At 40.4% G+C, this 72,089-nt stretch overlaps 2 protein-coding genes and 1 long non-coding RNA gene across 3 annotated transcripts in view; 2 read left to right on the top strand and 1 right to left on the bottom strand.

The window, feature by feature from the left end:
• Positions 1–12,102: 12,102 nt before the first annotated feature.
• Positions 12,103–32,979, bottom strand: LOC150087553 (FMRFamide-activated amiloride-sensitive sodium channel-like). The gene is made up of 9 exons (XM_090372532.1): positions 32,546–32,979; positions 32,362–32,428; positions 30,373–30,527; positions 29,190–29,305; positions 21,866–22,026; positions 21,351–21,449; positions 21,149–21,263; positions 12,785–12,966; positions 12,103–12,186 (listed from the first exon to the last, which is right to left on the bottom strand). The coding sequence occupies exons 1-9, from the start codon at positions 32,977–32,979 to the stop codon at positions 12,103–12,105; spliced, it is 1,413 nt and encodes a 470-aa protein (XP_090228658.1).
• A 30,901-nt stretch (positions 32,980–63,880) lies between these two features.
• LOC150087552 (FMRFamide-activated amiloride-sensitive sodium channel-like) lies at positions 63,881–71,554 on the top strand. The gene is made up of 6 exons (XM_090372531.1): positions 63,881–64,027; positions 64,138–64,247; positions 65,614–65,683; positions 66,235–66,386; positions 66,739–66,854; positions 71,382–71,554. Exons 1-6 carry the CDS (start codon positions 63,881–63,883, stop codon positions 71,552–71,554), a joined length of 768 nt encoding a protein of 255 aa, XP_090228657.1.
• Positions 71,555–71,687: 133 nt separating this feature from the next.
• LOC150087551 (uncharacterized) overlaps positions 71,688–72,089 on the top strand; it is a 3,945-nt gene continuing 3,543 nt past the window's right edge. The window contains exon 1 of the long non-coding RNA XR_016546890.1: positions 71,688–71,767. This is a non-coding gene — a long non-coding RNA (uncharacterized LOC150087551). The remainder of the gene's footprint in view (positions 71,768–72,089) is intronic.

Below are 72,089 nucleotides of genomic sequence, written 5' to 3'. Positions count from 1 at the left end.
CAGCTGCAGCCGGTGTCAGCTAATCCCACGTCATGCCACATGGAAGCATAACGTCAACAGGGTAGGAAGGGGTTTCCTACTGGCTTTTCCCCACTGCTGTCAAGATCGGGGGAGGGCCTGCCAAGTCACACACACATTCTGCATGCACTCAACCAAACTGCACACCCGCTACACAATAGCACTTTTTTTTTTTTCAATATTTAGGGGCGGCTGGAAGAACACGAAACACAGCTGCCACTCACCGATTCGCCATCTTACCTCCGTGTCCATTCCCAGAAATTCTTCCAGCACAAGGTTCCAAAACCAGGGGCCCAGCACAGAAAAATGTGGTATCCGCAGGCAACAGTACACTTGAATTTCAGGTCTTAATTGTGATTTTCCTGTTTTTAAGATAGTCTTTGATGCTGTTATATAAATTCTGAGGTATATCAGCCTGGCCTGTTCTCCTGAGTATGCTGGACCACTGTTTCATAGTGGCATAGTGTTTTGTAGAATGCGCCACCGGTAGTTTCCCACGTCTGCGCCATGGTCCTTTGTGGAGAAGTACAGAATTTCTGTAAAAGGCCAGAAAAGTGTATTCTCTGGTTTGTGTCAGAGTAGTGTTGTGTTCTGTTGTTGTGTGTCTGGCTACTTGGCCGCTGGACCCCTACGTTGTTCGTCACCACTGCTGGGAGGTGTGCTAATGGGATGTGTGTTTCGCCTTTATACTCTGGCTGACCTCCACCAGGTCGCCTGAGCTTCTTGACAGGGACCAAAAAAGTTTGGAAGGAGTAAGTAAGTTAATAGCGAAGAAAGGTGGACCAGAATGTAGTTAAATAATAGCAGGCCACGGATAAGGGAGCCTACTGGAGATGGGAACAGTAGGCCCGCTCCTTCAATTTCAATTTTTTTCGCCTTTAAAACAAAATTTTATCGACAACCTTTGCGTCTAATCCAATCAAATTGCTGATCAATTTGATTAGACACTACGGTATTATGCAGTAACAAAAGAACTGGATGCCAAAAATTATTTTTATATCATATACTCGGATTTTAGAAAAGGTTTTTATACTGTTGCACATAAAAGACTGCTGTACTAACTAGAGCAATGCGGGATTAAGGGCAAGTTACTGCTATGTATAAAGGGATGGTCAAGAGGAAGAAGACATAGAGTAGTTATCAATACGCACTGTTCTTCTTGGATTAATGCTATTAATGGAGTTCCCCAGAGTTCAGTGCTGGGCTTACTGTTGTTTGCAATATTTATCAATGATATTGATCAAGGTATATCAGACTTAATGTCTAAGTTTGCAGATGACACAAAGGTTGGCAAGATGGTTATCAACAGACATCAGGGTGAGATCTCGGAAAATTAGGTCGATGGGTTGAGAAATGGCAATTGAAGTTTAACATTGACAAATGCAAGGTGATGCATATGGTTAGCAGTAACCCAGAGTAACTTATAAACTGTTTGGTACTGCACTCAGGGTAGTGGAAGATGAAAAAGACCAGCGGGTAATTGTACGGTCGGATATGAACTTCTCTGAGTAATACAGATATGCTGCCAGGACAGCTCATGGGGTTTTGTCAATGATATACAGAAACTTTCTTTAACAGGGATAAGGAATTGATCATCTCTTTGTATAAGGCCATGGTTAGCCGCATCTTGAGTACCGTATACAGGTCTGAAATCATCACTTTCGCGGAACGGGTGCAGAGAAAGGCAACCAGACTGGCGAAGGGAACAAAAGGGTGCTCTTACCTAGAAAGGCTTCAGTTCTGCAGATTGTAGCGTCTCACGACTAGACACCTGCAGGGAGATCTATCTGATTTAGGTATTTAAAGCCTTGAATGGATTGAATAAGCTGAATGTTAATACATTCTCTCACTTGTTAAGACTGCAACATGAAGAGACATAAATTCAAGTTGAGAAAGGATGGTAGTAGGATAAATGTGCGGAAGTTTGCTTCCAGCCGGAGGGTGGGTGGTTGTTGGGGCAGGCTTCCATCTGTTGTTGTCGAAGACGATGGTTTGAATAAATTCAATGAAGAACTACATAACTTCTTGGAGGATACGGATTTGTGAATTGTATTTGATTTTTTGGCTGATGGTATATAATCTTTCTTTCTTGCACTATTTTCCATTACTAGTACTACTACTAATTTCAAATTCCTGGAGGTAACATGAATGCTGTCTAGTGTTACATTACGGCAATCCAAGAAATTATCAACGATTTCGGGCTGGAACGTTTCCATTATCCTTCTCCTTTTCCGTTTCCATTTGTCTGGACCACTTTAACAACAGTTTGGTGGCAAAGGTTTTTTTCCTTTTTGATGCAAAAAATTGCAAATGATTTAAATAAATAAGATCTTTATTGTACAGTTCACCGGTACACGCAGGTACCACGACCATACAATACCCTTCACGGCACCATGCCAGGGGTTAACAAACGGCAGAGATAATAAAGGAATTGTAAAGATTAATTATAAGCAAATTATATAATTAAAAAAAAAAGTACTGATAGCAGATAACATTGACTTGAAAGGAAAACTAATACAAAATAACAAAAATAACAAATTGTGATAACAAAAGCTTTTCCTCAAGTCCAGTTTTCTGAGAGTCTCTTGCCCCGCCATAACGATCTGAGATCAGTTGGTAATTCTAGAGACCACGTGCAGATCTAGGATGATCCGTCTATACTTTTTATCATCTATGATTTTAAATAAGTCAGCAACCCGGGATTGAACCAGGTGGAGCTTCTGATAAGGGAGGAACCGATCTTTCAAATGTAGTCTCGAAGGAAGAGCAAGAAGCTTGGGAGTGGAGCGGAGACCTGGTTGGGGAATCCGCCAGCACACGGTGTCCCAAACATTGGGTGCTGAGACTCTCCCGGCAATCATTTTTACGGTGAAGATGAGGCTTCTCTCGTGCATTAATGCTGAAAACCTGGTTAAATTCAGCGCGTTGGCCATCGGTGTTGTGCGCTGCTGTGGTGGGAGATGACACTTCCAGGTTGCCCACTTCAGGAGCCAGTATTCAGCGGCTTTTAATGGTTTAATTGTGGTGTCTGCAGCTGAGCCCCACAACTCTACTCCATACAGTACACTTCCAAAAATCATCATCCTGATGTACATTTTTATCAGGTTGCTGTTGTGAATGTGTAGCAAGTGCTGCTTGGCAACCCACCGTTTCTTGTTGAATTTAGCACAGAGTTCTTCTATATGGTGATGGAATCGTAATTTTCTGTCGAAGATTACACCCAGATCTCTTTGCTTTTCAACGCAGGGGATCGGGACTCCGTCAATCGCAGGCTGAATTATGGTTGGTATGGGTTTAAGAGAGAATACCATGATGGCAGATTTCTCAGGGTTCACTTGCAGGTCAAAATTCTTGAGGTACTGCTGTACTTCTGATAAGGTCTTGTTGATGGTTACTGTGGCGTTTTTGGCTTCATCGGTCAAATTTATTTTTGTGAAGATCTTTAAATCATCTGCATATGATATCATATCTGTTCTATTGTGTATTAGTGGGTAGATGATAGCAGTGAAAAGAATTCCGGACAGGACTCCTCCTTGTGGAACGCCTGCATGTATTTGTCTAGTATACCTTTGTTTTCCTATGTACATTTGGATGATTCTATTCTGAAGAAGGGATGTCAGAAACTTCAATACTGGGCCTGTGATGTGATAGTAATTTCGAAGGAGTTTGAGCAAGGCTGGGATGTGAACACTATCGAACGCAGCTTGTAAATCAAGATATGTGATTGCCATTTCTTCTTTCTCCTCAAATGATCCAAGGATTGCATTAGTAGTCATAATCAGGTTACTAACTGTTGATCTGTTTTGCAACGAATAATGAATTTGCTGGGGCCTGTGCGGGAGAATGTGCGTGGTAAGTGTTTTCAGTACTGTTTTTTCAAGTAATTTCAATAGACACGAGGAACGAGAGATGGGTCTAAAGTGCCTGGCTTCAGTTGGCTGGGAAACTTTTGGGAGTGGCCTAACAGAATATAAATTCTATATTGGAGGGAAAAATTCTCCTTTTAATATGCTATTGAAAATTATTAGGAGGGGATCACTTAGAAATGGGCTCAAACATTTAATGATAAATTGTGGTACTTTGTCGATTCCCGCTGTACCAGTTGCAGGCAATTTATTAATCGCAGATAAAAGGTCTTGTCTTGTTAATTGAATGGTTTCAAGTGCATCTCTGGGCACATCATCATCAGACATGGGAATATCACTGGGCTCATGTTGGTTTTGCTGAACTCGTGCAACAAAGTCCATCCACCTTTCAGGATCAAACTGTGGAGGGAGTTCACAGTATTTCTGTCGGTATGATGGACAGCCCTTATGAAGTGTGGTTTCAATGTGATGTTTTATGGCTTGAGACTTGAGGCGGTTGAAGCTTGCTCATCCTTTGGAGTACACAATTCGGTCCGGAGCTAGTCCTGTCATTTTCCACTGTTTGTACAGTTCCTGTTTAAGCTTGAAACTGTTGCTCAGCTCAGGAGTCCACAATCCTTTCGTACGTTCAGAGATCCTTATTTTCTTTGAGGCTGCATAATTAGAAATTGTGATGAGCCAGCGAGTTAAAAGGTCTAAGTGCATTCCAAGGAATTGCAGTGGCTGCTTCTAGACATTTAGTAATGTTGAGTAATTTTGGGCTCGTTATTATCTTGGTGTGGACCTGAGTCGAGACGTTGTAATTTGGAGTCGGAAAATATAAGTTAATTAAAATTGGCATGTGATCAGATTGAAAAGCTATTTCTGTTGTAGAATCAAGTTCACAATTGCTTGATGATAGCACAAGATCAAGATGGTGATCACCTCTGGTCGGGAGATTATTAATCAGATGGATTCCTAATGGGTGAAGGTTATTTAGCAATCTGGACTGAAGATGAACAAGTTGAGGGGAAAAGTCAAAGTCTCCACAGATAACATTCCTTGCAGAGTGATGGAGCCCATGAATGAGCCAATTAGTTATCTCGTCGACGGTTTCAGCATCGGGTCCTGGAGGGGTGTATATAACTGCAAAATCAATGCGAGCAGATTTAAATTCGCATGACACAATTAGCCCTTCGAACTTAGTGGACTGACTTTTATAATTCTTAGTAACAAGTATGTGCGGTGTTTTGTAGAAGAGTCCCACTCCACCTCCCCTTTTGTCCTGTCGGGAGCAGAGAATCACATTATATTCAGCCGACACTGCATATGGAAAATGCTCCTCATTTCGGCCAAGCCAGGTTTCTGTTAAGCAGAGCACATCAAACTTGTGCGAAAGTAGAAGTGCTACAGTTTCAAGCTTGTTACGGATGCTACGGGCATTCTGATAGAATATAGAGATGCTATTATGTCTGGGGATATTCCTTAGTACCCTCTGCGGTCTTTTTCTCTCTTTTTTTAAGGTGTTTCTTTCAGATATCCTAACAGGAATTATTGTGAATTGGCTTCCATTCATGATTTCGGTAGTGAGTCAGCTAGTGGGGTTTACAGGACCCTGAATGTGATCGTGGCTTGATTGGCTGTGCCTCTGAAGTCTGGTGGGGGGCGAAGATTGAAAGTAGGGCCTGATGAGGAGCCCTTGAGGTCAAGTGGATGGCTGACACAGGATTTTATATTGGGTACTGTTGCAGTCTAATCTGAAAGATGAATAAGAAGGCCATTTTGTGGGTAGTTGGTATACATCAACGGATATATTCAAATTATCACTTATGCCATTTTTAACTTGCTCAGAGGTTGTGTGTGGAGCCAATCGTGAGATGAATAGGCTTTTGCGAGTGGGTTGTTGGTCGATGTGTGCTACGTTGCCACTAGTCTTGAGCCAAGTAGTTGGGGCTGTCCCAGTTATATATGATCTTCTCGATCTCTTGTTTCTTTTTATTATTATTATTATTATCATCAATTTATTTCTCTTATGAGAACACCCGGTTACAGCCACAGGCTAGAGGGTGAACATACATATACAACTATGTTACAAAACATACAAATATGTTACAGTTATGAAATACATGAAATACATAATATCTGATTTATAATTATCTGGAATATAGAATATTTCAGTTATTAATTACTTACTACCGTAAACTGGTAAGAACTTAATACCATGACAATTGAAGCATACCTTTTGCTTGAACAGACACAAGTGATAGTTTCACCGTATTTACACAAACACAAATATTTACAGCCAAACAACGTACAGCATTTGTAACCACAGGAATGACTGCGATACAGTAAAAAAAAAAAAAAAAAAAAAAATTGAAAGTTCAAATTTCCAGCAGTCGTCTTCTTCTGTGGGATTAGAGTTGTGTAGGTATGACAATCCTGACATCTATTTCTTGATGAGGTCGGGTTTCCTAAATCCCAGTGGCTTGTGTCTGGCCGAACAAGGTGCTGGAACTGTATCCTTAATTACATCTGTATTTGCAAGTAAGAGTTTCTGAGAACTTCCTTTCTGTAGGATTTGCAATTGCAGAGCTTTTCAGGATTGATATTTAGGTTGTTGAATAGCTGGATGGTGTTTGCTGGAAAGAATCTTCCGAGGCTATCTAACTGCGTAAATGCCGATTTCAGTTGTGGTTTCTTTTCTGCAACTCTTCTTGGTTTTTCGCCGGGTATTTTTATCCACTCTCGGGCTTTCGGTGCGTCCAGTCGTCCCGTTAAAAGCTGAGCGAGGGTCATTATGTTCCTTGACGTTATTGTTTGTCTCCAGGGAGTGACCTCTAAATTGGAGTATAGTATAGCTCTTGAGATGGTAAAAGGCTTAGCTGAAATTCTGTTCAGCCATCTCAAGAGCCAGTATTCGAGTCCTAGAAAGGCTTTGATACTGCTTTCGGGAGCTGAAGACCAGATTTGTGCCGCGTATAGGGGAATAGGAGTAACACATCTGTTGATGTATTGCTTCATCAGACCGGGGTCTCTAATACCGGTGAGCTCCTGCCTGGTTGCCCAAAGCGCCGCGTATGTTTTGTTACGGATGTATGCGAAGTGCGGGCGGAAGGTCAGGCCTTCGTCCCACTTGAGACCAAGATCAATGTGTGACTGTGCCTTTTGGACGAGGATGCCGTTCACAAATATTTCCATTTTGTTTGGCTTTATTTTATTTGTGAAAGTCATATGTGCCGTCTTTTTCCCATTCAACTGCAGCCCGATACAATCTAGGTACTCTTGAAGTTCTTTTATTCTAGTATTAGCCACTTGGTTGTGGTAGTCAGCTGATTTCTGATCTCCTGAGGTAATAAAAAATTTTATATCATCGGCGTATGTGATGAAGTGCTTCTTGTTCTGGGCTAAGAAGGGTTCGAGGGCTATGGCAAAAAGTGTGGCAGACAATACTCCGCCTTGCGGGACACCTTTATCAACCTCATACGTTGCGCACATGTTTTCGTTTGTCACCGCAATTTGTCTGCGCCGAAGAGTGCTCTTTAATAAATGGAGGGCATTTCCTGTAATGTGGAAGTAGTCCCGCAGAATGACTATGAGAGCTGGGATGGATATGTTATCATACGCGGATGCCACATCTAAATAGACTACGTCCACCTGCTGCTTACTGTTTAGTGCTTGCTGGATCCTTAGCAGTGTCCCCATGAGGTTGGTGATGGTCGATCTCTGCGGAAGTACTGAGTGCAGGTATTCTGGCCTGTGCTTAAAGCAATGCTCGATAATGGTGTGCAGGATTGTTTTTTCAAAGATTTTTTGCAATGAGCATCCGATAGCGATTGGTCTGAAGTCTTTTGCAGATTTTGGGTTTTTTATTTTGGGGATAGGTTTTACAAAATAGCTTTTCCACAGCTTCGGGAAGTTCTCCTCCATCAAAATTCTCTGGAATATGTGTAGTAGTACATCGATGATGTAACAGCTACAGATTTTGATCATAAATAGTGGGAAATTATCTGGCCCAATTGTTGCTTTATTTGGGAGGCTGTTGATTGCACTTTTTAAGTTGTCTCTGCTAATACTGATTTCCTTTAGATGTCCATTGTTAGTGACAATCCGATTACTATTGATAGATTCCTTAAACCCCTTGATTACATCTTGTATCCTGTTATTGTTTGCTTCGCTGTCAATTTGGTTTTCCTTGAGGGGTGTTCCGAAAGTGGCTTCGGTCCATTCCTTAAAGGATGCCTCAGTCATTTTATGCGCGAGGTTTTTTTTGCTGACAATTCTTTTGCCTTTTTTTAGTTTTGCTTTAGCCATATCTATGTGTGCCCGTTTCTTCTCCTTCATGAACCGTGCTCTTTCATGTTTGTACCGGGTGTGGTCCTCTGGATGTCTAGTTCTTTTCCATTTCCTGAACAATTTTTGCTTATTTTTGAAGATTGCTTTCAACTGTGAGTTGAACCAGGGCTTTGCCCTGTCTGATAATTTAATTTCCTTAGATGCTCCTTCTTCAGCCATATGCATGAGTGATTGTGAGAGCGCTGATAAGGCATCATCAGTGCCCAAAAGGTATAGGTTTTGCCAATTATATGCCATCAGATGTTTCAGAATGACGTCACTTTTAATATATTTTGATGAGAAAAGTATCTTTGTATCGCTTTTTGGATGCGGACCAGTTTGGCGGATGTCCCGGATTCTTCTTAAAGTGGCTTCACACGTGAGCGGTTGGTGATCCGAAGTGAATTTCATGTAGCTATTCCTCAACTTTATATCTGGGGTATTGTAGTATATGAGATCTAGGCACTGAGTTCCTCTTGTTGCTGGTGTTTTCAATTGGATCATGTTTAAAGCATTCATTGTATCGTCCAACTCGCTTTTTGCCTCCCGATGTTTTGGTAGTGGCATATTGAGGTCTCCCATTATGATTGTGTCTGTGTTCGTGCTCAGATTTGAGGTGAGCCACGTAAGAAGCTCGGCTCTGTTTTCTTTAGTGTGTTCCGGTGGTAGGTATATTACGCCTAATTGCAATCTCCTCGTTTCCTTGCCAAGAGTGGCAATGATAGCCTCGAAATTCTTCGATTGCGCCTCGAGTTCTTTGACTACAGAAAATCCTTTCTTGAAAAGAATCATTACACCGCCTCCTCTTTTACCCTCTCTTCCATTTGCGATGCAGTTGTAACCGGAGGAGTGTGCAAGGGCGTCCAGGTGTCTATTATTATGGAGCCATGTTTCAACTAAGCATACGCAGTCATTCTCCGAGTTGAGTAGTAAGGTTTGTAGTGCGTGTAGCTTATTCGATATACTTCTTACGTTTTGCAAGAAGATAATGATCCGGTTCGAGTCTTTTGCGAGAGAAAAATTGACTGTTGATTGCTATTGGGCTCTTCGTAGGTTCGCGGTGCTGTTCCTAATTGTGGGCCTCCCAGCCCTTTCTCTATATGTCTTCACCAGCGTTCCTAATGGCCAGATGTTTCTGTCCAAGAGCCGTCCTTCACTATTTAGTGGGCAGGAGAGTATGAAAGAGGAATATGCAGGATGTCGTGTGCGTATTTGCTTGACCTCTACATCCATCCCCAATCCTCTGTCGCACATTTCTTTAATAAGATTTGGACCTGTCTGAGGATTGAGTCTTGAAATAAATATCTTTCCTCTGGTTTGTACAGAGGATATGTTAAATCTGTCGGCAAGCCTCTGACTGTGTCCCGCAACACGATTAGTTGTGGTCTCGGTTCTATTGTGCTCATCATTGATTTGATTCGTTTTTTGAACCCTATAGTCCGCGAGATTGTTCTCAAACATGGATTGATTTGCGCGAGAGGGTATCAATGGGGCAGATTCACTCGTCTTGTTCTGTTGCGGTGCCTTCTGTCTAATGGTCGCAATCTGCGCAAAGGTAGGTTGTCTAGTAAACCCAGCATTTATTTCAGTCGTCAATGTGCTCTGGGGGTTGTCATTGGTTGATAGGGAGAGGGGACTAGCATTTGCGAGGCCTATTCTTGTTTCTGGCCTAGTCGTGTGGTCTTTCTCAGTGGAGATTTCAGATCTTGACACTCTTAGACGCAGTAGTGACTCGCCTCCCTCATTTTTAAAGTTATTATTCCTATCATTTCTTGCTTTTCCCTTAGTATCCCTCTGTAATTTGGATGTCTGCGTATGCTGATCTGTTCGTGCCTTATCCGCCTCCTTATATTGGGCCCTATTTTCTTGTTTTTTCATAGCTAGTACAGCAGTGTCGATTTTTCTATCCGTTAGTTGTAACTGCGCTAATAGTGTGTTCAATTTTTCCTCTAATAACTTTTGACTTCTGCTGATTTTAATGTTTTGCTCCCTTAGTTCATTGTTCTCCTCTTGGATCTCACGTAGGGCCCTGTACATCGGAGAGAGGAGCTCTGTTAAGTAATATTCGTGATTACTTGTGTAGGGTTCCGAGCCGCAGTGTTGTTTTTTCTCAGTTCCATTGTAATGAGGGCTTTCTGCAACACGCTGTACAACGAAGTTTGACATTTTTTCAGTGTCTTGGGTTCTGCTAAGAAGTCTCCGATGTTCGCAGTCATCTGGACATGCGTCGCACCCTAGTATCTCCGTTATCGAGTCACCTATGACATTAATTGGTTCTTCGGGTATCCCAGAGCAGATACCTTGAGAGGAGTCCGTAGGCTCGCGTTCGCTGCAGGCGTCATCGCCCGACTCGCCTTCGCTAGACTCTTCTTTAGATGGCTTATTTACCCGTTCACCCCCATCGTTCCCTTTCTTGGATTTACAAGTTAGACAAAGAAATTTCTTCTTCCTAGCTCGATTAAGTCGAGCTATGTCCACCGAGGAGCAACATCTTCCAATAACCGCCTTGCATCCGCTGCATTTAATAGCGCATTTGCTCACTTTTTGGCATATATTACATATTTGATCAGTTGCTTCTGATCCCTGTTTTTCCATATTTTGTAATCCAGACATGTGTTTCCCTTTAGCTTTTAAGGTCGCTCTTTCCCTGAGGGCAAAAGAAGTCTAGTGAGCTACTGTAACTTTACTAAAGCCTTTCTGCCCACCTATTAAGGGGAAGTACAGCGGGAGGTATGACCTTGTAGTGATTTCGAAAGACTTTACCCTCGATAAGCGGACACGTTGCGTTTATACGAACTAGAAAATGTCCGATCAGGTATTCGCAGATTTAATCTTTAGAAATCATATTTACCTGCATGCTTTCGTCTTCTGTTCATACTTGTTTCAAAAGCTGGAGAAGAGAGCTACCCACTGATATCAATTACAACTAGTTTAACACTTTTAATCCATACTAAATTAAGGTAAAAAGCGGAGCACATAATTCCTCAGTTAGTCAACTTCCGCTACCTAGCGGATCTTCGTGTCTCAGGTACCATCCTTGCCGTTTGGCGCTTTTCCTTCGTTGTGTTTCCTTTGGATACACGAGGGGATGGCCCGGCGACAACCTCAGCCCACGAGTGGGGGGCCAACTTTTAGCCGACTGATTGCTACAGAAATTTTGAATATGAATGTTTCTGGTGATTACGTTAGTAAATAAATGCTGCGTTCAGGTCAGTATCCTGTGCTTAATTTTTTCTCCTTCTTAATTTGAGACTTGCGTACTCTCCCCTCCTATTACAAGTCTGGAGTGGGTCGGACCGTTAATGCACGAGTTATTAAAGAGGCCGATGGTCTACCAGGCGATGGTCTAATGTTGCGTTGAGTTTGCGATTGTTGCTTACATGTAAATAGAAGAAAGGGCATTCCCGAAGATAACATTTCAGTTTACCCCAGTGCGCCACTGGATTCAGATCTGGGATTGTGTAAAATCCCTGTCCAATTCCTCAAACTGATCATGTGCATAGTAATGGTGACAAGTCGAAGATCTCATCACCGTTGAGGCAGACTTGTAACACTTCAGGATGTATTTAATTTGCCATGATCAGAGCTGGTGAATGGAACGCTTAGCAACGTTAACTGCCTTTTATACTAATCCCTGACAGATAGGCATCTGCAATTACACATCTCTTTTGAGTGAGGTAAGATTTTATAATTTCCATTGCTGGTATATACCGTCGAATATAAGTGGTCTTCTTCACTTCCCGAGACCTTTATCAGGGTCTATGTCCGTCACATGCTACGTGATTGTGTTATTTTCAAACACAGGCACCAGTCACGTAATGTGTGTGCGTTAAATATGCTTCAGTGCACAAGTTCTCAACTGTCAAAATAAAGTGGGTCAGTGTAATTTGAGAGATGCAAATTTCCCTCAGCCATCTTGTTTCAAGTTGGCTGAGGAAAATTTGGTTTTAGCTGCAGCGAAAAATTTATTTAATAACTGGGAAGCTTCAAGCTTAATTAAACAAAAATAAAAAGAAAAAATTAACATATCAACCGGAAATTAGCTATTAGTTATTCAGTTAGGCGTTATTGGTGTTGGTGCATTGTGCAAATGAACCAGTTTCAGGTTAACTTCAACAATACACCACGATACTGAACTTACCAACTGAATTTCTGTTTTTTTTTTGTAATTTTAATGCATATATGCATAAAAATAATAACTGAGTATGAATCTATTAAGTCCACTTTATAGTTTATTAGCAGAATGGTTGAAAACCAAATTTATTGCTGGAGCACCTTCTGAAACACGACGTCTAAAATTAATTACATTCTACGCTTAAAATGTGAAATTTCTAGACTTAACTTTTGATCCTTTACAGGAGCACGTTCGAAAGCACAAGAACTTCAGCTACAAAGTGTCAGGGATTCAATTAGCCAGCTTTAAATTGGTTCTCCACCACTTTCATACTGGATTAAATTTGATTACACTTCAATATAAGACTCTTACCCATGGATCTTTGGGACATGGAGCACTGGATAAACGTAGCGCTAAAGGGAGGAAACTCGTTTCCCAATAAACGGTTTAGGGGTCACCCCCCCGCCTCCCTTACCACTGGTTTTAAATTGGCAAACAAAATTACGCGAAGGGACAGCTCGTGCAATCTCTGCGAAGAAGTAGGAGGAGGTAAACTTCTCCAGTGCACCGTGTAGTAAAGATCCATGGATAAGATTTTCCACCGAAGTTTAATCTTAAATTTCTCTATCACTCTATTTACATCGCTTTTCTGTGGAACTGGCAGAAAAAGGAATTTAAAAATATATTAATTCTAATAAAGTGCGATTATTGGAAACATAATAAATCATGGCGAACCTGGTATTTTGGCGAATGACGATAGAACGTGCTCTCCATTGTGAGATAATATATCCGGGCTCGAGCCAAGTTGTTTCTAAAAATAAGAACCAGCTTTATTAGTATCTTATAAGAATTTCTTAAAAGAATTTCTAGAAATGACTTTCAATTTATTATTGTGTTATATGAAATAAGAGGGAATATCATTAATTCCGTTGTAATTTTATTTTGTGTTTGTCGCCATAGTTACGTGCATATACAATGGCCACCTCTGCGCTTTATATTAATAATAATTAATATTGTTTAAATTAACAATAAATTAATTAATTTATAATTCTTAATTTTAACAATTATATTCAATTAATTAAATGTAATTATTAAATAAATGAAATAACTTTATTTAATTAATTAGTAATCGAATAAGCCTAAATGACAGTTATATTACAATATAAATTTTTAATTAATTGATAATTAATAATTAAATTTATTTTTGTAATATAATGTTAAAATGAACTAATTAAATTTTAATATTAGATTACAAAAATTAAATAAACAATCAACAAAATAAAATAATTATTAAATTGTATGGAATTACGAGGGCTATGTCGTTTTTTTGTGGATCATAGAATTTAAACTATTTATAAAAATACATATTGGCATATTTCCACTGACGTATTCTGCAACCATCTATCCTAAATTTGAATTTATGCCCCCACATGTGCATAGTCTAAACAAGAGGACGAGTCCCATCAGCACTAGGCTTGCTCAATCTCTTCAAAGCCTTAAAGACGTCAATTAGATCGCCTCTCAGGTTCCTTGCCTCCATATAAGCCCTTCTTGGACAGTGCACCCCTTTATTTCCTTGACCAATCTCGTTACCCTTCTCTGTACCCCCAACAGTAGCTCTTCATCCTTCCTAAAGGGTGGTCTCCAGACCTCTACAAAGTACTCAAAGCGTAGCCTGACCATTGCCTTATACAAAGAGATAATCACCTCCTTATCCGTGTTAGCAAAATTCCTGTATATCATTGACAATACCCCATGTCTTTCCCTGGCAACCTGTCTGCACTGCTCAGAAAACTTCATATCTGTTTGCACAATTACTCCCAGGTCTTTTTAATTTTCTACTATCCTATTTGTTGTACCACACAGTTGGTACGTCTCTCTGGGGTTATTGCTACCCATATGCAGCACTTTGCATTTGTCAATATTAAACTTCAGTTACCACCTCTCAGCCCATCTGCCCAACTTTTCAGATCCTGTTGCAGTAGCACACTGTCATTACTGTCATTAACAACCTTGCCAACCTTTGTATCATCTGTATACTTGGACATTAAGCCTGATATACCTTCATCATTATCATTAATAAATACAGCAGACAACAATGGATCCAACATATAACCCTGGTAGATACCACTAATAACGTTATTCCGCCAAGAGCAGCGTCCATTGATTACCAGTCTCTGTCTTCTCTCACTCAACCACTCTTTCATCCATTGTAGCAACTTTCCTTTTAATCCCATACTGCTCCAATTTGTACAGCAGTCTTCCACGTGCAACAGTATCAAAAGCTTTCCTGAAATCCAAGTATATGATATCAAAATTATTTTCTGCATCCAGTTCCTTTGTGCCACGTCATAGTATCCAATCAAATTTGTCAGGCAAGACTTTCTCTAAATAAACCCATGCTGCGTCTGAATAATTATTACTATAGTCTTGTCTAGGTGATCTTTCCATGCTTCTTTAACCAGTGACTCCATTATTCTTCCAGGAACAGAAGTTAAAGTAACAGGTCTGTAGTTACTCATGTCACCATTTGATCCCCTTTGTGAATTGGGGATACATCTGCACATCTACACTGTGCTGCCACTTTATTAAGTACACCCCTGCCGTGCATACAAATGGTTTGTCCCACAATATTGCAGGTCACATGCCCACAGTTGTGGATATAAATGCAGCAGAACAACCTTTCTATTATCAGTTAAGCGTACAAACCGTAGCAAGAATGGGGAAAAAGAGTGCTATCGAGAATGATGCAACGAACAGAAAACATCCTCTCAACGGCACTCCTGTGGAAGAAAATCGCTTGTTGACGAGAGAAGCCAGAGGAGGATGGCTAGAATTGTGCAAGCGAACAGACGGGCCACAATGTCGCACATCACGTCAGAATACAACTTTGGTGCGCAGAACAAAATATCACAACGGACCACTAGTTGCACTTTGTCGCGAATGGACTACAACAGCCGACAGCCACATCGCGTACCTTTGTTATCAGTGAAGAACAAGAAAGCACGCCTCTTGTGGGTACAGCAACGCCAGCACTGGACTATAGAGGGTTGGAAAACAGTTGCTTGGTCTGACGAGTCGAAGTTCCTGATGCATCATGAGGATGGAAGGTTCAGAATTTGGCGAAAACAACATGAAACCATTGGACCCGTCATGTCTGACGACTACTGTGCAAGGTGGTGGGGGCAGTGATATGGTGTGGGGAATGTTTTCTTGGCACACGTTGGGTCCGTTGATACCCATAGATTCACGTCTGAATGCCACATCGTACCTAAACATCGTTGCTGACCAAGTGCATCCGTTCATGTTGACAGTTTATCTTGTCATTTAGTCAGATTTTTACTTCCAGCGGGATAATGCGCTGGTGCACAAAGCCCGAATCACTATGGAATGGTTCCAGGAACATGACAATGACTTTTCATTTATGCAGTGGCCCACTCAATCCCTGAATCTCAAACCTATTGAACATCTTTCTAGGATGAGCTGGAAAGAGCTGTTCGCTGCAGTTCTACACCTCCGTCGAATCTCAAGGAACTGCGTGACACGCTCATGTCTGCTTGGTACTCCATTCCTGCACAACGTTTTCAGCATCTTGTTCAATCCATGCCTAGACGAATTCAGGCTGTTTTGAAGGCTAAAAGAGCTCAAGACGCTACTAGGTAGGTGTACCTAATAAAGTGGCAACACAGTATATGTTATGAGTATAATTAAAATTGGAGTTGTCTTGCTAATTTATTTTAACTGGAGATTATGTTAGTTTCAGCTTAAATATATCTTAAGATGGTTCAAGCAGAGACTTGGATGTCTTGGTCTTCCTCGGTTATGGAGATGATATTACTATTTAATCTAGTGATGTACAGGATTTGCTATTGATAGATGTGTAGAGATGTTCTAACACTATTTTTTAAAATTTTTATTTTGCAGATTGGGCAGTCTGCCTCCAATGGATGCATCATTTTGTACTATTCCGTTTGGGCTGCACCTAAGACGCCGGGAAGCGTCTTAGGTGCAACCCAAAACAAGAAATTCATACATGCATACATACATTGAAAAAGACAGAATTCATGGGACACCTGGTTCCTGGGCAAAGCGATGCAATCACCCGTCTGACTAGCGGACGAATCCACCGCTTGGCAGGTACACCGCATTACTGCATTCACGTAGACGCTAATTCGATGTGAATATGGATATATATATCGAGTTAAATGAAGTATTTACCATAGCCGAATGTAATTATGCAAATTAAACACTTATCTATGCATTATCTGTGTTACGTGCTACACTGTTTTGTGGATCATGCCTAAGAATTGATTTAAAAAAGATGAACAAGCAACGGAGACGCAATTTTTCATGTCTTTCATGCAACTTCGTGAGTTAAGCGACTTTGAAAGAGGTCCCGGTCACTCTATCGCTGAGGTGATACAGAAATTGCACTATTCCCGTTCGACAATATCAACAGTGTATCGGGAATACGCTATTTCCGGAATGATATATCATCGTGGGCAGCGCTGTTGGCGGGAGGAGAAAGGTGGTGAATGAACGGAGCAATCTGTCTTGCATGGTTTCAGTCAATCGGAGGGCGACAGTGGCACAAAGGACCTCACCGCCGACTTCAACGAGGGAGGTTCCAGATACGTCTCCAACAAGACCATCAGACCCACCAGAGTCCAATTGCTAACAGCACGACGCAGGACTCTGCTCCTCAACTGGGCGAAAGAACATCGCCACTGGACCTTGGACGATTGAAAACGAGTTTCCTAGTCCGATCAGTCCAGTTTCTAGTTATATAGAATGGACGAAAAGGGTGCGTTTCTGGTGGAAATCGCATGAAGCTATACATCCGTCATGATAACAAAGAACTGTTCAAGCAGGTGGATGGCCGGTAATGGTGTGGGGCGTGTTCAACAGGCACACGTTGGGACCTCTGATATGTCTAGACGGATCTCTGAACGGTCCAGGTTACGTGTCCATCCTTGCAGACAATCTGCATCCCTTCATGGTCATTGTGCACCCACAGGGCACTGCGCCTCCCCACAGAGCTGTGGTGACTAGAACATGGTTTGAAGAGCATTCCGCAGATTTTACCACCATGGAATGGCCTCCCTGTTCACGGGACATGAATCCCGTGGAACATCTTTGGGATGCTGTGGAAAGGCCCGTTCGAGCTTTGGATCCTTCACCCAGGAATGCGACGGAATTATGGACAGTGGTGCAGCAAGCATGGATGGAAATACTTGAGGAACGCTTTCGTGAACTAGTGGACTCAATGCCTCCCCTTGTGACTGCCCTTATCCGAGCGAAAGATGGGCTTACCTGTTTCTAGGTAGGTATCCCATGATTTCTGTCCACTCCATGTACATTATTAAAAAATATTATTACTTACGTTATATGTTCCCATGATTTTTTCTGCCATTTTCCCAATTCAGGAATCTGATTTATCTAGAAAAATTACCAGTATGCATGACTTACAACAAAGAATAATTTGCATGGTAGCTGAATTTTTACATCAATTCTAAAATACACAATATTGACATTTTTCCATTGTAATTTAGACAACGATATATTGAAGTTTAACCCACGAATTTTAAAGAATTTAACTCAGCGGTATAAAATTTCACAATTTATTTAACTTACGACACAAGATAAGTTTAAATAAACATTGAAACATAAAATAGTTATCATAAAATGATGCTTTCGAATCAGTCTGCACGTAGCACTGTAGTTCATCACCATCCTCCCCCACAGTGGGTGAAAAATGCCCGGTTAGAATTCCGTTAATGGCGCGGGGAGCTTTTTTCACTCCACTGAGTTAGTCGGTCTCAGGCGTAGATAACAAGTTTTTCCTTCTGAACCCGCGGTTTTTCATCCAGCAAATCAGGCAAATTGACAAGAGAACACGCAATTTACAGACGCAATACGGATTGTAAATGGGAGGAAATAGTGCAACTGTTTTTGTAAATTATAGGATTTTTAATTTGTATACAATGAAACCGACTGATGATGTTACCAACAGCAAATTCTAAATGGGAAGCATCCAAGGAATTAGTCTTGGAAGCTACTAGGCTTTTCATACCAACTAAGAAATACTCTTCAAGGTACAGCCTAAATGGATGTTGGATGAACTAATTAGACATGTGACAGAGAAGAAAACTGCATGCGATGTATAAATTACCAGAAACTTATGGTAGATATAAGCTGGTATGTAAACAAGTTACAAAGGAGGCCAGGCAAGCGAAGGCAGATTATGAGAAACCTTTGGCAAAGGATGCAAAGAAAAACAGCAAAGACTTCTTTACTTACGTAAACTCTAGAAGGAAGCTGATGAATCAGACTGGTCCACTCGATATCGATGGTTCGATTATTGATGATCCTCCTCAGGTTGCTGACGAACTCAATGAGTATTTTACATCTACATTCACACATGAGGAATTCTGTAGGAAAGTGGAGGACAGAAGCTTATAAAATTCTACCAGGGAGCTAAATGACTTTGTAATAACTGTGAACAAAGTGGAGGAGAAATTGTGGAAGTTAAACATAAGAAAGGCACCTGAGGCGGATGGGATCTATCCAGTTATATTAAAGGAGGCTCCGAAGGAAGTAAGCAAACCCTTAGTCATAATTATGATATCATCCTTGGATTCAGAGGGTTCCATGCGGACTCGAGATATCCAACTATATCCCAATTCACAAATGGGGATCAAAGGGCGACACATTTAATTACAGACCTGTTAGTTTAACTTGTGTTCCAGGGAAGATAACGGAGTCACTGGTTAAAGAAGTAATGCAGTATCTTCTAGACAATGCTGTAATTGTATATCAGACACACCATGGGTTTATTAAGGGGAAATCTTGTCTAACCAATCTGATTGGATACTACAAGGCTTCAGTTCTGCAAATTGCTGAACTAGACACCTGCGAGGTGTTTAAGTCTTTGAATGGATTGAACAGGCTCAATGCTAATGAAATTCTTCCTCTTGCTCAAACCACACACATGAGAGGGCACAAATTCATATTGGGTAAGGACGGTTGCCGAATAGATGTGCGGAAGTTTGCCTTCAGCCAACGGGTGGTTGATTGCTGGAAGAAACTTCCATCTGTTGTTGTGGAAGTGGATAGCCTGAATAAATTTTAGAAAGAAGTAGACAAATTATTGGAGGAAATGAATGGGTGAAATGGGAGGTGTATTTTTTGCTGATGCTGTATAAGCTTGCTTTCTTGCATCATTTCCCCCTGCTAATGCTAAAATGTTTGTCCCAATGAAAAGTTTCTACCATTATTATTTAATGGTAGGATTTAATCGTGAAATTTTTGATTTAATTTGCACATATGCCCGGAGTTAAAAACGAAGACTACCCTTCATTTCTGTCCCCAAAACTTAACTTGAATCTCTTCGTCCTTTAGTAGAATATATTTCCCTGTGCTGCTATTTCCTGTATCTAAGTAGAATAAGTACCCCAAATAAAGTGTAACTATGGGAACGGATGACGTATTAGTAAGTAAATCGCTAGTGTTAAATTACACTTTCAGATGCTTGCTTTCAGAGAAATTGGAGCTAAATTAACAGACCCGGCCAGTTTATCCAAAGAAAAGCATTTGCAGAACAATCGAAAATTCACGAATATTGGCTAAAAAATTGAAATCACTGGAATAGAGGACATTGCGTAATATTGTGCAACCAGCTGCCAGGTCTTACGTACTCAGAATGTAGGTGTGTTGTATTAAGGGTTGATCTACTGAAACTTATGTGATAATTTTACTTTTGCGCATGAAACCTTTGTCCAGTGTTCATTGTTCAGTGTCCAGTATGCCTTCCTCACAGAATGACAATCCTTTTACTTATTAATGTGAACTTGTGAGTTGTCAAGAGAAATTAATGTCAAAATAAAATCAAAGAAATAGCCTTTGCAAGAGGTACATGGGGATGTCACACTATATGGGTGGATGAAAACTAATTTAAGGGTTTCTGTGTACGTTGCAGGTGTTGGGTGTCATGAGGTATTTGTAAAGTTCCTGTATTCTTTGATCGGTTTGCCTGAGATCAATTAAATCGGCCACAAATTGACAAAAAGTCCATTAAAATTCCTGACGTCACTTACGTTTGTTTGCACTTGATATGGCTGTTCAGAAATTTTTCTTTGGTGCATCGACCAATTTGGTAATGGTGATCAAATTGATATGTACTACCCTCAAAAGTATTCTGACATTCATTCATTGTACAAAGCAGGAATAAGTTTAAAAGTGTTCAAGTAATAGCAGAGATCAACTTCCAAAGAGATTTAATTGCATCCTGCTACAAGAAACTGGTTGAAGGAGTCCCATGATGCTGTCACTGAGTACAAAGATTGGCCTACACCTTATTAATTTGTTCATTAAAACCCGTGTTATCCAAACTAGATGGTGTATGAATTTTACTCTAGGGTATCGTACTTTATGGTGTATTATATCAGAGTAAGGTACAAAGAATAATAAAAGAAACAATGAAATATGACGAATGCAAATTTTACTTACTTTTGAACGTCGGGGCCATGCAGAAGTATCCATGGTGGTTTCAAAAGAAGTTTTTCTGTACAAGGAATTGCAAGAAAATTACTAGAACATTCTGTTGGTCATATATCTAACGAATAAATTTTTTGCGAGTGCAGACAATGCCACTTACTTGCATGGGACTCTACACAGTGATCGACAGAAATCTTGCGTTTCGTTGGAGACCAGTTCAGCGCATTCCCTTTTCTCTAAAAGACAAAGAGAGAGATTATTGGTCCAAATGCACATTTGTCTTTTCTATTAATTCCTAATTCTGCAAAACCTGGCTGATATAAATTAAGCTGGTTGTTCATACCTGGTTCGATCTCATCATCATCCCATGGAAGATCATCAAAGAACAAACTGAGGTCATCCGTGACGTAGTCACATTTGCTTAGCTGTAGGGACTGCGAACATTCTGCAGTACACATCTAAAGAAAGAAACCATTTATTAACATCTAAATCCTCTCAATCCTGAATTTTTTGTGAAGATAATATTGAAAACAAACCTTACTTACTCTTGTACTCAAAGTACGATCGTGAAGTTTATCCCACGGGAGGGAATTATAGTCAGTGCAATTGCTGCTGTAGGGAAGAGGCAACATTTCAATTTGAGTCTGGAAGAAAAGAAAATAGGATCAGTAACAGTTAATCGAAGTGGAAAATTCATTAGCCAAAGGACAAGTTCATCAAGCCAGACTTTGACCAGGTGTTCTGTTTGTTGTGATTTCCAAAACGATCCCACGAAACGGGGTTGCTTTAGTAGCGATTTATCACGTTTCTTCGGTAATCAGAAACGAACGAAATGTGATCGGTTACCTTGGAAACTCAGGTCAGATTTATGCAGCTGGACTGTGACCAGAATAACAAGGAACGCTGCGGGAAATAGCGAGTCACGTGATGTCGCAGCCATAATGAAAGGAATTATATAATAAATTAATAATACATCTATTAATCTACTAAAGCTGTATGGGTAAAGGTCACCTGCATTCTATGAGTGAAGGTTGCTAATAATAACCATTTTAATGCTTACCTTTTTTAAAGCAATGTTATAGGCAAAACCAGGCTTCATCTGTATCCCTTCTGCAAATGGTTCTGGATAGACATCGGGGGTGTGAAATGCAATTAATATGCTCGGGTCCCTGGAAGGTTCGAGGTATTCGGCTGCCTCAATATTCACGACTAGCAGCAAGTCTGTAAGAAGAAGAAAGATCATTATTGTCGAGATAATGAGAAGAAACAGAGCCTCACAGTAAGAACTGAAAGTTAATTGTTTACACCTGAAAACTTCAGCTGTAGAGCCCAAATATACACAGCTCGACAAAATTAACAGAACAAAATGTTTTTCGTGAATATTTTATTGTGAACGGTGTTGCCGAAGACGAATATTTGATATAATAGGCGTCCTGGCATGAAAATTCGATTATCCAATATAAATTGAACTACCACCATACAGAGCCGCACGTTATGCAAATTATTCATGCCTATAGAAAGACTGGTTGCGAACTACACCCCTACATTCCCGTTTTTTGGCTTGCTCAGTGAGAAAGCCGCATCTCCAGTGCTGAGGTTGGCAAGTCATCGTCCTTTAGAATCTTTAGATGATTCTTTGAGATGGCGGCCATTGGAAGACTTGAAGCCGGGCAGTCGTAGGCGGAGGTGGCACGTTGGCTTACTGTGTTGTGTCACGCAGTGCCGTCTCGGCACTATGGAAGCAGAATCATCCCCGTTCTACCCAGACCGGGTGGAAAAGGCCCGGGTTAAAATCCCATTCGATGATGCGAGGAACTTTAATAGGCTTTTTTTCACTCCGTGGCTGAGTTAGTCGGTCTTGGGCGTAGATAGCAAGGTTTTCCCCCAAAAACGTTCAGAAAAACAGGCAAATCGACCAGACAAGTAACGCAATTTACAGACAAAATAAACACATGGGTTTATAAAAAAATTACCGGGTGACCCTAATGTAATAGTTAGTTATGGAAGCAGTTTCAGGAAACAGGAACCATTACAAGAAGAGCTAGCCAAGGTCGCCCGAGGCTTATGTCGAACAGAAGAGACCGTTATCTGGCTCTAACAGCAAGACGGAACCCTACAATATCCTGTCGTCAACTGTTTTTTCAAGTTATCGCGGCCAAAGGTGAAAAGATTTCCAACCGAACTGTGTTAATAAGGTTCAATTCAAGTGGATTCTACGCAAGGAAGCCAGTGGTCTGTATCCCATTAACCCCAAACCACGGCACAGAGCTTGTCGAAACTGGTACCATGAACATTTGACTTGGATCCCTGACAAATGGGATAAGTTCTGTTCTCTGAGTCCCGTTTTAGCCGACAAACGGATCGTAGACGTTATTTCATCTGGAGACAACGAGGAATGCGGTACCTTCCCTCCAACATCAGAGAAAAGTATACTTACGGTGGAGGCGAGGTTCTCGTGTTGTACCACAATAATAATCAACGGCCGGATCCCTCTTCATGTTTTTGATAGCGGTCCAGCGCAGAAGTACCTAGAATCAATACTCGAACCCCATGTGCGACATTTTAGGGGTGCAGTTGGTCCAGATTTTCTTTTCATGTCCGAAAAGGCCAGTGCACATAGGTGGTGGAGCAATACCTTGAAACTGAAGATATCCAACAAATTCCGTGGCCAGAACGATCACTAAACTTAAATCCTATCGAACATGTGCGTCCCTTGGGTGTCGAATTGCACTCCAATGGCCAACTTTTCAGTCAACTGGTGAGTTAAAGTTCGGACTGGTGGAAGAATGGGATTTATTGTTACAGAATCTTATAGATACCCTTTTTATCGAGTATGGTTCACCGCTATCAGTCCTGTTCAGCTGTTGGAGGGATCATACACCGTACTGATGTTGCGTGACCATTTTGTTCGAACTTCTTGTATCGACTTGTGTAATTCTTATACAACCCCTATACATGTCCCTTATACTTGTCAGAAGTTTCTCGCTGTCTCTTCATTTTATCGTTATTCTATGGTACACCACCAAATTTAACAGTACACCAGTAAAATTAACAGAACACGTTTTCAACGTGCTCTGTTAATTTTTTCAAGCAGTGTATATTTCATATATGTATGTATTTCTTGTATAATCAGCGTCCTCTCCACACAGCCCCTGTGGGTAGAATCGCTGTCCTCCCTTAGCGGATGGAAAAGACCTGAGTTCGAGTCCCGTCGATGAGGAATGTTTATGGGTGTTTTTAGCGTGGCTGAGTTTGTCAGGCAAAGGTAGCATGGTTTTCTCCAAAAATTCCGGTTTTTTCACTTCGTGGCTGAGTTAGTCAGTCACTGGCGTAAAAAAATAAAGTTACACCCACAAGTCTCGAGACATTAAGAGAATACACATGATCGAATTCTTTGAGATCACTGGGTGAAGAATATGACCTCTTGATTATGAGATTGATGCTTCTGTTTTCAAGAACCATATGCATGCGATCACGGCTACAGATTTACAACTCCAGCTACCTCAGCTTGCGAGTGTTCTGTCAATAACCATCTACCAATGTGAACCTCTCAGACATCTATTTTTCCCAAACAAAACTTAATTAGATCCATAATTAACAGGAAAATGAATGCTTTTATAGTAGGAGAACTATAACCACCCTGATTTGCATTTTGAGATTAAAATCTCGTTCTGACGCCATATTCAAAATGATCGTGTTAAATTACACCAGGACTTTAAATCTCGTTAAAAATAGTTAATGAGTGGAGAAAACTCAGTTAAAAATTAAGGGAGTCTCAACTACAGAAAGTGAGGGTGACCCTAAACTCGGGAAACTAGAAGTATTATGTATTGCACAAATCATGTAAGATAAATGACGTTTTCTGAAAACGAGAAAAGTAATTTAAAACTTATGTAACAGATAGTGAAGTGCATTTACCTGATTGAATATCAACACGAGTTGTAATTTAAGATGGGGATGACCGAAGTGGAGTAAATTCGGAGCAGAGGCTTCTTTAGGTTGACGAGTGACGAGATCTATGACAAATTCATGTAGATGAGTTGGTAGGGAGGGCTGATCCGATTTTAAGAAAGGTGATACTGCGGTACTTCCTTTTCCTAATCTTAAGAAAAGAAAATATCGTTTCCTCTAAGATTAAGAAGAAGGATATCTCCTGGTACGATATTTTCTTTAAGGAAATATCCTGCCACATAGGTTGCATTTTCATATGTCATAATTTACTGCGCGAATCAGCTGCGTTCAAACTTCCCAAGTGTTGAACTTTGTTGCTTGAGTTCATACAGAGTCTTAAACTGTGGTCTTTGAAATCCAATGATAATGAAGTTGCTTTCTTTGACACGAACTCGTCATTATATACTGGAAGTTGACCTCAGAGTAATTACAGACTGCTATCTGATAGTCACTCACTTTGCTTATATTTGGTAGGCTACCCTGAACTTCAACATACTTGTTCCATTTTGTTTGCAAACAATTTTTTGTCCTGCCCATCAAAGAACGCAGAAACAGCAGACTTCAGTTCATAATCATCAGCAAAGCGACGTCCACGTAGGTTTTTCTAGGGGTGTCGAAACAGGACACTGAGGACTAGATCCGGCCTGTAAGGCGGATGGATAAGTTCTGTAAAGTCATTGTCTCTCGCAGCAGTAACAGCATGCAACCTGCACATTGGTGCATTGCCCCGAAGAAGCAGCACACCTCTGGAAAGTTTTCCATGGTGTTTCACCTTTATGTCATTCTTTAGGTTGTACAATAGGGGGACATACGTAGACAGCTCCAGTGGCTGTCTGCTTCTGTTCCAAGTAGAGTTGAATGTACACAATTCCCTTAGCATCCCAAAAAATGGTGGCCATAATCTTGCCAGCTGAAGGTTGGTTCCGAAATTTTTTGGGCGGGGGAGAATCCTTGTGCATCCATTGCATTCATCCTTGCTTGATCTCTGGATCCCAGTGATGAACCCATGTTTCATCACCCGTAACAATTCTGGAGATGAAAGCTGAGGATCCCATCCATAAAGCTCTAAATTCTCTTCACAACACCATACTCTGAATTCCTTCTGCACGGGGGTTAGAAATCTGGGGACCTACCTTGCACTGATCTTAGTCATCGCCAAATATTAATGGAGGATGGTTATAACTGTTCTCTCAGATGTGTCACATTCGCTATAGATTTGGGACACCTTTAAACATCTGTCATTCAGCACAGCGGTGTCCGCAGCTTGGCACATTCCAGGAGTGGTTGCTGTCACAGGCCTTCCTCGACGTGGATCACCTTCGATGGACTCTCTACCCCCTTTTGAATTGTTTTGACCAGAGGTTCACTTGGTACTCTGAAGGTGCACTGTTGGCATACACCACTATCACCCTTTAATGAATGGCCTTTGGCCCATTTCCTTCTTTGGTGAGAAAATTGATGGTTGAATGATACTCCAATTTCAGCAAATCCATAATTTGATATAGGTGCCTTCCTTCTTTTTGTTGTAGCAGCACAAACTAAAAACTTAATGCGATCAAAATTAGTATTATTCAAGATGGGCAGGAACATGATAAATCATGAGTCATTGAAAAATAACAATGGAAAGTACCTCAGGTAGATAATTTATTGAACGCCCCTCGTAAATTTAATTTGAAAAAGGATGGTCGCAGGATATATGTGCGAAATTTTTTTTTTTTTTTGTTTTGGAAGATAATTGCAGAAATTCCTTTTCAGGAACCGCTATCCAGTGACAATGTACAAAGGATTAAGATTTCATTAATGTTTGTGATAAGCTGGTCATCATTAGAGAATGGAATGAAGATGTTAGTATCGAGGCCAGTATTTTGAATTATAGGAATTCAAAATCCATATGAAGAGGAAAAGAGAGGTGTTATTTAAGGGCGCCCTAATATTAAAAAAGGTAATCAATTCATTAATTGCAAATTCATTAAATTGTTTAATTTATTATTTACATATGTGTGCCCAGAACCTAAGGAACAAATACAAAAAACGTAAATAAATCAAAATTCTTTAACGATTAATGATGCGGTTTCTGGAACAATCCTCTTGTCTCAAATGTTTAAAGTACCACGGCAGGTTAAAGAACTAATGCATCATGGAGAATAAGTTAAAGAAAATGGGCATGTGTTGCGTGTCTTCCCAGTATCCGTCAACGCCACGAAGAGGTGGGCCACATCTCTGCAATTCATCAAAGATTAGGATCCGCTGATGTAGCAGAGTCGTGGATAGCAGGAACAGATGATGAAGCTGGGTCCAAAGCAACAAGATGATAGAAGCAGAGGCAGGGACAAGTTGGTTTTATTTTGAAAAGACTCGCTATGCAAAGTATTGCGGATATGGGAAATACTCCTTGGATCGTTGAAAAGTAAGTTCAGATCCGAGTTGTGAAATTCCAGTCTCTTCTTCTGACTCTGCTTCTAGAGGACAGTAGTATGATTGTGAATGCAGAGTTTTGGCGCAGAATGATAATGGTGCGACAGTAGCAGTCGGTGCGTATGTGACATTTCAACGGTTCTCAAGATCCCCAGGTTGACGATTAGTAGTGTGAACAGCAAATTGAAGCAGCCTGGGTTTGAAGAAACGAGTGGAAAATTTCCGAAGCTGATGGAACGTTACAGGTGGGCCCCTGCAAACAAAAAATCGTTTGTTGGGAACGCAGGTCGACGTTGTCGCAGCACTCACACGAGTTCTCAGTGAGATGTGTAACGTCAGCACCGGTGGAGTTTGAAGGACACAACATGATATGTGGTACCACGATCGTGTAGCCGTTCACAAGCCACTAATCACCCCGAAAAATGACAGACACCGTCTAACTTGGTGCCATTCTTGGTCTGTAGACCAATGGAAGGCTAGGCTGTGTGGTTTGGATGACCAGTCACAGTGCATGTTCTAGCATTCCGACGGTCATGCCTGGTGGTAGATGTCCGGAGAAAGGTACCGCTGGACTGTATCGTCTTGGCAATGAAGTTTGACGGAGGCAGCGTAATGGTCTGGAGCTGTTTTTTATGGTTTGGTCCAGGACCATTGGTTGCTTTGGATAAAACCATGAACGCTGAGGAGGTCTGTCTAGACGTTCTGCGCAGAAATGCGTTATCTACGTCGGCAACACGTTGGGAAAGGCCCATCAGCAGAACAACGCTCTATGTCATACTACTCGCGTTCCGACTGGTTTGAGAACAGGAGCGTCGAAAAAAAGTTAAACTGGCCAGCCCAGCGCCCTAACCACTGTTCTAGAGAGAATCTCCGAAATGATTTGGATCCTCTGATGATTGTGAGAAGAAACTGCCTCCCCCCCAAAAAAACAAGAGGTAAACTTTCCACCTCTTTGAAAGCGGATAGGTGGAAAATATCAGAGGATATTTACAAAAATCTGGTGGAGATTGTTTCACGTAGATTAGAGACTATTATAAAGGTTTTGGCACGTGTTTTTGCTGTAAATAAAGAATATTTGTAAATATGCAGGTACATGTGTATTCTGATATTAATGGTAGGACAGTGTATAAACCCAGGAAAAACCCCTTACAAAATGATTTTTTGAATAACAAAGTTAACCTGAGGCAAGCATTTTGAATAACTAATCTTTGGCCTTGTTTTGTTTTTAGGGCGATCTCGATGTGCACGTACCCAGCAATCCAATACAACCCAAAGATGCTCGATAGGGTTCAGATCAGGATGGACTCTGGGTTGGCCAAATCCACCTTTACCATACACATGCCACAAACCACTCTGTTATGACCCACCACAGCAGTATGGCATGGCATGGCACGTTGTCCTGCTGATACAGGTATGGGCCTTTCCCGAAGTATTGCCATAATGTTGGAAGTGCATAATTGTCCAGGCTGTCCTGGTATTGCACAGCATTCATGGTTTTGTCGATAACGACTAATGGGCTCAAGCCAAACTATGAAAGGAGCCCCATACCATGGCACTGCCTCCACCAAACTTCATTTTTGGGAGGATATAATTAGAAAGGAACTGTTCTCCTGGAATTCGCCACACCCAGGAACGGCCATCAGACTGGTAGACTGGTAAAGTGCGAACCACGACTCGTCCGTCTATAGGACTGTTTTCCACTGCTCTACAGTCCAGGATTCGTGCTAGCGTCTAGCATTTGTTGAGGTGATCAATTCTGTTGAGCTGTTGAGGTAATTCTGTTGAATGTGTCATATTGCATGCCCACTCTTGCAATTGGCTGTTCAAAGGCCAGTATGCATATTTATAACAGGTTCTCTGACGTGTTGTATGCATAGGACCTATTTCACCAAATATCTCGTGTCATGTAAAGATTATGGAGTCTGGGGAAATATTTTAAGAATATTTTGCAGTAATTTATGTTAAATTCAATAGAATAAGTTTTGAAAAGTATTAATCAATCGTTTCTTCTTACTCACCACTCACTTCCTGCCATACGTCAGACTCAGTAGCTTTGAGCACCGCACCACTTTCGTCGATTGGGGAGAAGGTGAAACAGTTGCCAAGATCAGGATCGTAGAAGTACTTGAACTGCCTAAAAACGCAAAATAAAGTATCGAAGTTTGCCAAATTGAATCTTAAGGAAAACTCTTATTTTAAATAGTCAAACTACATTTTGGTCTCGCTGTGGAAGTTCACGTATTGAGGGTTAAGAGTGCTGGCTCCATTCGATAACAAAGATTTTTTTTGGTGTTCAGGTCCAAAGATCACACACACTTCTGAAAACAGCGGCCTTTCATCCAGCAAAACATGCAAACCTACAACACGATACGCGTTGTTTACAGAAACAATATACGCTCGTGGCCTTAACTGCCTTGGCACTTATTATAAAACTAAGAATTGCGCTTGTTTATATTCGTGAATTTCTATGCAGGAGAGAATGAAGAAATAATTCAACATCCTCAATAACGGAACATGGAAAACAGAAAAATGCATTCAATTATTACGCTGGCTGTTAGTTCCCCAATAATTCGATAGATGTCGCCATTTTGTTGGCCACGATTCAGTACCTGGAATAAAGATACCAAAGACCAATTTTCTGCAATTTTAATAGATTTTTATGAAATTTTTGTCAAAAAAAGTCTTTAGAAAAATTTGGAAGATGAATGAGGACACTATAGAAAGACTCGCTAACTATAATACGCGAGAAACATGTTTTTATTATTATTATAATTAATCTCCTGTGAACATAACCCATAGTTCTGTTTGGGTTTTAATACGAACACAACGCTTGTTTAGAACTGGGCTTTTCTTACACCGTGACAGAGTTAGCTGGTCTCGAGAGAGAGTTGTACGTTTCTTTGTCCCATTTTTAGACATTATATTCATCTCAGCCTCTGTCTCTAACTCTAAGAGATCCACAAGGAAAATCGTTTCGCTGATTTCAAACATTTTTTTACCAAATTTTATTAATATTTCAATGCCATTAATTTTAACTGGATCGGAGATATAATTACATTTATTCTATATTTAATAATAGTAGCACTTTCTTTCAATCCAGTGTGCAATTATGCGATTTCAGCAAAATATGAAATGGAGGTTGTCATTGATAAATGGTTGAAAAATTCAACAAAAATATTAAGTTGTTTTTATTATTCTTACCTGATACACTCCACTCCTTCGAGGGATGGTTGTCCCTTAAATACACAAGAGATGAAGATATCTTTCTGATCGTGCCCTAGAGATTTTCTCACTTCCAGATTGCCTTCTTGCAGAATCTGCATCTGAATGTCCATGATCTCCTTGTCTGACAATGCCTTATAAAAAAGAAAAAAAACAGTTATAAAGATGTTCAAACACTTTAAACTCCAAGTTTTAAAAGCGACAATTTGTTTATTGACTCTGTAATATTGAGAAAACCCACAGTTTTTGGCACATCAATAACTTAGACCATATTGCGCCATTGTGTATTATGCCTGTACATTTCGGCAGCTCAGTGAAAATGGGTCCCTTCATTACCAGTACAATAATACCCCATCCAAGAGAGTGAGCAGCAGCCCTCGTATGTTGGTACGATTGCCGTCCTCTTCAGACTGGGTTGAAGAGACCTGAGTTCCTGAGTTCGAGTCCCTTCAATGACGTGAGAATTTTTACAGGCCTTTTTCACAACGGTGGCTGAATTAGCCGGTTTCAGGCTAGGTCTCAGGCTTTGTCTTCCCAAAGAGAAAATCGACCACAGAACAGACGCAATTTACAGGCAATAAACGCGAGCAATATGGCCTTAGTCGCTGATGCCCCTAAAACCCTACTACTACAACAAAAACAACAGGGAACAGTCAGAAACTTGCTAAATTACACCTTTCTACCGTTAGAAAACAATATTTGAAACGACATTTAAAGGTACAGCATTCCTGCCAAGTAATTTAGCAATACCAGGAAAAGCCTCTTGGTTGTGGGTGTTTTAGTTACTCGAAAGGTGAAGTTTTCCATTCAAAGTTGAAAGAAGCGATTGTCACTTCCATGAACAGTAAATATTTTATTTCCTATGATTTCATTTCGTTATTGATCTGAAGATACTGAGCTAAGTCTGGCATTCAAAAGATGTCTAAAACTTTTCTTAAGAAGGGTCGTTCTTAATCCGCTAATGCTGTCATGTTCGCCTTAAATACTATCATGAGTATATTCTGCTTGATGTCTTCGATCTTAATAATTTGCTATTCTTATAAAAATCAGATATTTCTTCGAATACGTACGCTTTTCAATACATCAAAATCGGAATCACATACTCTCATGTCAGGCGAGAGAAGCTGACGTTTTAAAATTCAAGATCTTTAAACAAATGAATTCTTTTATCCAATTTTCCAATTTGCAGATTGAACTAATGTTCCTGGAGCCGCTGTACAGAAGATACTATACTACTACTAACACTTTAAAGTATGGATTAAGTAGAGATATCCTCTTTTATGAAACCTGTGAAAAGGAGAGGTCTGAAAAGCGAGTCAAAATTCATCTATGATCCTTGAATACACCCTTATCCACCATTAAAAACTTTCAAGTACCAGATGTGAAATGCGTCAACAGTAAAATCATTCGTGGTTCATCTATTTTCTCGAAACCATTTTGTTTCATTTTGATTACTGATTCGAGCAAAGGTTGTCCACAATTTGAAATTCATTCCTATGAATCTTATTGGTAAACAAGAAGGGCTGTTATAACATTTTTCTTTTCTCTCTTTAATAGATTGTCTGTTTCCAATGATGTCAAATCCTTTTTCTGTTTATACTCCAAGAATACTAAATAAGATATGACGGGTTCCGTTCACAAGACAAAGAGATTGCTAAATATCTAAGATTCCCTATTGGTTAAACAAACCTGTAAGAGCTTATCTTCCATCAGTACCAGCGGTACTCGTTGGAAAGATTTATGGCCATACTGGAGATCATCCGGTTCAACTATATCGTATTGTGTAAAAAAAAAATATTTCCAAAGTCACCACCGGAGGATTGCAGTGCTGATAGCACGGATGGATGATGGTGATGACAATGCATTTTGGAAATATAACAGCACCAACTCAGTAATTCAATAATAAGTTTTTATTGGACAGTTAAATGTTAATTGAAACCGATGGCAATTGTGGTATGATAAACTTACCTCCATCTCTGTGAGATTTGCGGGACAACGCTTTGGATAAAGCTTGCAATACTGGGACTTACGTATTCTGAAAAGGATATAAGAAAAGAATAAATATGTTTTGTTACATTAATAAACTAAATTTTAAAATTTATTTAATCTTATTCTTCTGTTATGAGGAAGAATTATTTGAATATTGTCTTGCCTGTTCGAGTTACAAAGGGTGATTGAAGGAAATTCGAGGGTTCCCGCATTGTGGACTTGAACTTCTACTATGGTGGGATATTGGAAAAATTGCACCAGGAAGCTGCCTATCTGATAGAAGAAGCCGGTGAGGGCAGCTATGAATATAACGCACCACAGGAGTCTTCTCTTTATCGACTTGGCCTCTGCGATACGGTTCACTCCACTCACCGAAGAAGATGCAAACAGATCTCTACAGTACGCGGACACACTTTTGTCTTCATCACTGCCCTCATCTCGACGGCAATGTTGGTGTCTGAAGCGTCCGTGGACTGGACACGTTAGTTTGGAGGCGTCGTATATTTTGATTACTTTTGGCATGTCTTGAAAGGTGGCAGGATTGAAAGATGGGTCCTTGGATTCTTTGTCAGTCGCCGGATGGATCGGAAAACGCATCTGTCAACGAGGACACATCAGGGGGCCTTTGTTTCAAGGGGTGTCTGCAAAGAAATTCAATTCGAATAAAATCTATAAAAATGTCATCGTAATGATCCATATGATTTATTACTTGCATCTCATTCTGAAATCTCTCCTCGTGTACATTATTTTTTTAATAAAACGATATTGTTATTTAGAATGTGGTCAAAGGAAACTGAGACCATGCGGCGCCAATACATGGTGTCTGTAAATCGCGTTTATTCTATGGAGAGTTTCGTGTTTTTCAAGATGAAAACCCACCTCTGTGAGGAAAGAAAGAAAACAATTCAGTCCTTCACCGAAGCGTAAAAAAATTCTTAAAACTTTCCCCCCCCCATTCAGGCAAGAACTATTTCTTAATTTTTTGCCCTGCCCCATTCCTGGCAATTTTTCTCCAGAGATTTATTTTTGAGAAATCTAACTACAGTGTGAATATTTCTCAAGGAAACAAAGGCGAAACAAGTGATGTAAGCCAAATATTATGACTCCATTGAGAAGGAGAAAGTATTATTGGCCTCCCACAGAGCGATTCATATTGATTTGCTATTATGTTTCCAGTACCAGCAGCTCTGTGTCACACACTCCATCATTAAGAGAAAATGTCGCCCTAAATTATCTACTTCGAGGGTCGGTTTAAATATTTAAGAGACCCGAAATGTAGGGCAGTACTTTAAAGAAATGAGTGCGATTGCTTTTGGAACTACAAAAGTCTCAGATTCAGAGAAAGAAATTGTACTTCACAATGGTAAATAAATATAGGATATGAATTCAAGGTTTTGAAAATGTGTGTTCAGTGCTCTCATTATTGACACATTTACAGGGTTGGACAAAATAATGGAAACACCTCTGATAAGAGTTACAGGTATGCACTATATGGTGTTGAGTCACCTTTTGCTTTTAAAACAGCTTGCATGCTACGCGGAATAGATTCAAATAAATCTTCAACTGTCTTACGAGGAATATTGGACCATTCTTCATGGAGAAACGTTTTATGCTCCTTTGAGTGATGAAGGAGGAGGAGGCAATCAACTCCTCGCTCTCTTCTCCAAATATGCCCACAGCAGCCCAGTAAGGTTTAAGTGTGTTGATTGTACACGCTGTTGAAGATGCTTAGCCTCAGTTTCATGTTCCTGAAACCAAGATTGGACACATCTAGCTGCGTATTGGAGCGTTATCACCCCGAAACCATGGTTCTGGGAAACAAATTTTAACCCTGGGATGATCCTGGTTACTCATCATATGAAGGTAATCAGTGGCAGTAATTCACCCTTTCAGATTGGTGATAGGAGCTGAAGAACACCAAGATAGGACCTAAAGACTACCAAGATATTGATATTACTTAAAGAATACTAAGTTATTGCTGCCCAAACCATTGTCATCCTCCACCATGTTTAACAATTGACACAGACTGTCACGATGATGCGGTTCCTTTGACATCGAACCGTAACCTCTCCCTGATGTTGGAAAAAAGTGTGAATGATGATTCGTCTGAAAATATGACGCTTCCAATCATCAAACATCCAGTTTTGTGCTCCTTACACCATCACAACCTCCTTCTAGCATTGCCAGCAGTAACGAGTAGAGTTGAAAATAGCGGCTCTGCCATAAATTCCAGCTTTATGAAATTTTTGAACAGGCTGAAGCCATTTAACACAAACAAATGGCTCGTTGTTCTCTCTAAGGGTGCTGTTTGCAAGGGACGTGTGGGACTAAACCTCACGTGAGAGGATGTGGGAAGATGACAAGCGATTATCTCACCTCTTGACCCTGCTCGTTGGCGACTTGTTGGAAGAGATGCATTAGGAAGGAGACAGGATAAGTTTAGAACAGCTTAAGAATTAATTATAATGTAAACCCAGCTTGCTTTCTAAAAATTTGGTGTGCGAGAACCTGTCAGGTGCCCTGCCACCATTTTTACAACTATCCGATGGCATGGCACGTGAAAAAAAAAAAAACCCTAAAACGTTTTCCAACAATAACATTGGCATCTGTCAAGTGTTTTTTTGCTACAAACGGGGCCCTCGTGGGTAGCACAGTTAGTAGAAAACCATACCGGGTAGAAAAGACCTGAGTTCCATTCCCATCGATGACGTGAGGAATTTTTATGGGTCTTTTTCACAACGTGGCTGAGCTAGTTGGTCTCCGGCGAGGGTAGCATGGTTTTTTTTCTCCCAGAAACTCGGGTTTTTCGTCCAGCAAACAGAAACTTGATCACGAAGCACTCGCAGTTTACAGACTTATTATATACAGCGCAATATGATTGAACTTTCTAATGCACCTAAACCTTACAACAACAACAACATTGGGAAAGCGAACGAGTCGGAAGCAAAAGAAAACAAATCAGATTGGACCCACGCATAATAGGTGTGGAGGAGGCTACTCTGTGCAATTTCGTCTATAAATCTCAGTAATTCGCATTGAGACCCCGCCAGAGATGGAAGAATTGTGAGTGAGGGTGCTCAGGATGAATTAGCGATAATCAAATTACAGATGATCTTTTTATTAGAAAAACATTCGACCCTAAAGGCAATTAAGGCTTTCGGAGTTAACAGCATATATACCCTGTAATTTTGACGAAGGAGGCCAGAGTGCATTGAACCGTTAAGGTTAATTATGAGAGCACTATTGGACTCGGAAGAGATTTCTGTGGACTGGAGAATTGCAAAAATATGGTTAATACGCGAAGACCGAAGTGGGCAACTACAGAGTCAGTCTGATTTCAGTAATAGTAAGCAAAATCATGGAGGCAACGATCAAGAGTGCGATTCAGTGACATTTAATAAAATTCTTAAGCATACGTGGTGCAGTTTGTCTGCCCTTGCACCAATAAATCAAACAAACAACAACAATAGTTTTTCTGAAGAAAATAATGATGCGAGTACTCATGGATACGAGAATTAATTTCAACATTGTTTATTTGGATTTTAGCAAAACATTTGACTGCACAAGAAGTTACAATATTAGCTGGAAAGATTCGGTTTACTGGTAAGATTTTAAGATGGATCGCAGATTGGTTACAGAGTAGGAGTTAGAATATTGTGATCGATGGTTGCTCTTCGATTCTTGGACCATTATTGTACTGGTTCTCATAAATGACTTGGTCGAAGAGATACAGGACTAATATTGAAATTTACAGTTAAATGAAGATTACAAGAGTAGTTAATGATCACTGCTAAGCAGTGCCTGTTTCTTTTTCAGGATTACTTGAACACGCTTCGTGGATGATCGGAAAATGGAAACTATGTTTTAATGCAGAAAAACGAAAGGTGGTACACTTGGGGAACAGCTTGTTTTATTCCCTAACCAAAACTTAAAAAAAGACATCGAGTTTCTTAGTGGAAAAAAACCCGATAAAGGGCTGTCATTAACTGGAATCGAACCTGGGGCTGTTCTATTCGGTTTGTGGAGAGAACGATGATTATAACTTGCCAGGACTGATTGGGTTTGGGTTTTATTGGAGCATTAGCTACTGAGGGCTGCAAGGACTGAAAACTAAGGGGGGGGGAATTAACAAGAATCATGCTTTGGCAGGCCTTAAAATGATGCAAAAATTACTGCTATGCATAAACCCATAAATAAACAGTGACAGTCCTTATTAGACAGGACATAACTCAAAGTTTCATCTGCACATGAGAGCTGTGTGGTATTGGCGAAGTCCTGCAAGAGCCATTCATCCAGAATCATATTTCAAACAGAACAGAGCCCTGCGGGCAGCCTCTGGTGAGTTGGCGGGTGATACTATGAAATTTTGTTCCATTGGTAACTTTTCTGTTAGAGAAGTAATCTGCAAGACATTTGAAGATGTTGAAGGAGCAGCCAGATATTCTGGCTCGCCGCAGGATCCGTCAAAAGTTCCATTAAAATCTATAAAAAGCGCCAGTACGTAACGGGCATCAGAATTATCTGCTAGCTGAGTGGTTTTCAGCTGTGCATCAATAGTTGAACACCCCTGCTTGAAGAAAAACTGGACTGAGGAGGCGATTCCTTTTGGTTTTATAGACAGACTGAAGACGGATGAGAAGTAACTTCTCAAATACTTTTCCTAATATTGGCAATAGAGCAATTGGACGGTATGCTTTGGCTGTACCAGTGGGATAATTTGGATCTTTGGGTAAAAGCCTGAGGTTGGCGCGTTTCCAACGTGTAGGAAAGGAGCCTTCATTAAGACGCGTGTTGAACAGATGTACTAGAACATCGAGTGCAACAGAACAAAAGTGTTTGATGCACTCCTCCTCGATGAGGTCCAGTCCGGGAGCTTTTCCATTTTTGATTTTATTTATGGCTAATGCAACCTCCTCTTCAGTAAAGGGTTCTTCTGTGGCCGAGGGCAAGTAGCCTTGATTCTCACTGATGACGTTTCTGTGTACTTCGGTGTCAAGATCACGATTGTCTTTGGAGATTATAGCATCTAGAATCTTGTTCATTGTCTCCTCCCAGGAAAGCGTCTTCGAGGAGCCTTCAGAACTGATAGAATTTGTGATATGCGTGGACCCCACTTTGTTCCTTATGAGCTTGTGAACCAAACCCCAATGGTTTTATTGCCTTCAGTCTCCACCGGGGCACACCAGGAACTTTGTTTGAAATGATAAATTTTGTTCGTGTGTTCTCTCTGGTTTGCATTGTATCTTTCCTTGTACTGTGCTACTGTTTGAGGTGGGGACCCATGTGAGGACCAGCCTAGAAAAAACTCTTTCTTGATGAATTAATTGTTTTCTGATTCTGGTAGATACTTCTATGATCCAATTTTGGCGATCACGAGCCCTAATTTTAGTGGAGAATTGGATCTTGATTTCACTGGATGCATCCTCCTTCTCCATGGTCTCATAAAGATTCCTGTTGTAGATTTCATTAATTAAGTCATCCTTCTGAATAGAGCTTTCTACATCAAATACTATCAAGCTGGGCCTCTGAAGCTTGGGAATCTCGAAGATAAGACTAGTATCCACTTCATTCCCGCAGGAGTTTATCTTTTCTAAGTCAGATTAAAACTGAAGATACCAACGACTGCCGTGGCCGGTAGGATCAGCTGACTTAAATTCGATCGAGCATGAGAGCGGGAAGCCCTTGGGCGTTGCATTCCACGGCGACAGTCAGCTCCTCGGTCACTTGGTGAGTTAAAGTGTTGCAAGAATAGGATTTGTTGCCACAGAATCTTATGAAAACCCGTATATGGAGCATGGTTCACTGCTTTTCTGGCTTGTTTAGCCGTTGGCGGGGATTATATGCATTCTGTTGTCATGTGACCATAGTTTCGATCACCTTTTATCCATTTCTGTAATGTCACCTTTTTGGTAAATCTTACGCAACCCCTATAACTATCCCTTTTCTTGCTGTCTCCTCATTTAATCTTTATTGTAAATTCGTGTGTTTTCTGGTGATTTGCTTGTTTTGCTATACGAAAAAATTCAAACTTATACAAAAAAGAAAATTTTCTGTCCACGCCTGAGACCGATTAACTCGGCCACGGAGTGAAAAAGCCCATTAAAGTTCCTCGCGTCATTGAGAGGATTCAAACACGAGCTTTTTCCACCGGGTGTGGGGAGGATGGTGACGATACCACTGTGTTGCTCGCGCAAACAAGGTTACGTTGTTTATTAATTTTTTCCTTTTTCTGGGGGATGTCACGATAACTTCTTCCTTGCATCATTTTGACAATAATAATACCAGAGTTCGCCAACTCATGAGATAAAAATAAACTACCGCATCTTGCTACAACTCTGTTAACGGATCATTTTTTCTGTCTTTTAATAATTATATTAAAAACGTATTTTTTGTTATACAATTAAATTAAAGAAAAGAGAAACACAAACCTGAAGTTGGTGTTCCAGTTGGCTCCAGTTCATTTATTCCTTAGTGGCACAAGAAGAAAACTGAATTGCTTCTTACTTCACTATAAAAGAAATGTCGCAAACTGTCAATCAATACAATCAGGGTTGTCTGCTGGTCCTTTTGAGAAAATGAAGTAATGACTGTGAGGTGGGCTGTCGTAAAACAAAGAAACTGCTGCACACGACACCTTAGCCGTTAGAAGTATAAATAGACGGGAGTAGTATCAATGTTTTGTTAATGAACCAGTTAAGAGCTTCGAAGAAGTGAGCTGTGGATCTGATCATTTGTTTTCGTACTTAAACGAATTTTGGTTTACGGGATGGGAGATATAACAAACATTGGTTTAAGTTAAGTTTTATAGCGATTCTTCCTCTCCCAAGGATTTATTCTTGTTATTCAGCTTCAGTTATATTTTCCTGTTGTTTAAAATAACCTTGATAATAAGATAAAGGGTTTGCAATTTATTTGGCAATGTCTTTGACCAAGAAGAGTCTTACCTCGGTCATTCACCAAAAGGTTTCAAATTTGCATTTGACCTTTCGTTTTTTGCGCTTTAGCTGGTTTCAGAAAGTATCAACAAGGAAGTGTTCTGATAGTAACAAAAATACTGTTAGAATAAATTTTAACAGTCTCTTGAAGAAGGTCTTATTATCATGTGTATGATCTATTCAAATTTGAAGACATCTGACTTGGACCTGAGAAGAGTATAAGCTGTTCTGTTATGAATCATCTGTCAAAAAAAAAAAAAAACCTGATATTGATAGTTGATTGCTCATATACCATTAGGACACCTGAAATCCGTTAAATATTCAGAAGAATTGCAAATTTAAACTTTGTTTCTCATCTATTACATAATAATCTGGTTAGCTATTTTGACAGGGTCACTCAAGAGCTGGACTTTGGGAATAATTTCGACATTGCTTATTTGGATTTCAGCAAAGCTTTTGACTCAGTCCCACATGAGCGGTTGCTTTATAAGTTGGAACAGGTTGGAATCACAGAGAAAATCCATAGCGGGATAGAACGATGGCTTGAGGACACCAGGCAGGGGGTTGCGATAAATGGTTATTCCTCAGATTAGGTCGATGTAAGAAGTGGGGTTCCCCAAGGATCAGTATTAGGACCACTGTTGTTTTTGATTTTCATAAATGAATTGATGAAGGGATAAAAGGCGTGATGTCTAAATTTGCAGATGATGTAAAGATTGGTAGAGTAGTTAATGATCGCCGCCAAGCATAGCTTTTTCAGAATGATCTAGTCAGACTTTAGAGGTGGTCAGAAAAATGGCAGCTATGCTTTAATCCAGCAAAGTGTAAGGTATTGCACCTGGGGAACTATAACCCCAAAATAACTTATACACTTGGTGGAGTGGAACTAAAGACGGTAGTGGAAGAAAGGAACTTGGGTATTACGATATAAGTCAAATATGAAGTTCTCCGAGCATTGCAAGACATGGTGTCCTATCGATGATTTATCGAACAATCGCTAGTAGAGATAACATGGTTGCAAGGAGGGTCCATGTTTTCCTATCGATGATTTGTCGAACGATCACTAGTAGAGATAAGGTCGCCATAATCCCATTATATAAGGCAATTATTAGACCACACTTTGAATACTGTGTTCAAGTATCGAGACCGCACCTAAAGAAAGACATTGTGCTCTTCAAAAGGTCCGAAGATGGGTAACTCGCTTGGTGAGATCGGCAAAAGGGCATGCATATGAGGAAAGGCTTCGAATATGTGGGTTGCAGAGCTTGGAAACTAGACACCTTAGAGGAGACTTGATTGGTGTGTTTGGGGCTCTGAGAGGCATAGGCAAAATGATAAGGACGAAATTTTCAGGGTTATTAATGATTCTAGAACACTTCTTGTCTAATAATCTGCTGGTCTGGATACATGATTGATTCATTATGCATTTGTGTGGCGGTTTTTGTAGTTGTAGATCTGATCAACTACTGAGGAATTATATGGCTGAGACTTTCCGTTATTTGGTTCCGGGACAGTTTAATACTAGATGACATCTCATTGAAGCAGTGGTAGTAATATTTATCAAAGTTTAGTTCTTGTTTTTTCATCGAAATTATGACATTATAGCTTACCAAAGCCAGCTTATACGCGCATAATTGAAATGTTCATTCACAATATTTTCTCCTATATGAATTCTTAAATTATACCTTCTTCACATTTGCATCTCATAAATTGAGTCGTTATGTTTGATTTTTGTGTGTCTCACCATTTATTTTAGTTATTCGAGTCCTCTGTAGTAATTTACCTTGTGGGGTTTTGTTAGTCTGGATATCTTGTCCCTCATTGTAAGGATATAAGGAATATTTATAATTCTAGAAGAAGATTGTATGTTTGGTTTCCAGGTTTTCGTTGTGCTACTACTCTGTTGATTTTGTTGGACGGGTAGCCAGTATCCTGACAATCCCATCCCTGTGATGGATTTTAGCTATTTCTTCGAATTTTTGGACGCAGGCATTTAGGGTTATAACAATGTAAGATCTAAGAAATTATATTTTGGTGAAAATACTTGGATGATTGATTTTAGATGATGCATCCCTGGTGGGTTTTCTGAAAATCCCTTTTTGGCTAGTTTTTTTTTTTTTTTTTTGAAGTTTTGTAGAAAAAAAAAAAAGAACATTAATTACATCACGAAATCAGTTGTTGTTGTAAGGTTTTTAGGAGCATCAGAGAATACGGCCATCTTGGTTTTGTGGTCGATTTTGTGGTTTTTGGATGAAAAACCCTAGTTTCCGGGAAGAAACCCATGCTACTCTCTCCTGAGATCGATTAACTGAGCCATGTTGTGAAAAAAGGCCCATAAAAATTCCTCTTGACGTCGACGCGACTCGACTCAGGTCTTTTCCACCTGGTGTGGGGTGGACAGCGATTTTACCAACTGTACTACCCAAAAGGGAAAGATACTAGTTAGTTTTATTTTGTTCCTTCTCTTCTTTCATTCATTTTATTCACGTTTCTTTCTTACTCACTTATTTTATTCAGCAAAACCGGCAAAGAAACCATAGAATATAACGCAATTTATAGAAACAACACAACCGCCTCACAGCCTTAGTTACAAACAGTAAACAACTCCAGACTCGCAATTTACCTTGCATGACTTTAATCCAAAAGCATCAACCCGTTATAGAAAAACAAAAACATTTTAGACAGTTTTAACGAGTGTTAGATGATTTTTTGTTGTAAAGGCTTTTGTAATTTCATTTATTGTAAACTCTGCAAACAAAACTCAGGAATAAACACGCTTAGAGGTGAGCCCACGCCACTTTCTGGGAAGTATTTTACTACTTTCGTGACTTGTAAGCTAAAATCGAATTGTTAAAAGCTTTTCTTAGTAGCTCTCTTTCTCTCTCTCTCTCTCTCTCTCATTTTGCTGTTTTTCTTTTTCTCCCTCTTTCGATGACCTTGCCAAAGAACTTTCACGAAATCCCATTTAGTGCAGAAAATAAATAAATGCTTATAGATCCGTAAAGCTGGCAATAATTCATACTCTTACCATCACCTTTTCTCCCCTGTCTCCTTCCCACCCGTCAACCGGGACCCAAGTGGGGTGACTGCCAAAGAAATTACTTCGAATTCTGTTGGTCCTTAATACGATGGCCGCTTCCCCTGTCGGTTACCACCAGGAAATTTGTGACTGGACGTTGATCGTTAAAGTCAGAATCAATCAATGATTTAGTTCCGCTGTCACCCCTCTGCAATTTCTTCAGGTCACTTCCGATAAACACTGAAATGACGTAGCCCTGTACGCATATATCAAACACAGAAAGCAACTGGAAATCAGCACCTACAACACTCACTGGTGAACACGAGATCACGCTACACATTTTGTAGATTCTGTCTGCGTGGCCGACACCACCCCAATCGGGCTACAGCTGGTCGGGAATTAGGGTTCACAACTGTGAAAAGCACGGTAAGTCCCCATTTTAAAATCTTAATTAGACAACTCTTTTATTAGTATTGGAATTTAGATTTATTTAACGACCACTCTCATACCACGCGAATATTAAGATAGTTTATTTTGCTATTAACTAAATCACTATTCATTAAGGTAACGTTTGGGAACTTACTGGAACTCCTTCTCCTAAAGTGCTTTTCCAACTATTGTTGTTGATCTTAAGAAATAAAATAAATAATTATTTTATAATAAACTACACTAAGGCGCATTTAGGGCTAGAGCCTCAAGCTGCGAACAAATTTAGACTATGTATATAAAGTGCTTAGCATCATATGATGCTAAGCACTTTATATACATAATAAACTACACATGAGAAGATATTGTTATTAATTCTAGCAGTAAGGTCCAGTATTATACATGGAATCCCTTTATGATATTATTCCAACTGAAGAAGTTTGCATTCTGTGGTACGTAAACTCATTGTGTTTTATTCATTTAAAACGTAGTTATGGCCCAGAGGGTAACACAGCTGGTATAATCACAGTCCACCCCACACCGAGTGGAAAATACCTGAGTTCGAACTTAGGATACCAATTTTTATGGGCCTTTTTCACGAGGTAGCTGAGTTAGTCGGTCTCAGGCGAGAATTGCATGAATTTTTCTTCTGGGAACTCGGGTTTTTCATCCAGCAAACAGGCAACTCGACCACAGAACACACGCAATTTATAGACATAATATGTACCGCGCAATATGACCTGAGAGAGAGAGAGAGAGAGAGAGAGAGAGGTTATTAATGGACACTGCTCTTCATGGAATAATCTTATTAGTAGAGTTCCCCGGGCTTAAATGCTAGTCCCATTGTCGCTTTCAATATTAATTATATTGATGAAGGTATATCAGGGTTAATGTCCAAGTTTGCAGATGATACAAAAAGTTTGGCAGGGTTGTTAATGAGAGTAAAGAGTGTGCTACTGCAACAGGAACTAGAAAATTCGGACAGATGGGCTGAGAGGTGGCAACTGAAGTTTAACATTGACAATTGCAAAGTACTGCGTATGGGTAGAAGTAACCCAAGAGAATATACCAACTGTGTGGTACTACACTCAAGGCTGTGGAGGATTGTAAAAAGCTCTAGAGGTAACTGTACGTCCAATGCAAAATTCTCTGAGCAGTGCAAACAGGCAGCTAAGAGAGCTCGTGTGATTCTGTCAATGATATAGAAGAACTTTGAAAGCAGAAATAAGGAGGTGATTGTTTTCTAAACGGCAGTATACGACAGATCTGAGAGCCAAATGTCACACTCTCAACTGAAGCAATGATTTTAGTTGTCTCCAATATTATTTTAATATCAAGGGCCATTTAATTACTATTATCAGAAAGATGTTGAGCTTAAAAGCTCTGTGTATTCAGAACCGTGATTTTACGGATTTGGACATGCTCTTGTAGGATTTGGCGTCTAGTTATTTCTGTTCGGCCTCGTTGTATACCGTATTAGCAAGGTCAAACGTCTGTAAAGTTTATCCAGATAGTATCACGTTGTATTGAAACAACCACAATGCCAACCAAGTCCAGGATATTACTTACCAAGGAAATTTCCAAATCCAAGAAATGTTAAACCATGTAATCATCTTGTCTAATTCGAATATAGTTAATCAGTGTTAATTACCAAGCCCTGGTGGATGACACAGTTGGTGTATTCATCGTCTTTCCCACACCGGGTAGAAAAACCTAAGTTCGAATCCAGTCAATGAGGAAAGAAATCTTATGGATCTTTTACACAACGTGGAGGAGTTAGTGGGTCTCAAGAGATGGAAGCATCGTTTTTCTCCTGGGAACTGTGGTTTTTATTTCAACAGAACACCCCAATACGGTAAAATATGGCGTGATTTATTGATGCGTCTTAAACCCTACAACAACCAACTTACCAACCAGGAGGTGGCTTAATTGTATTATATGTCATCCAAAACAAAATACAAAGCTACCATCAACCAAATCTGAAAACCTCTCTTTAGAACCAAGTGTTCATGGATACAAACCTATCGTCCCTTCTAAAAGGATCATTGTACAAACTGATGGACTCACCACTGACAACATCTCAGTGTCAGAGTTTTCTCAAACTTATGTTTACAAGAGCAAAAGTACCAGACGGATGGATACTAGTATATTCAAAATTCCATCAGGTTGGATTAATGAAACTTTTTCCTTCAAACACCATTCAGTTGTATAGGTCTCTCAAAATTATCCCCTGTAATTTTTTTGTTATCAGCACAATAAGAAGAAGAGGATCCAAGAATCTAAGAAGGTCCTTTCTCCACCCAAATAGAGAGACTAATCATTAGTCGAACTTCTCAAAAAATTGTACCTGTGCAAAATGCTGCTCTCGTCCAATTTACCTTTGCATAAATGTTTATTTTTCATAAATATTGTGTATGTATTTGATGATACACTTCATGGGATAATCCTATCGCTGCAATCTCACATTTGGGGGAAAAAAGTTTTGACAAACAAACGAGTCCTGCTTCATAAAGCTTTGACTGGGATTTGCCAGACCAGTGAACGTTTTTTTCAGTTCTTCACTGTCCACAGCTGGTGGTGTTGCTGAGCCTACTATAACTCAGAAAGAGAGGGTCAGCCTCTCTTTCTGACCACAGAAAGAGGGGCTGACCCTTGGTTGGATGTTATAGTGCATAGTGTGTTCGTGTCAAATGGCACCAGGGGTTTCTCCCATCCCCGCGTTGCTTTCATTGTGGGTAACAGTTCACTGTAAGGCCAGATATTTTAAAGTGTATGGATATTGTATGAGTGTAGTGTTGTGTATCGTTGTTCTTCTGGCCATTTAGCCGCTAGACCCCTGCTGGGGTCCAACGTTGTCCACAATCTGCCTCGTGGAGGCACACCAGGTACACCAGTATTTAGATATTTACTCTGGCAGGTCCTGTCCCTTAATTTCCTGAGATTTCAGTGGCAAGGACCTAAAAATAAATAAATAAAATAAAAAAAATAATAATTTAATAGTATTGGGAAGTAGTCGCTGAAAGGTTAGGTTAGGCCGAAAGGGGTTTTCGTATGCAGTTGGAATTTTGACAATTTTTTTTAAAAATTTTGACATTGTCTGGGCCGTTCGCTGGTGTTTAGGCAGAGTAGGGGGGGAGACTGAAGACAGGGGGGAAAGTCAGAAATATGGAGCCAGTAGGGAAGGCGACCCCAGGTCAAAGTTTTAAATTTAAATTTAGACTGTGTGGGGGTTACGCTGTGAAAGTGAACAGAGTAGGGGAGAGGCTGAAGGCTGGGGAGAGCAACAGGAAGTAAGGAGTGGATAGAGGAGGTGACCCTGTGGTCAGTGGGGCAGGCTCATGTCCTACCAGGAGGAAAAGGAGAGCGAGGAGGGGAAGAGACAGTGAAACCATCCCCTCCCCCTCCCCAGGGAATTGGAAAGAAAGTACCGTGCAAGAGAGCAGAGGTTTAGGATCTCCTGTGGCGTTGGCAGAGATGCAATGAGGTCAAGTCCATGGTAGGTCTTCTATTTAAGTTCTACTTCTTCTAAAGGGATGTCAACTTCTAGGGCTGTGGGTCATTCCTGGGACAAGTCCTGTACTTGCAGTTCAGGTTGTTGAGGTTGCACTTGCAATCTGTCATCAAGTTTTCGGTTTTAATCTTCCGTTTAAAGAGGAGAAATGCTGGTTGCTGATATGTTTCATTCCTGGGACAAGTCCTGTACTTGCAGTTCAGGTTGTTGAGGTTGCACTTGCAATCTGTCATCAAGTTTTCGGTTTTAATCTTCCGTTTAAAGAGGAGAAATGCTGGTTGCTGATATGTTTTGTCTTTGGGTTGTCATGGTCGGATGGCATTTCCTCTTTTCCTCAGTGTATCGCAATTTGCACCCTTCTTCTCGCGAAGAGGTCCTGGGCGAATCGTGACAATGCTTTATAATCTTCCGTTTCAAGGAGGAGAAATTCTTGACCTCTTGGAAGATATCTCACTTTTGTAATCAGAATACATCTCAGGTTTTCGTAGATGGGACAGTCAAACAAAACATATGGTTCCAGTCTTCTATCTCTCCACAAGTGCAATGCGGGTATTCTGTGAGTCTGAAACCAGCGAGCTTTGCACTGAAGGGGCCATGCCCTGTTATTAAGTATGTTGTATGAAGTCCTGGGAAGAACCATGATGGTGATATCGGATATACTCTATTTGTGTGTGGAAAAAAAAAAACTTTCGGGTGATCTCTCCTTTGGTGGTACCGGCCCATCTGTTTTGCCACTCCAGCAGCAGATGGTTCTGTAGACGTATTTTTTCTGCCTTCCTATTATTAGTGGGATCAGTTGTAAAATTCAGGAAGGCAACTGGGACTCCTTTAGAAAGGTAATAGAGCATTTCAGTTCTAACGATGTCTAGGTCTAGTGGGAGCGTTCTTGCTATTATTCGTAAGGCTGGAGTACTCACTGTACTGCAGGCGCGGAGGATGGATCGCTGGGTAGGATCCGGCGTTCTTCTATTTACTACTAGTGTGGTCTTATCATACCATATGGCCGAAGCATGTGAGATTGCTGGGATGAAAACTGTTTTGTAATAGAGTGCCAGCTTTCTCTTCTTGAGGACCCAGTCTCTACGTGAGACCCTGGCCTCCAGGGCCGAGTAGTTCCTGACCTTCGTTCTGATGTATTTAAAGTGTGACTGAAGGATAGTTTGCTGTCTAGGAGAATACCTAAATATTTGAGCTGTGGTGCCAATTTTATCGTGCTCTCATCAATTTTAATTTTGGGTGGTCTACGCAGTTCGAGAGAGCCTTTAAGGAGAATGGATGAATTTTCCGCAGGTGATATCGTGAGAAAGTTATTTGGTTATTGGATCCATCTCAGTATAGCCCAGATATGATCGTACCTAACAGGATTGCAGTTTCCCAGATAGTCGGGCCTGCTGGCGCCAAGTAGATGGCTGCTTTATATCATATGGTATGTATACGTTGTGCGATTGCTGAAGGAATGCTCCATTTCATGTAAAGGGTTGGTATACCTAATAAAGTGGCCACCCAGTGTATAATCACCAGACTATGATGAAAAACCAATATTTTCCGGAGATCCATCTTTCCGGGAAATAAAGTCATGAAACCATCCTCTGAGAATAATTTTAACAGATGTACAGCAATAGTGAGGTTGTTCATCGTCAAAGCAACTAAAGTTGCGAGGCGTCAATATGTAAATATATTAGGTCTAATTTGTAATCAATTTGTCTCTTTTCCGAACAAAAAAATTTTAATATCTCAAAGAAAAAAAGAACTGCAACTGCCTGAGACCGACTAACTCGGCCGTGGAGTGAAACTACTCCGAAAAAAAATTCTCCACTCATTGACGGGATTCAAACCAGTACACACATTGTAGGTAGAACGGTGATGACATCCACTGTACTTCCTGCGAAGATTGGACAACTTTAGTCAAAAGGCCATCTTTTGTAACCAATCTAATTGGTTACTATGATGCGATGACCAAGGATCTGGATGCAAAAGATACTTAGCTACTTAGATTTCAGAATGGCTTTTAATACTGTTGCACATAAAAGAATGCATTATAAATTGGAGCGATGTGCCATTATGGGCAAGCTACTGCTATTTATAAAGGGATAGTTAAGTGGAAGAAGAAGTGGTTATTAATGAGCACTGCTCTTCTTGAATTAATGTTATTAGTGCAGTTCCCAAGGGTTTTGTACTGGGTCCATTATTGTTTTCAATATTTATCAATGATATTGATGAAGGTATATCAGGCTTAATGTCTAAGTTTGCAGTGATACAAAGACAAGGTGGTTAACAACGGTCATCATGGCGAACCACTAAACAAGATCTGGGAAAATTGAGTTGATGGCTGAGAAATGGCATTTGAAGTTTAACATTGACAAATGGAAGATACTGCACGTGGGTAGCAGTAACCCCCCCGAGTAACTTATCAACTGTGGTATTACACTCAGGGTAGTGAAGAATGAAAAAGACCTGTGGGTAATTGTGCAGTCAGACATGAAATTCTCTGAGCAGTACAGACATGATGTCAAAACAGCTAATCGGGTTTTGTCAATGATATACAGAAACTTTTCTAGCAGGGATAAGAAGGTGATTATCTCCTTGTATGTCTATGGTTAGGCCGCACCTTGAGTATTGTATATAGGTCTGGAGGCCTCACTTTAGGAAGGATTAGATCTGCTGGAACGGGTACAGAGAAGGTGAACCAGATCAGTGAAGGGAACAAAAGGGTGCTATTCTCTAGAATAGCATTAGTTTTTCAAATTGCAGCGTCTCGAGTCTAGGCACCCCTGCGGGGAGATCTGAATGAGGTGTTTAAAGACCTGAATGGATTGAGTTAGCTGAATGTTAATGGAATTCTTCCACTTGCTGAGACTATACACATGAGGGCATAAAACAAGGAGCATAAATTCAAGGTGAAGAAGGATAGTTGCAGGATAGATGTGCAGGAGTTGTCTTCAGCCAGTTAATCGTTGGAAGAGGCTTCCATCTGTTGTTGTGGTAGAAGTGGACGGTGTTGAATAATTCAAGGGAGAACCAGACAAATTCTTGGAGGGTACAGGTGGGTGAGGTGTTTCTTTTTCTTCGTGATTGATGTTATATAAGCGTGTTTTCTTGCATCATTTACCATCACTGCTACTACTGCTTCTACTACTACTACTACTACTGTAAACAGCGTATTTAATAATATTGGAAAACCAGTTGAAGTGCAATGCAATCATTACGGTACCAGGCGCAAAGAATACATATAAACTGGAATATTAAATCAAAATGCACGTCATCAGATTATATAATGAGGTATACAAACGTAAACACGGAAATGTTTGTCATCATTTTGTAACGCTCTGCAAGCATGGAAACTCAGAAAGCGCAGAAGCCAGTAAAAAGAACAGCGTTTGTGCGATTGCAGAAGTGCCCATTTATAATGACTCAGGAAATGCGCATTTATAATTGAACGAGGAAATATTGGCCTACAGCTACTAGTAATTTTGTTAGGTTTTGTAATCTGAAAATTTCGAAACCAATTCTTCTCCACCCGATAAATATACAGTGGCATCTATTGATTTACCATTAGGGGGGACGTCGATGAATATAGAGGAGACGATGGTACAAAGATTATATTACAAATCGTACAAGTATTTAAATAATTTTAAAAGAAACCAATCTGTTTAAACATTAATACTGATCTATCAACTATTATAGTTTTCAGAAGGAATGAGTATTTTTATTTTGCAAAGAAGAAATTATTTTTTAGAAAAATTAATTCCTTCGGTCATTACGATTTTTTAAAATTCCTTTGAACACCACAGTTGTATTGAGACACAGGCAAATTCCTGTAGTCTTAAGAGAAGGGTTGATTGATCAACCCCAGGGGCTCACATCTGGTGAATATGGGTTTGGCACACCCAGGGTCCTGAGCTGGATATCATCATTCTTCTCTTTCTTGGTGATTCCTTTCTACTTCTGTCCGTCTCTTTCTCACTCTCAGGGTAACCCGGAATTTCTTTTTGGTTGGTGCAAGGAAGCCTGAGGCTTCCTTGCACCATATGGCTAATAATAATAATAATAATGATAATAATAATCATCCTGAGCCGCAGACATCACAACTATCCTTGAAAAAACTGTATCTGAATGGTTTGAGGAACATTCTCAAGATGTCCAACATTTTCCATGGCCGCCAAGATCTAAATCCAATTGAGAATGTCTGCAAGGCGTTGTAAAGGGCAGTTCGGATTCGCGGTTTTCTGTTGACCACAATGCAACAGTTGACAAATATCTTGATGGAATAATGGTCGCATTACGGGCTGTAATTCAGCCAAAGGTAGCCATAGTAGATACTGAATAAAGATTTCTAATTTTTTGGCCAGTCAGTTTTTAACTCGGTTATTTGTGCTCTTTCTTTTAGAGTGTTACATCCATACGTGGGAGGCTTGGATATGTAGCCAAGCCTTTCTTTAGTACTATACCGCAAATTGGTTTCTCTGTAAACAACTCATTTTCTCTAAGAATTTGACAATTGAAGTTCAGTAGTTGACTTTACAGCCCAAGCTTTACTAGATGTACCTTGGACTGTAAAGGAAGTGTGAAGATTTAGGGGAAGTCGGTGCTTATAGGCGCTGCACACACCAAGGCATCTACCACATAGGCAATGACGTCAGATGAAAGTATCAATGTATCTTCTGGTTGTGCTTCATTGGCCTGCACAAAGCTTCGAGATTAACTCCACTTTTGGGATGAACTGAAAGTCTACTATGGGTCAGGCAGCCCACCCACAATCAGTACTGAAATGACAGCCGTGTTAAGGAGGGATGGGCTAAAATATCGCCTTGGTACAGAGGCCAAAGTCTACCGAAAGGTTATTAAACAAAAGGTTCCTTGAAAACATGCAGGCGCGTGGGTACTCTTGGCTATACAGATGACAAAAAATTAGGCGCATTTTTATAGCGTATATTTTGAATCATAATTTTACTTCCATGTAAATTATTGCCCACCTACTGCTTTACCTTGTTTTGTGTATTTTACAGTTACTAGTGCGCATGCTCAGCTAACTGATCCACTTTGCCTTTCAACGATGAAAACTCGTTAGTGTTTGAAAAGTGAGTACACAATGATGGAGATTAAAGCAGCTTTACTAGGATAATACAGGTAAGGTTACAGGTTTTGTTTTTCTCTTTCTTGTAGATCGATTCAATCACACTTTAAGTTCATTCAAAATATCACGAAGTCGATAGGTATTTCTTTTATTACCACGAGGAGCAATTTTCAATGTCTAGAACATGACAGCGTCTACGTGATATCATTTAAACCAATTTCTTCTTAACGTCGAAGAAATCATGAAAAGGATAATTGGGGACAATTATTTATGACAGATTTTGCACGCATTAATTTTTAAAGACGGTGTAAATTATTAATAGAAAATAATCTTTCGCTTAAATGTTTCTGTTTTCATAAAAAGGAAATTTTATTTATTCAGAACTTATTTCAGATTTTAAACTAAATAAAAGTTACATTCTTGGCCACAAGGAGGCCAACGTTCTAGATTTCCTATTTTGTTATTTGTACCAGTTTTTTTTTTTTTTTAACATTTTGCAAAGAATATTTAAATGCTGACCCCAGGGCCCTCGTGGGTAGCACAGTTGATAGATTCGCTGTACTCCCCAACCCGGGTGGAAAAGACTTGAGTTCGAGTCTTGTCCACAACGTGATGAATTTTTATGGACATTTTTCATAACGTGGCTGAGTTAGTCGGTCTCAGGCGAGGGTAACATGGTTCCCCCTTACCGAAAACTCGGATTTTTCGTCCAACAAATAGAAAAATCAATGAAATAACAACCCAATATAAGAATGGTAATTAAAGAGACATTTCAGAGACTCCATCAGATGTAGTTTATCTAATAAAGTGACTATTTAGTATAGTAGGGTTTTCTAGGAGCATCAGCAACTAGGGCCATATTGCTCTGTATATACTGTCTGTAAATGGCGTGTGTTCTGTTGTCGATTTTCTGTTTGCTGGATGAACTGGATGAAAAAACCATGATGCCCTCTCCTTTGACCGACTAACTCAGTCACATTGCGCAAACGGCCCATGAAAATTCCTCACATCATCGACGGGACTCGAACTCAGGTCTGTTCCACCCGGTGTGGGGAGGATGACGAGTGTGAATATATTCTAATATATTCATCCTCCATCTGCAATCTGCCAATTTACAAATGTTATGTAGCGTCTTAATCCCAACCGAAGTTCACATGCCGGCACCTTCAGAGAGCTTGCAACAGGCGCCTCCTTCAACAAGTTGAACCTCTCTCTGACCATTACAAAACCCTCAGGAGACAGTATGTTAACACCATCTACCAACAGACTGAAGGTGACAATGATGTCTGGGCTCATCCACAAGATTATCCGCCTACAGCAGATATCACTGACTCCATAACTACACAAGCCACTATGGTTAGACACGATGCGTAAAATTCTTGACCTGTTGATCACTGAGGATCATCCTAATCGGAACGAAGGAAAATGCACCAAAATTGCGAGAAGATGACGTTGCCGTCATTGAAATTGCGGAGACCATAGCTAAGATCAAGAATGGTAAAGCCTCTGGTCTTGACTTCATCGAGGGTGAAGTGGTCAAGCGTGTCTGATCAATTGTCCCAAATTGCAGTCGGTCTTAGGAGTAGATAGCAAGGTTCCCCCCTCCGGAACCCGGGGTTTTTCGTCCAGCAAAACAGGAAAATTGACAAGAGAACACGCGCAATTTACAGATACAATACACACGAGTAATTGGATTAACATTCTGGGTGACCCTAATATATAGTTTTTTTTTTAACCTACTCAGCAAGCTTTTTAACACCTGTCTCCGTGAGGGCTGCTTCCCAGACGCCTGGAAGTATGCAAATCTCCGCCTCATCCCTAAGTCTCCAGCTGCTTCTGCTAACCACAGTACTGCTTACCGACTCATTGCGCTCCTTCCCATCCCTAGGAAGGTGATTGAAAGAGTCGACCTCGCCAGAATGCAAGGCAACTACCAAGATGAAGGTCAGACAGATTCCAATCAGTATGGCTTTAAACCAGCATGTTCCACCACCACTTCTCTCTTGCAACTTTGCACAGTTAGAGAGGGCTCTAACTCTAAATATATCCTGACTGTATAGATTTTAAGGCAGCATTTGATTCAGTCTGGTGGCCTAGCGTCATCAGACGAGTCAGACTGGCGGAATGCTCTCGAAATCTACAAATGTGTTAAGAGCTACTTCTCCAACAGGAAGGTTACCATCAAAACCCTTTATCATCAAATCATCAGATCAATGTCTGGAGGCTGTTTCCAAGGTTCCATCTTGGGCCAGATCGTATGGAAGATGGTGTTGGATGAGTGGCTCTCCAATAATTTCGATAGGACAACCATGTTCTCCTACGCGGATGACCTTGTTTTACTTGTCGAGGGTGGATCATCGACGGGCTGCCCTGGAGCTTAAAGCCAAATCTGTTTTGAAGGATCTTACTGAATGGACTGAGCCTCACAAACTTACCATTTCGCCAACCAAAACTAAAATGTTGCTGATTAAAGGTATCCTCCATATCCGTAGGCCATCTGTCATCCGACTTCAAGGCACATCTATCAGAATGCACAAAACTGTTAATACCTTGACGTCCTCCTCGATCATAAGTGGTCTTTTATGACTCCTGTATTTCAAGGACAAGATCAAGAGATACACGGCCATGCTGGACGCGTGACTAGAACAGTCCGGGGACTTAAGGGCAGGACTCTCGAGTTCTTGTACTCTGCAGTCTTCCTCCCGATTGTTTCATATGGTGTCCCTGCCTGGTTCCGCAGTGTTGAGAGAATCACCTTCGCCAACAAACTTAATGGAATTCAACGTCTCTTTCTCCTCCACAAGAGCTTGCAGAACTACCTCCATCCAAACACTCTAGGTCATTTCCGGAAATCTACCTTTAGACCTCTACATTGCTTACTGCTGCCTCTTGCACTGCTCTAAAAGGAAATTACAGAATACCTCCATCGGTATCTCCGCTGCTACCGACGCAACCGAGGGGAAGAGACTCTGGTCTGAAGTTTCCAACCTGTGGCAGTCCCGCTGGTCCTCAGAGCTCAAGGGCGAGACCACGGGAAAATTCTTTCTGAATATTGCTCTCATCACAAAAAATACCCTGACTTGGCTTATCTCGAACTTAGAGACCACTTTCATACTCACTTGGCACGGATCCTTCAAAGCTCGGGTTCGCCAACTTGGTGCAGTGAGTGATGACATACGCATCTGTGGTGAAACGATAAACTGAAATCACCTTTGGCTCGACTGCGTGGTTTATATAGACCTGAGAAAACAAATCTTCCTTCAAAGCACTTGTTTGCTCTCCAGCCTGTACACTCTTTGATTGAAACTAGAAAAATCTTTGATGTCTTCATACACTTCTGTACTGCCATTTTCAAGAGGAGGAAACATCTTCTGACTACTGCTGCTGCTGCTTCTGCTGTCCCATTGGAACCTGACTAGGTATCTCTTTTGGAAAATCTCCTGGACTGTCTCCGCTTTCTTTTCGAACTTGGGATCATCTTCATGCAAACCCTCACCTGGGGTAGGATTTTCTTACATTCCCGCTGGCGCACGCATTGAAGTGCAAGATTTTTCCAGCGAGGTTCTCCTCTCGTGGCCTGCTAACCCTTAAGGGTAGGAGTAATTTCAATTTTTATTTTTATTTGATTGGCATGATCACTATCTGCCAATGCAGCTAGTGATCACGCCAATGGTTCCTGATGTCATCTGATTCGCGAGGAATGATGAGGTCAAGACTATTCTCACCCCTAGTATTTCTGTAACTTGATGGCACAAATCAATTAATGTGTATTTTTTTTTCTAATTGAGGGAAGTAGAAACAGTTGAGTTGTATGAACTCGGCAACTCAGATGACGAGGCTTCTGCTGAGTTCGAAGGCCAATTTACTGTTCAGGGTGAAAATGCTGGGGGAAATCCACACCCTCTGTAATGACCAGTATCCTGTTCCTTTTTCCGAGGTCTTCAAAGGGATTCGAAATTGGGGAAGAGTCACAGATCAATGCAAAGCAGTTGAATGAGTAATGAAGCACGACACGACAACAGGCTCTTTATAATTTACTGCAGTGACCTTCAAACAAGCAAAAGCTTGCAAAATCGCAAGAAGTAACTCAGGGGGAAACAAAGAATTATTGAGTACTTAAAAGGGACGTAATTAGCCACTTTGCTTGGTGTGTGTGTGTTGTAGATCGTGAGGCGAAGACTAAATTGCCTCATTAAGACAGCGATATTTGGTACAGGTTTAAGGAAATGGGATTTGGAGTGTGCGTTGCTAAACAACAGTTGAGGAAGAAATATTGAACACTTAGAAATTCTTTTCTGCTTCATTATTTTCCTTCGAAAGTAGTCATTACGCCTAATGTCAAGGTCAAAGCAAATGTTTGTGTGGCAGAGAAAAGGAGAAAGACAGAGACGCAGAGAAACGGAATTATAGTAATCATTTTCTCTGAACAGGCAGAATTTCAATAAATAGTGATTCCAAAATATGTCAGCAGTATTCTATGGGGATTTTCCCCAAGAAAATACGAAGAAGAAAGTCTGGAGATTCTTTTGGATTTAAACAACAGTTATCGACTTATAAGACCTTGAAATTTCAAGATGTCCTTTCCGCTAAAACATATTGCTGTCGATAAACCCAGGCTGAACCCAGTTGCAATTTTATATCGTCCGACCTTGGGAGGGATGAAAAACTGACGTCCTTGCTATACTCCAAAGATTTAATGGATAAGATTAAGATCAAATTTTCTGAGATAACAAGAGTAACTAGATGTACCTGGATATAAAAGGACGAGCATTAAAAATGTTGTACTCAGGCACAGGTTGCGGCTTGTGTTCGGACTGCTTTGGAACAGAGAGCGGGAATTATAGAAGCCAATTGATGTTGTTGTTTGGTTTTTAGGAGCATTAGCAACTAAGGCCATATTGCTCCGAGGATATGCAGTGGTCATTCCCTGACCTTTCCGCATCCTCTGTATTTGGTGGTCACAGGCTCGAACCCCGGTCTAATCAAGAAGCGTGTGTTACGCACTGCGCTCCTGCCCACCTGGCTACAGAGGCGCCAAGCCAATTGAGATGAACAGTGCCCATGGAAGTATCTGCAGAAGAGGCATGCACCAGAAACAGTACGTCTATGAGAAAGCGATTGGAGAGACGCTGTTAGAAATGAATCATTAATTAACCTAACTGCCCTCTTCTGAATGAAATGAAGAAGCCTGAGAGAGGTTTTGGAACCATCGCCTCTAGATATGGGAACAATATTCCATGATAGGGTGGATTTGCAATTTGTACAAAGTGCCTGTACTGGAAGCCTTCCAGATGTGGACATTCAGAAGAATTTTCAAAATTCCATGGACAGATCGGATCGCCAATGAGTGGCTCCTTAAGCGAGCAAGGACCACAAGGTCACTACTAACTAGAATTGCAAAGAGAAAGACTGCCTACCTCGGGCATCCTGCAAGGGTTAGTCTCTGCAGGAAAAGGTCAAAATGAAGACAAAGGAAAAAGTGGCTTGATAACATCAAATAATGAACTATTTCGTAAAGCAAGAGATAGAGTTGGCTGGAAAATGTTAGTCTCCAACGTTCAAATTGAGCACGGAACCTGACGAAGAAGAAGACAAAGTGAATAGCTGTTTGTAAGGAAAATAATGCCGGGAACGAAAGAGAAAACCCAGTTTTTTAGATGAAGAGGAAGCAATATTTGTAATGTGGTTGTGCCAAGGGAGATTAGAAGTCAGGGTAATCCCCAAAAGAGATATATAATTTTGCCTAGAAATCAGAGTGTCATCGAAGATAAGCATAGGGGCAGAAGAATCCTGTTTGCGAGATATAAGACAAGACTGAGTTTTAGAAGGATTGAAATCAACTAAGTTGTCTTTGCCCCACTGGAGAATTACCTGGAGATCGGCATTTAAGGAATTAGTAGCGGATATTCGAGAAGTCGAAGCTGTTTGTGCAGAACGAGTTTAACTCAAACTGCAAGGTGGAATTCAGTGCTTTCATCAGCAAAACTATGGTTGGCATTTCTGGTCAGTGGAAGAAGATCAATAATATACAATATAGAAGAAGAAATGGGTGAGAGAAAGAACTGAATCTTGGAGAATACCAGCATTAGTGAAGAAGTAAGAAGATATTATGCGGAGTGAACAGTCAGAGAGAAAACTGGATACCCAGTAAAAAAAAAGAAAAAAAACAGTTGTCAAACCATAAAACCATAAGATGGAAGCTTATTTAGAAGATCTTAATGTCAAACACGACCAAAGCACTTGAAATGTCAAGAGAAACTGTTAAGTTTTACTAAACGTTCCATTGAATTTGTCCATAGATGGTTAACATAAGCCTGAATATCGTCTGGTGGATCAACACTGATGACATTGATATTGGCAGGTCATTGATTCATACTGGCGATCATTGATCAGATGGAAGGTTTTTAAATAGTTCGAGTTGTGGGTTAATGGGTTTCTCCATTTCTTTAAAAAGAGAACTAAGTGCAATGGGACGATAACTGGATGGGTGGAATTTGTCACGCTCTTTTGGAACCGGCTGGATACATGCAAATTTCCAATCAGAAACGAAAAACAGGAGACAAGTAGAAGGGATCTTTCTCGTAGGCAAGTTGGAAAGCGAATACGTGCCTATTTCAGCATGGATGCAACTGTAATGTAACATCTGTAATCCAGTAAAGATTATCTATTATTTATTTTCTTAACCTACCTACTCATTTGACTCCTATGCTTTACCAGGAGCATAAATTGGTTGAGTTTTTGGAACATAGAAGAGTGTTGATCTTAAGTTTTTTCCTCTTCTTCTAGTTTGTGTTAGAAAAATTCTTTCTTATCTGTCTCAACCTGTAGCCAACCAATACAGCAACTTTAAAACAACGACTTCAAAAGACCATTCCCAAAGTAGTTTAAAATAATTTGAGGTGGATCGAAAGATATCAAAAAGGAGGAATTTTTATGTGTGGGTGCTTTCTCATCTAAAACCCGGTTTTTTATGAAGAAATCAAAGAAAACAGACAATACACTATATGCAATTCACGGGCATTATATACAGACGCCTCACAACCTTAATAAGAGCAGCAATACACTGCTTGACAAATTAATAGAACACGTAAAAAACGTGGTGTAACTGGTCCAGCTTGCTATGAAGCGGGACAAGATTTTGTATGGTGGTGTAGCATAGAATAACGATAAAATGAAGAGACAGAGAGAAACTTCAGACAGGTGTAAGGGACATTTATAGGGGTTGTATAAGAATTACCAATAAGGTGACATTACACAAGTCGATACACGATTATCTAAAATATGGTCAGGTGACACTAGTACGGCGTATGATCCCCTCCAACGGCTAAACCGGCCTGACGGTGGTGAATCATGCTGCTCGACATAAGGGTGTCTATAATAATCTGTGGCAACAAATCCCATTCTTCCACCAGGACACACCTTAGTTCACCAAGTGACTGAGGATTTTGCTGTTGGGGTGTAATGCGAAGATCAAGGGCGTCCCACACATGTTCGAACGGACTTATGTCTGTTGATTGTGCTGGCCAAGGCAGACATTGAATATCTTCAGTTTCAAGAGATTCTTCAACCACTTGAGCTCTATGGCATTGACGTGCGTAAAATGAAAATCTGGGCCAACCGCACCCTTAAAAAGTCACACGTAGGGTTCGAGGATCTTTTCTCAGTATTATTACCTCTGCACAGTTACAAAAACATGACGACGGATGTGACCATTGATCATTATTCCAACCCACACGAGAACACCGCTTCCACCGTAAATGCCCCTTTCTCTGATGTTGGAGGGAGCGAAACAACGTCTAGAATCTGTTTATAGGCTAAAATGGGACTCATCAGAGAACAGAACCATACCAAACTTGGCTACAAGTCTCATGTTCATGAAACCAGTTTCGACGACTCTGCGGTGGTTTGGCGTTAATGGGATACAAACAACTTATTTCTTGCGCAGAGTCCACTTGAATCGAGCCTTCTTAACACAGTCCGCAACAACTTCAAGAGACCGTTGATGATAGGACATCGTAGGATTCCTCTTGCTGTAATAGCTAGCCAGCCGTCTGTTCTGATTGACGTAGTCCTCGGGTGACCTTGGACAGCTCTTTTGGTAATTTTTCCTGCCTCCAGAAACTCTGCGACTGCCCGGCTTCAAGTCGTCCAACGGCCCGCCATCTGAACGAATCATCTAAACGACGATGGCTTGCCATCCTCGGTTCTGGAGATGTGGCTGTCCTAGTGAGCAAATTAAAAGAAACGGGAATGAAGCGATGTGGTCGCACCCGTGTTTTTATTTGCTAAATAATTTGCATAATGTGCTGCTCTGTAAGGTGGCAGATCCGATTGATTTTCTTTTGGACACTCGGAATTTGCATTTCAGGGTGCCTATTGTATCAAATTCGTCTTCGAAGACACTGTTCACAATCAAATATTCATGAAAAACATTTTGTTCTGTTAGTTTTGTCGAGAAGTGTAGTAATAGCCATATAGTGCAAGGATGCCCCAGGTTTTTACCGCACTGTGCTGCATTTTTGCTTCCCCTTCACACAGTTTACTAACTGTCCAGTTGACTTTTAAATTTCCTCAAACTGAACTTTAAATTTGTTCGAACTGTTTGCCTCAACTATCTTCGAGGGAAACTTGTTCCAGCGATCAGCGATCTGCAAGTTAAAAGAAAACTTCCTCAAATGTAGCATAAACCCTTCCTCTTGTAATTTTAATTTATGGCCCCGATTCTGGAATTCTCTATAATACTGAAAATTCCGCTGTCGTTTATTATATTAACCCTTCTCAGAGGCTTATAAACCTCAAACAGATCACCTCTGAAGTTCCTGGTTGCCAAGCTCTGCAGCCTACATATATGGTCGCCCTCTTGCCGTTCTCACCATGCGAATTTCCGGTTTTTTCAAGAAGCTCGATGACTTTTCAGATGAGATCTCCATTCTTGAGCACTGGTATTCCAAATATGGCCTTACTAAGTGGGACTATGAGCTCCATATATCTAGAGGATAAGTTTCGATAAATCTTCAATGGGTCACCAGGGGCTTTCCTGGCTGTTTGTTTACACCGCTCAGAAAAATTCTTAAGGTGGCCTTATTATAACTCCCAGATCCCTTTCCTCGTCCGCTGTGTTTAATTCAACGCCATCAAGTTTATAATTTATTCTGGGGTTGCTGTTCCCCAATTTTAAGACCTTGCATTCTGGTGCATTAAAACATAGCTGCCACGTTTCTGACTAACTTTGAAGTCTGTTCAAGTCATCCTGAAGGAGTTCTGCTTGGTACTGATCATTAACTGCTCTACCAATCTTTAAGACGTCTGAAAATTTTGACATCCAGCCTTCTCCCATCGTCGATGTCATTAATGAAAATGAGAAACAATAGTGGTCCAAGAACCGATCCTTGGGGGACCCCACTTCTGAATTTACATTAATCTGGAGAATATCCATTAATCACCACCCTCTGCCTTCTGCCCTGAAGACACCTAGCAATCCATCTAAGAATTTTTCCAGTAATCCTAACATGTTCCTGCTTATACAGCAACCTGTCATGAGGCATTGAGTTAAATCAAAATCTAAACAAACTATATCGAAATTGTTTCCTACATCCGGCTCATGAGTAACTGTGCCAAAATATCTTACTAAGTCAGTTAACCATGATTTTCCCTTAATGCCCTTTTAATTACCATCCTCCATGCTGACTAAGAGTCGTTTGGCGTACATCTCATAGATTTCTTGTTTTGTCTTGAGTGAATATCTTGGATGAATGCAATGAGAAAAGCACTTGGATGGGGAAAATAATCTTAACAGATTGATGAATTTTTTAATGAAACCCAATTAGAATTTATAGTACTCAGTACGGCGCATTTGTTGAAGGTTGAGAAGACATAAGATGGTCATTAACATCTAGAATATAGAGAAAGAAAGCAAATCCTTTCTGAAATTAACGACACGTGGCAGATACTTTTATCCTCCGGAGAGACTGATGGAGTAAGTTATAAGTTTTTGTGTAACGATGGAGTGTTATTGAGCATGCATGAACTGAAGCCTTCTTATGCGAACTGGGATTGGTTGACTCTCCTTCCTTCCTGTGGCGCATTAGAAACCTCATGCTGACCTCAGAAGGGAATTGGGTCTTCTCCTGCAGGGACAAGATTCAACAAAACTGTTTATAAAAGGAGAATTATATGTTTCAATGAGGAGGAGGAGGAAGAGGAGGAGGAGGAGGAATAATTTAATGCACTTGCGTCATGAGATACCCTTGCATTAGTCCCTCTATACATCTCTGAGATTAGGTCTTCAGTGCCTACATACTACTTAAAACACAGCAATGAACAAAACTGGAAGTTTCATTATTTTACTTTTTGTGTTTGATCTCCAAATTTTGAAGACGTGTGTACATTGAAATCATGAAAAATCAAAATTAATGATTCCTTCTGAATATCGAGATTAGAAGCAAAACTAAAGAAAACTTGTATCCAGTTAAAAAGGAATCCGCCAACAGACACAATAAACGATCAAAACCTTTGAAACGCGATAACTGACTCACAGGGGAAGAGTAATAGGGGTAGTTTAACAGCTTCTATTTCTTGAAGATCTTTAAGAATTGATGTTAAATGGAAAATCAGAGTGTCTCTAGAATTGGCTCCGGGACAATTGCAAATAGAACTACCCATTGTAGAACTACTCTTCCTCCTTCTGCACAGAGATCTTGTAGGTTTGGCAATTCCCTGAGGACTTTTTCTTTTCATTCACGGACCATCTATTCACAGATTTCAGTCCACATTGGCACAAAGACCTCTCTTTGGAGGCCCTAAAAGGAGAATTCTTTTTGCTCCCAGCTAAGAGCTAAGATCATTAATTAACCAGAATTTTGTTCCTGTTATTGCAGGAAAGATTATTAGACGTTCCAGTTGCCTGTTCGACAATTGGAATTCCACTAGGTTGCATAACCGTAAAATCCTGTATTTTTTTATTTCGAAAAGTGCTGAAGACGATGGTCTCCTGTGAAAGGCACACGGGACAAGAATTTCAGACTGACTTCATCATCTGCTAATGGTGCTCGTTGATACAGGCCGTACCAGGACTAGCGTCCTTCTGACTTACCCATCTTCGGATAACACAAATATTCGTCCCCTTCCTCGTAGGTAGCACAGTTGGTAGAATTGCTGTCTTCCCCACAGTGGGTGGGCAAGACCTGAGTTCGAGTCCTGTCAATAACGCGGTCTTTTTCACAACATGGCCGAGTTAGTCGGCCTCAGGCGATGGTAGCATGGTTTTTCTCCCGAAAACCTGGATTTTGTTGTCCAGCAGACAGCAAATCGAACACAGAACAGACGCAATTTGCAGACAGTATACACCGAGCAATATGTCCTAAGTGGTTGATGTACCTAAAACTCTACACCAAACAAACAGTTCGATCCCTTTAAAATTTTCTCACGTGTGCTTACCACTCTGAACTTGAAGGAGGTAATGGACTTTAGCGCGACACGAAGCCCAACTTTGTTTGCATGCAAGGCCTGCTGAAATGTGACAAGAAACATTAAAACGATCGATCATACGGTTCCAGTGTGAATATTCCGAATGGCTCAAAGCTGTAACCATCCGCCTATTTATACCTTCAATATTCCAGGAAATTTCCAAAAAATTCTACTGCTCCTCGTGGGGACAAATTCAGTGACAAACATCTTATATCAATTAATTGCTCCAGGTGGAGTCTTATATTTATGACAAATTTTGCATTTGATTCCTGCCAACCTTTCTATTAGTTTACGTGCCATCTTTTTTATAAATAATTCTCTGATAAAGTCAACCTAACCTCAAGAGAAAGACCTTAGACGAAACCACAACATCTTGTAAGTAAAAATCGATTAAAACGAGACTCTTACCAGTTAGATGCACAAAAGAACTACAGTTCAGAGATGGATTGGTAAATACAACGTTCTTATTTCAATGACTGATGGAGGAATGAAAGGTTAAAGCAGTTTATTGCGTGCTCAGACCTATTACCAGTTCACAATACAAGTAGGGAGGTTTAATGAGAATCGTTCGCTTTATCGTTCACGTGACGTCTTCAGTAGTCTAGCTGGCACTCCTTTTTTCAAGCAGTGACCTCTAGTGGTACAATAGTAGTGGGTGGATTATCAATTTTAATCTTTCTAGTATATTGTATAAACGACACCATAAAAGAATTATTGAGATAGGAAATTGGATAAAACTATCAAGAAAAGAAATAAATCGAAGTACATCTAAAATAAATATGTTGTAAAGCGCAAGAAATTCTACTAATGGCTGTGTGATTGTTTCCAGGACATCAACAACTCATTCATGGCTTTCCCGTACACCACAACATAACAAATGTTGAAAGGAGCGAAGAGAAAGAAAATCTCAGCCACTCGCCCTTCAGGTGGATTGGTAGACGATGGAGGGTGGTCGCGGAAAAAAGCTGCCATCTTGTCACCGAAGAGGACGGACGTTCCGTATACACGCAGTTCTTTTTGGTCATCCGTTTCTGCAGACGAAAAGCAGTGTCCCTCGTGCTGTCACGATGTACGGGACTCCTCCTTCAGAAACATGGACATCTCTCCAAAGTTCGGTTACTGTTCGACACACGGCCCGTTTGAGAGGGATACGTTCAGGAGGGTCAAAGAGGATTGGCAAAGGTCCACAAAATCTTACTGCAGGCATATTTTCAGTAGGTCAACAATCAGTGGGATAAACAGCTTGTTTTCAGCGCCCAATTTCGTCAGAAGGGTGTTATGGATCATCGTATTCTTCGTTTGTCTCATAGGATTTCTTTACCAGGCGGGAGGATTTTTGTTAAAATTCTATCAATACCCAACCGTAGTGGCCATCGAGGTTGAAAATGACGGGGAATCCCAGTTTCCAGCTATTACGGTTTGCAATAACAACAGGTGAGAACGATTTTGAAAGATATTTTAATCTTGTTTTTTAATTTTATGAAATCACTCGTAATAAATTATTTTCAAATATAAGTCATTTAATAAACACAAACATATTAAAATATTCCTTCTAAAATATATTAAACTTGTTAACATTTAATAATTAAATTAAGTTTCTTATTTTTTAAAACCAAATCTGGCTTCTCATCTGAGCAGAAATCTCCAGTATGGATTCCATCAGTGTCCATGCAGTGGGCATATATTGGCTTGTACAAATTCAATAGAAAAGTGTGGTGAATCTGAAATGTTGTCTCCACATTTCTGCTTTTGATCTGATTTGGCATAAAGGCCTTCTGAATAACTACCATCTTAAGAACTATCTTTTGTAATCCATAGTTTTGCTGATGATAGCACATTGCATTCCACTTTCCATTTTGAGAAACCTTGTCCTGCTCAATCATCTTCAACTTCTCGAATATCCGCTACCAATTCCTTAAATGCCGATCTCCAGGCAATTCTCCAGTGGGACAAAGACAACTTAGTTGTTTTCAATCCTTCTAAAACTCAGTCTTGTCTTATATCTCGAAAAAAGGATTCTTCTGCTCCTATGCTTATCTTTGTTGACACTTCGATTTCTAGGCAAGATCATATATCTCTACTGGAGATTACCCTGACTTCTGGTCTCTCTTGGCACAAGCACATTACAAATATTGCTTCCTCTACCTCAAGAAAACTTAGGTTTTTCTCTTTCGCTGTCAGCGTTACCTTTCTTCCAAACAGCTGTTCACTCTGTACAAATCGTAAATCCTCTCTACCATGGAATATTGTTCCCATATCTGGGGTGGTGCCCCCAAAACCTCTCTCAGGCTTCTTGATTCCATTCAGAAGAGGGCAGTTGGGTTAATTAATGATTCATCTCTAATAGAGTCTCTCCACTCGCTTTCTCATAGATGTACTGTTTCTGCTGCATGCCTCTTCTACAGATACTTCCATGGGCACTGTTCTTCTGAATTGGCTTCTATAATTCCCGCTCTCTCTTTCAAAACAGTCCAAACACGTCCAGCCAACATCCATTTACTGTCCAACTACAACCTCACAGAACTAACTTTTCTTCTTCCTTATTCATTCGTTCGACCTTTCTGGAACAACCTTCCTTCCTGGGATTTTCAGGAAGGGATTTTCATAAAAAACTCAGTTTCGAATTGATTAAAGTTCGACAGATTTAACGAAATACGTTTGTTAAATCGAAATACTCGGTTCCAAATGCAATAATAATATAATTTATTTAATTTCTAATAATCTCTTTTAAAATAATATTAATTATTTTTAACAACTTTATTATAATTCATTTTTATAATATTTATTTAACGTTTTTCAGAATTCGTGGGTCGAAGTATTGTGAGTTTTACGAATCAAAATGCGAAAATAAAACCGTTTTCCAACTGGTGGTAAGTTTTTACTCGGTGATATCTTTTCAAATCTTTCTTGAGTTTTACAAACTCAAATTCTACTGATATTAATGAATTCAGATTTTCTGCAACTATTTCCAGGAGTAAGCAATCTTTTATTGGAGTTCACTCGATAAGATTATTTTTCAGCGTGCAAACCGTTTGTCTTCCAACATGTATTGGAGAGCTCATCTGAGACTGATGTACTCGATGGCATGAGGATGGTGGTGAACCGGCATTTCCAGCAGGAGCCAGATCTGAATCCAACTAAACACCTTTGGAGGGACTTTTTGGAACAACACAAAGACCCTTCAGATGTTTACATTAGCAAAATTCCAGTTTGTAGATGTTCTTCCTTAATGTCCGATGCACGTTGGAGGACACAGCAATAAATTTTTATTCTCGTAAGGGTTACAAAGGCCCACAATAAACGTTCTACAATTAGAAATATTCGACGACGTGGATAGAAAAATCAGAAATTAAGAGATGATATGAATCCATTGATTTCAATTGTATATTTTACAATGGTTTATTTTAAAAATTGTTTTCAGTTGAAAGAGGACGAGATTTTTGAGGTCTTCGAGAACTTAACTGTGGATGAGCGTTTCGCACAGAGGAAGATGCTTGGCCACCAGATTGAAAACATGACGGTGAACTGCGTTTTTGAAGGAACCCAGAGTTTGGACAAGGAGGTCTGCATAAAGTAAGTTACATTGGTGTTACTTAGGTGTACCTATAAGTAAAATAATATAAGACATTGGATCATTCTGTAAGGCCTGCGCTGTATTTATTAAACCAGAGTGATACAAAGTTCAGGATGATTTGGCATCTTGAAATTTATTTAGTTTAGATGAGTCAGGAACATGTTGCAACAAGTCTCAATATGTTCGTGACAAAGTCTAAAGAGGGCCTTTCTCTGTAGAAGTATAGGGTCAAATACTGAAGGGTTACTTAAACTTAACGCGCATGAAAGGCAGAATGAATATGAAATTTTATGAAGTTTCATTCTCCTTTAAAATCCTGTTTTTAAAATATATTTTTTAAATTTTTTTTAGAAATTTTAAAGGGTTTTTTGACCCCGATTTCGGAAACTGTTATACCTTCTCCCCAGAAGACAATCATGGTGCAGTACTTCATGCAAAGGAACCCGATGTGTGGCACGAAAGAAGTGGTAATTTTTCGAATATAAAATTTTAATTTTGAATTTGAACATATTTTGAAATTCCATAAGATCTTTCGTGGAAGAGTATTATTATAAGAATACAGTATATAAAAATTTTCATTAAACACAATCATAAGGGTATATTATTAGTAGTATTAACTACACTGGTAAAATAAATTAGTGGGTCGCAGCAGCAAATGATGGTTGTTTAAATCTGATGACCTCACGATGTATTGTTTCCAGATGATTATCATTGGACACTCTGATGAGCTGCAGTACATATTTATTTCCAGATGGAGTTCCAGATGTACTTGATGGGATTTCAGTCGTGGGAGTAGGCAGACCAATTCAGTGGATGATATCCTCACTTTCGAAAATGGTGTTGGCTAGCTGTCGCTACGAGGTTGAGCGTTGTCGTTGATTAGAATGAACTCTTCCAGTGCAGCACCAGCTTAGGGAATGACAATGGATCACAGGGACCTTGGATTTCAAGAAAGATTTCGATACTGCTACACATAAAAGACTGCTGTACAAATTGGAGCAAGTGTGGCATTAAGGGCAAGTTGCTACAATGGAAAAAAGGATGGTTGAGTAGGAGAAGACAGACTGGTAATCAATGGGCACTGCTATTCGTGGACTAATGTCGTTAGAAGAGCCCTTCAGGGGTCTAGCCAGTTCTAGTTTTTTCTATATTTCTTAATGGTATTGATGAAGGTATATCAGAATTAATGTCTAAGTTTGCAGATGAACAATGACATATACAATAATAAGGAATTATTGCTTTAATGACAGTAGATGATCTACTGTCATTAACCACCTACTGCAACAATATCTAGAAAAATTAGGAGATGGGCTGAGATGTACCCCATTTTTCAGGGCTCCAAGGCACATGTTCATGGCATTAGTTTCGAAAAGCTCTGCGGTGGTTTGAGTTTAATGGGATACAAATAACTGGCTTCCTTGCGTAGAGTCCACTTCAATTAAACTTTCTTGACACGGTCCGGTTGGAAATGTCTTCACCTGTGGCCACAGCAACCTCAAGAGACAGAATGACTGGACATCGCAGGGTTCCGTCTTGCTGTTAGAGCCAGAAAGCGGTCTGTTATGGTTGGTGTAGCCCTCGGGCGACCTTGGCCAGCTCTTCTTGTACTGGTTCCTGTCTCCTGAAACGGTTTCCATTTTGCAAAAACGACACTGTGTGACACATTAAGCCAACCTGTCACCTCCACCTGCGACTGTCCGGCTCCAAGTCGTCCAACGGCCCACCATCTCTCAAAGAATCATCTAAACGAAGGTGGCTTACCATCCTGAATACTTGAGATGTGGCTATTCCACTGAACAAGCGAAAAAACGGAAATGAAATGATGCGGTCGCAACCCATTTTATTATAGGCATGAATAATTTGCATAATGTACGGCTTTGTAAAGTGGCAGATTAGATGGATTTCTATTGGATATTGGAATTTGCATATCAGGATGCCTGTTTTATCAAATATCTTCATATTCTCCTTAGGCAACAGTGTTCACAATTCATAAAAGAACATTGTGTTCTGTTAATTTTGTCGAGCAGTGTACACCGAGTGGACAGGAATCACAGGATACCTCTGGAACGCTTTCGTGAATTAATGAACTCAATGCCTCGCCATGTGACTACCCTTATCCGGCCCAACTTTCGCCGGATAAGGGTAGTCACATGGCGAGGCATTGAGTCCATTAGTTCACGAAAGCGTTCCACATGTATTTCAATCCATGCTTGCTGCACCGGTGTCCATAATTCCGTCGCATTGCTGGGTGGAGGATCCAAATCTCGAACGGACCTTTCCACAGCATCCCAAAGATGCATCACAGGGTTCATGTTCGTTGAACAGGGAGGCCATTCCATGATGGTAAAATCTGCGGAATGCTATTAGAACCATGTTCTAGATACCCCGGCTCTATGGGAAGATGTATTGCTTTTATGGAAGGATCCATTGCCCTGTGGGTCAACGATGACGATGAAGGGATGCAGATGGTCTGCAAGAGTGGACACGTAACCTGGACCGTTCAGAGATGCGTCTAAACGTACCAGAGGTCCCAACGTGTTGCAGCTGAACATGCCGCAGACCTTTACCGACCGTCCACCTGCCTGAACAGTTCCTTGTTCACATGACTGGTGCAAAGATTTTTGCGGTTTCAGCGAGGTACGCCACCTCCCGCCCACCCGAAATAACTGGAAACGGGAATCATTGGACAGGGAGGCCCGTCTCTAATCATCGAAGGTCCTGTGCAGATGTTCTTTCGTCCAGTTGAGGCGTAGAGTCCTGTGTCGTTGTGATAGCATCGGACTCTGGTGGGTCGACGGCGCCCATAACCTATTGCGGCTAATGATCGCCTGATGGTCTTGGTGGAGACGTTTCTGGCACCTCCCTAGTTGAAGTCGGCCGGCGGTGATTTGTGTCACTGTCGCTCTCCAATTGGCTGAAACAATGCTAGATAGATGGCCACATTCATTCACCACCTTTCTCCGCCCGCCCACAGCGCTGTCCACGATGAGATGTTTTTCAGGAAATGGCGTATTCCCGATAGACTCTTGATATTGTCGAACGGGGACAGTGCAATTTCATCACCACCTCCACGATACATTGGCCCGGTCACCCACTATCATCCCTCTTTCAAAGTCGGTTAACTCACGATGTTTATCCATATTGACATCGAATTAGCGTCTACGTGAATGCAGTGTACCTATATACCTGCCAAGCGATGGGTTCGTCCACTAGTGACAGGGTTGACAGCGTCGCATTGCCCTGAAATCAGGTATCCCACGAATTCTGTCCTTTCGGTGTACTAATACCTCATTTCTATACCTGCCTGCAGTCAGGGTCTGTTCCTGTGACGTGAGCGTCTGAACAGAAAATAATTGCTAGAAATCCAGAGCGAACTAACGCTGTTCTTATAAGTAACCCTTCTTTTGAAACTTGGTTATGAATCAATTGCTCTAACGGAACTTTGCATGTTTTCTCTTTCATTTGTTGATGATTTGGCTCCTTTCTTTCATGAAAATTTCCGATTTTAACTTGAAAATAATGCCATGTCTGATCTGAGCTTTTCTACTGGACTGAGTGAAACAAACTTAAAACTTCCCCCCCCCAAATCATGTAAGTTGGTTTTCTAGAATCATTGCAGTACCTAAACCACCGATTATTAAAATAAATGGTTAATCAATTCATTTTTTACCACTACGAAATACCTTGCATTAAATATTGATGGACTGATCAATAATAACCTTCATTTCTCACATTAATCACCTAGCAGAAAAAACAAAAATAATCTGGCTCATTGCTACTTATGGGGCGAGGCTCTGGTTCCAGTGTGCCAAGCTGCTTACTCTTCAAACCAAATTTTATCCAACGGCCTTTCCTTTCAGTCTATCGTAATGCCTCCACTCCTGTTTTCAAACAATTTCTGACTATCTTCCCTTAGACTTAGCTTTATCCCTCTACATCCATAAAGATTGTTCGATAGAATTCGTTGACATGACCGTTGATCCTGGGGCTTCTCCTAAATCCGAAAAGGCTGGCTGTTTTCAAATTTATTTTATTCATTATTATTTTTTAAATTCTTATCTTTTCCTTTCTTGGACTGCTATTGATACTACTCGTATAACTTAGCCCACTCCACGTAGTTAGGGTGTGGAAGAGGCTTTCTTTGTGTTCGCTGCTTCCTGGCGCCTAAGAGGCCAAACTATATAACATTGCACAATACTTCACACTCAACACTTGCTGGCCTGTTTTTCAGAGTTTTGTAGCACCACAGAGAAATGCGGAGTTGAACTGCTGTCATTAGAAGCACATACATGAGCACATGAGCACACAGGGTTGTTTCACGTCGCTAGAAAACAATATACAATGGACAGAAGCCCCAAGTTCGAGACCAGCTAACTAGTCATCGACACTACATAGACATTTGGCTACGCCGAATGATCTAGGCTATAGAAAGATGTTGTTGACTATAAATAGAAAGATGGCTGTTTTCAACTCATTGTGTCCTCTTCAGTGAATAGCTAGACAAGAACATAATGGCCCAAAATGAATAGACACTCACGCCCAAAACGAATAGAATGTAAACATTTTGTTTACAACCACAATACATGGATGATTCATAAACATAACTCCAAGGTTCCAAACTTCCTATACCCTCCAATAACTGTTTCACCGCACATCTTCTCAGCGTTGCAAATCAGCCGTCCACGATTTGTCCTATTGACTCACCAGCCTAAAAGGTGAACTGCAGATATTATCAATCCACTGCAGAATGGAAGCCTCCTCAACAATCTTTTTTTTTATGTTGAGGGAAATGGACCATGATCTGCCACTCTGGTCCAGTGCGGGTTGGCAGATCAACCGTATTTAGTAGTCAGGGGCTTGAACCTTGGTCTACTCAAACAGCTTGTGCTACTGCACTCCCGCTCCTAACCACTGGGCTACGTTAAAATTATTTTGGTGAGCATATTTATTCCTAAAATGAGATATTGTAAAACTTTTATTACCTTCCCTTCTAGATTTGTTGTTTGTCTTCAACATCGAGCCATATGAATCTACTGAATACATTCGCGAGCCAGCAATCATCTTGACTATTCATGACAACGAAACTTTGCCCGATGTTTTTTCTGATGGGGTGATAATTCGACCAGGTTTCGTGTACATTCTAGGAATTCAAAAGGCAAGTAGCTGAAAGATAGTACAAGAGTAAAATTACCAAACATATTGAACACAAGTTAAATTTTTATATCGATAAATGAAAATTCTAAAGGGAACGTTTATTTCGTTTATTTTTTAGGTGACAACGAAGCTTCTGCCATATCCATACAAGACAAACTGCACCCTCTTTTCGAAACTCCCTTGGGGAAAGGATGATAAGGTCACTAGAAGAAGGCTTACCACAAGAGTAAGAACTTGGTACTAAATTTCGTTTTATTTTATTTGCTCAGTCTTTTTTCATGAGTTAATTAAAGCTCCTTTCCATGATATTAAACATACCATCAAAATATCAAGAAAAGTATGTTCTATATGATTGAATGGGTAGTCCAAAGCAGCAGTTGGAAAAATCAACATTTGCAGACTTCTATATACAAATTTTTATCCGTTCATTGGAAACGTTTGAACTTCAAGCAGTTGTCCTTGACATTTCAAAGACTTTTGATCGTGTTTGGCAAAAAGGTCTCCTAAATAAGCTTCTTATGGTTTGCCAACTTGCACTTCCCCACTAG

Source organism: Mastigoproctus giganteus, chromosome 4 (genome assembly GCF_048544385.1).
Source record: "Mastigoproctus giganteus isolate SK-2022 chromosome 4, ASM4854438v1, whole genome shotgun sequence".
Lineage (NCBI taxonomy): Eukaryota > Metazoa > Arthropoda > Arachnida > Uropygi > Thelyphonidae > Mastigoproctus > Mastigoproctus giganteus.
The sequence above is the reverse complement of the archived record's forward strand: the minus strand, read 5'-3'. Positions and strand labels throughout refer to the sequence as shown.

Bases quoted from the DNA above. Each gene is read 5' to 3' on its own strand.
- LOC150087553 (XM_090372532.1), bottom strand. From the start codon at position 32,979: ATGCGTTTTCCGATCCATCCGGCGACTGACAAAGAATCCAAGGACCCA. The intron at 32,429-32,545 runs GCAAGACAATAT...TATCCTTTTCAG, and splicing joins ACCCTTTGTAACTCGAACAG to AATACGTAAGTCCCAGTATT. The intron at 12,967-21,148 runs GTATGAACAACC...TTTTTCTGCCAG, and splicing joins TGATGATGAGATCGAACCAG to TTCCACAGAAAAGCGATGTA.
- LOC150087552 (XM_090372531.1), top strand. From the start codon at position 63,881: ATGTACGGGACTCCTCCTTCAGAAACATGGACATCTCTCCAAAGTTCG. The intron at 65,684-66,234 runs GTAAGTTTTTAC...AATTGTTTTCAG, and splicing joins AAACCGTTTTCCAACTGGTG to TTGAAAGAGGACGAGATTTT. The intron at 66,387-66,738 runs GTAAGTTACATT...AATTTTTTTTAG, and splicing joins GACAAGGAGGTCTGCATAAA to AAATTTTAAAGGGTTTTTTG.